The 70,941-nt window shown below is 43.3% G+C and overlaps 2 protein-coding genes and 2 pseudogenes across 4 annotated transcripts; 2 read left to right on the forward strand and 2 right to left on the reverse strand.

Annotated features, from left to right (window-relative positions):
* Window positions 1-2,587: 2,587 nt before the first annotated feature.
* LOC135555982 (uncharacterized) lies at window positions 2,588-6,811 on the reverse strand. 3 transcript variants are annotated; one of them, XR_010457925.1, is made up of 3 exons: window positions 6,515-6,811; window positions 3,489-4,285; window positions 2,588-3,273 (listed from the first exon to the last, which is right to left on the reverse strand). XR_010457925.1 is itself a non-coding variant. In XM_064988825.1 (3 exons), the coding sequence occupies exons 1-3, from the start codon at window positions 6,756-6,758 to the stop codon at window positions 2,755-2,757; spliced, it is 1,248 nt and encodes a 415-aa protein (XP_064844897.1). In that variant the 5' UTR covers window positions 6,759-6,811; the 3' UTR covers window positions 2,588-2,754. The 3 variants fall into 3 exon arrangements, 1 of the variants encoding a protein (XP_064844897.1); XR_010457924.1 differs by having other exon boundaries at window positions 3,468-4,285; XM_064988825.1 differs by having other exon boundaries at window positions 3,801-4,285.
* Window positions 6,812-8,044: 1,233 nt separating this feature from the next.
* LOC135556823 (heat shock 70 kDa protein-like) lies at window positions 8,045-8,702 on the forward strand (annotated as a pseudogene).
* A 1,899-nt stretch (window positions 8,703-10,601) lies between these two features.
* Window positions 10,602-20,919, forward strand: LOC135555974 (rab GTPase-binding effector protein 2-like). The gene is made up of 12 exons (XM_064988813.1): window positions 10,602-10,847; window positions 11,568-11,729; window positions 12,019-12,101; window positions 12,181-12,543; window positions 14,105-14,200; window positions 14,306-14,404; window positions 14,499-14,618; window positions 14,719-14,797; window positions 14,917-14,928; window positions 19,162-19,316; window positions 19,496-19,612; window positions 19,865-20,919. Exons 1-12 carry the CDS (start codon window positions 10,811-10,813, stop codon window positions 19,967-19,969), a joined length of 1,428 nt encoding a protein of 475 aa, XP_064844885.1. The 5' UTR covers window positions 10,602-10,810; the 3' UTR covers window positions 19,970-20,919.
* Window positions 20,920-21,585: 666 nt separating this feature from the next.
* On the reverse strand, window positions 21,586-49,764 carry LOC135555960 (sarcoplasmic/endoplasmic reticulum calcium ATPase 1-like; annotated as a pseudogene).
* Window positions 49,765-70,941: the final 21,177 nt, after the last annotated feature.

The following is a 70,941-nucleotide window of genomic DNA, read 5'->3' on the forward strand; positions in this document are numbered from 1 at the left end:
GCCCGAATTTTACAAACATTCGCGGACGTTTAGTAAGGGACCTTACATTGGCAATATGGAGTTTCTCATTGATCATACAGCAAATGCCAAAAGGTGCCCTTCATGTATGTAATGGTGTTCTGTAATGACTGTATTTATGCTCTGCAACCACATTCTCTGTGTCTACATTCATAGGTCATGTACAGGACACACCAGACAGGACCCACAGAACCTAAAGCCATCATCTTTGGTGGTGTGCACCCCAGGCTGGCAAACTTGGATAAGCTGTTCTTTGTCCTTGATGTGACATTCCTCAAGGTGACATTCTGGTGAAATCAACCCTAATTTATTATGTATGTATATAATCAGTCTACCATAATTCTATCTTCAGTTTAACCGCATAATATCATACAAAAGCAAACTTGATGGGTTGCCAGGTTGGGACTCCCTATGACAATTAGTCCTACGCCTTTGTCCAGGGGTGTCAAACTCAATTCCTGGAGAGCCACGTGTCTATTGGGTTATTTCCTTTGAATTAATTTTCAATTAAGACCTAGAAAACTAGGTGAGAGGAGTTCCAAAAGAATAAACCCACAGACACTTGCCTCTCCAGGGAAATTTGTTTGACACCCCTACCTTAGTCCTTACGTCAAGAGGTCTAATAATACATCATAATAATGCGTAACAATACATTTTAAATGCCCAAAACAATACATTTTAAAGATTTCACCGGGATTTTCCAGAGTGAAAAGTGATTACATTCGTTTTGAAACCAGGCTTCCTCCTGGGCGTGAGCCGGGTTAAAACAAAATGGACATATGTCAAACACGTGGAGTAATTATTACAACACATGCAAAGTGTTTGCTCCTGATAAAAATGCATATTTACTTTATCTGCCTTAAACTAGTTTAATAATATATGTTGTATGTCTCAATACTTATGTAAATAAGGTATTTAAAAAAGGTTTGATCAATTTGCTACAATTTCTAATAACCTGTTTTCACTTTGACATTATGGGGTAATGTGTGTAGATCGATGAGTATTTTTTTTCTCAGATGAAACCATTTTAGAATAAAAGTCAAGGGGTCTGAATACTTTCTGAAGGCACCGTATGTCGTTGCACTATACACTACATTGGATGTAGCTTCATGTTGTCTTTTTTCTTTCCTGCTGCCAGGACCAACCACCTGCCTGGCTCAGAACCAGTCCTGCCTGGCCCAGTCCACTGCTTCTTGCCCCTCACTGTGCTGGGTAACACAGGATCACAAACTATAACAGGCTGGAAAAGTAAATGAAAGAAGTTGTCAGTGAGTTTCAAGACAGTAGGTAACCGGCTATGCAGCCTCAAAGACAAGAAAAGGCACACAAAAAGGGCAAGGACATCATTTCTAACCAGTATGCCTTCCTACCATTGGGGCCCAGGATAGTGGAAGTGGCTTCTAGCGTTATACCTGCCTACATAAGGATACTGAGTGAGTGCTGCACTGTCCTCCTAGGCACCCTGGCTACCTATTTAGAGATAATATGGATACATTTATTAATAGGCTACACCCGCATGCACTGTATTTTATATGCTAATGTACACATGCCCTGTTTTTTAATGTAATAATGCACTGTTGTGTGTTTTAAATTATTGTGTGCTTGATGTATCTGACAGCACAAATTAAATTCCTTCTGGGAAAATAAAGTTAGTCACACATGTTATGTTTTGCTATGAAGTGTTTCCAATAGCCTTAACTTGAATATTGAATCCATTTGTCAAATGAGTGACACAACATGACTGTGCAGTTTTATCTCCGCCACAGGCTATTTACTTGTGTACAAGACACATTCTTATTGCTTTTCCATGCTGGCAACACTTGTCTTCTGTTGTAGAGGGTCCAAGTGGGAGTGAGGTCAGTGAAGATGAGGGACGTAAAGCAGGGGCAGGAGGAGTTGGCAGTGTAAGCCTATATAAGCTGAGCAGGATGTGTTTAAGAGAATGAAATGGAGAGTTAGATGTATGATATGGGATATTCTATGCTGCTAAATGGTGAATTCCTGATCTACCATGACCTATTTACAAATTGGTTTAAATAAGGTTAGGTTAAGGGGGATTAGGGCTATATGGTTATGTGCTTAATAACCAAATCCCATACTTTACTCTTGAAATATAACTTTCTCAAAATGTCTACGTTATTCTCAAAATTGACTTTGCCTATATTAAATGTTTTGTTTATTCTCAAATATTATTTTTTTAAGTACTACTAATGCAAGAATAAGAAATATCCATGTACCACCACCCATAGATTTCTTTATCTTCACATGGCTCTAATACTCTCCCGTAAAACACAGCCCTTATTTGAAGTGTTTCTAAAATCCCCAATTGTGAAAAACAAATAGTGGAAAAACGATTTGAACCATTTCAGTGTTTGACAGCTATGTTATTACTCATACTGTGGTACTCTATTGAGAGAGTTTTGGCTCGCTATTGTCCAATTGAATTGCTCATCAAGGCATGAACTGTGACCAGCCTCCATCACTACTGTAAGCCCAGTATTCTAATAAAAATATAGAATCTAGAGTACTTTTTCATCAACATCTGTGTTTTTTTAATAAAATATTCAAATTCATTTAGTTTTTTTGTATTTCAAAATGCAGATTCGCATTAAGGTACTGTACAGTGTGACAAACAGGACAATGAGAGTTTCTGTACATACTGTAGGCAGCTGTTTGTAATCACCTCAGCTAGGAAAGGAAGTGATTATGAGAACGGTCTGAAATATGCCTAATTCCTTAGATAAGCGAGAGCAGTCCATGTCCAGACTTCCTCGGTGACCTCAAGTACTCATTTACTCTGTCTTTTATGTTTTTTCGGGTTACATCACTCATGGAAGGAAACTTTTGAGACACAGTGGTCCTGATGAACATTCGGAGGTTCACTGGCAAGCCAAATTTTCCTCGTGATCCATCCCAGTTGGTATTCTGTTCCCACTCGCGGTATCTCTCTTCGCTTACGCATGCACGGAATAGCAAAACAGCATAGCGGTCCGGACGGCCCCCGCTGCGGTTGGTGAGCAGTTCGTCATATTCTGGTGTCAGATGAGGAATGGAAATGTCAGGATGTACCTTCGAGCGGTATACATTTGAGCGTTTTGGGTAAAGAGCGCCCTGCTGCTGGGCATGTGCATATTCCTCCCCCTTCCTCTTTTGGCGCCATGCAATGGAACGGGGCACAGCTGGGCAGTGGAAAGGTGGTGAGGAAAGAGTAGGGTCCAGGGACTGGCTTGCTGTGGCAGCAGCGGGGCCTCGATCCTGCAGGACAGATGCAGAATCAGAATACCTAGAAGTAATTCTACTTTAATCTATTCATATACCTTCTCACCGATGGCACTAAATACTTAAGTTACTTTCATGGGATTCCCTTTCATTTAACAGACCTGCTGCCATTTCATTGCTCCATTTTCCCTTATGTGAGTCTTCTGATGTTTTATGAGAGTACCCTTTACCTTACAGCAATCATCACAGACCTGGCACTGGAAAGATTTCTCATCATGAGTCTCCATGTGCAGGTTCAGATTATATTTGCAAGAGACATATGTGCAAAAAAAAAAAGAAAAAAAAAAGAAGACATTTCCATTTAATCAAATGTGTGTCAACGTTAGTTTCAAGATGATCTATTAAACTTTGTTTTGATTTAAAGCATTCTACACACACACACACACACCACAGACAGGTTCTCTCTCACTAGCATGCACTCTGGTCATAACAGAAAACGTGGTGTGAAAGGAATCCCCACATAACGTGCCCCAATGAAGACCAGCAGTACCAATTTGACTGACCCGTGCTCTCTTTGATTCCGATGGCTTTGACCCTGATGGAAGCTCTCCACTTGCCACACTGAGGAGTATTCTGTTTTCACGCTGAACTGCAGAATAGTGATGAAATGCAGAGAGGGGCTGAGGTTCACTGGTTGGTTCTAATGACATGTAGCCCTCTCCATCAGGTTCTGTTTTGATCTGTTCCGTTGAAGTGCTTGGTAGAGAGGGTCCCAGTTCATATTCCACACTTTGGGTTTGGTAAATATGTGAAGGCTCAGTTGAGACCGGATTCTGGCACAAGCTTTTGACACAAGCAATTGTGAATATAACATTAGGGTCTTTTGACTCCAGAGCATGAAGCTGCTCTCTCCCGTGACTGGTCCTGAGCTCCTGCTCATTAATCTGTGTGGCCTCTGGGACCTCCTGCCCCAGACTGGGGCTCAAGTCCTGTTCACAGTGCTGCTGCTCAGGGGGAACCTTTTCAGAGACAGTGAGCTGCTGTGGGTCTGGAGGAAGGATGAAACGGATGACTAAGTGAATTCAGCTGACAACAATAATAAACCAAGACAACATAATTGTGACCCTCCCCCCACCCACACACACACCTGAGAAGCTATACATGTACTTGGTTATTTACTTAAAGGGTGTATATGAAACAAGTGGTCATGGAGAAGGAAATCCTTCACCGGGCACCACAGTATTGTTTTTCTGTTTACTGATAAATTATATCCCTACAAATTAATCAATAGGAATTTTAAACCAACGGTTTGCAAAGTAGTTTTGAACGTTAGGGACGTTTGGCATTCTGAAACAATGGACTTTGACATTACTCGAGGGACCAGTCAATCAACTGCAGCATACTAACCAGAAAATGTAGAAATATTTTTCATGAAATCTATAGCCCACCGCCTAATACCAGAATTAAGATGGACCTGTCTATTCATTCATATAGGCATCTGATTCTAGAAATACAAGTATATCTATTTTGAGCATCCATATGCAACATGGCTATATGCTCAATGGCTTGCGGTTTACATTTGCAGTGCTGATCATGCAATGCATGCTAGCAGCCCGGGAGCTACCTTACCTACTTCGGTGCATAATAATCACTGTAGAAAAATGCATCATGAACTCCTTTAGGCCTACTGGAACATGACAGGCAGCCAAAAGGTAGGCTACCTCTTTTTATTACTAGTTTTTGATTCATTAAAATGACCGTAGCATTTCTGTTGTCAATACTGCGACCACAATACAGTAGCCTAGTAACTACAGTAGCGTAGTTGAAAGGTGGCTGTAGCAGTGGAGACGAGGGAGCTCAAGTCTATTAGGTTCGTCCAGGGTAGGCCGTCATTGTAAATGAGAATTTGTTCTGAACTGACTTGCCTAGTTAAATAAAGGTCAAGTAAAAAATATATATATATATATATTACAAGCGGCACCCGGCCAATCAATCAGGTGGTTCATTTGAAATCCTCAGTTATTAAAATAAATACATTGTTTTGCTCCGTGAAGTAACCCAACAATGTGTACACTGGCATCTTGTCTATTTCAAATCTTCTCTCATTGACAGATAGGTGGGTCCACCCAAAAGTGTCGCATGTGATGATGACACACCTGTCTCGATCAACGAGAGAAAATTTGAAATAGACAAAATGGCAGTGTACACATTGTTGGATTACTTCATGGAGTAAAACAGTTATTTTAATAAACAGAGCATTTTGTAAATTCCAATGATCCAACTGCAACTGAACACAGACATTTTAGAAGATACATGTAATCTATCCATCTGACGGGTGTGGCACATCTAGAAACTGATTAAACAGCATGATCATTACACAGCTGCAACTTGTGCTGGGGACCAAAAACGTGCAGTTTTGTCACACAACACAAATGCCATAGATGTCTCAAGTTGATGGAGCGTGCATAGACGTGCTGACTGCAGGAATGTCCACCAGAACTGAACCAGAACTGTTCCACCAGGGAATGTAATGTTCATTTCTCTACTAATGTCTAACCTGGCTCACAATCGCAGAACGTGTATGGCGTTGTATGGACAAGCCGTTTGCTGATGTCAAACACTGTGAATAGAGTGCCCCATAATGGTGGTGGGGTTATGGTATGGGCAAACATAAGTGACGCACAACAAACCCAATTGCATTTTATCAATGGCAATTTGAATGCACAAAAATACTGTCTACCATAAGCCGCATCGAACATTGTTTTAGAGAATTTGGCAGTACGTCCAACTGGCCTCACAACCGCAGCCCACGTGTAACCACACCAGCCCAGGACCTCCACATCCAGCTGAGGTGTATTTCTGTCTGTAATGAGCCCTTTTGTGGGGAAAACTCATTCTGATTGGCTGGGCCTGGCTCCCCAGTGGGTGGGCCTGACTCCTAAGTGGGTGGGTCTATGCCCTCCCATAGCTGCGCCCCTACTCAGTCGTGTGAAATCCAGAGGGCCTGATTCAACTAAGTAAAACCGTTGAAATTGTTGCACGTCGAGTTTATTTTTTATTCATATGCCACCAGTTTAGCGACTGTTTTTCTGCAAATGCACGTAAAAAAGTAGTTTAAAACAAAGTTTGACTTTTAAAATGAGGTGAAATTAGATTGGTATTGGTTGTGAATAGGCTCCTGGGTGGGTGGTAGTTGTTGTTGAGTTGTTTTCTAACAGTTGTTTTCCCTTTTAAAATGTTTCATATACACACATTTTAATCAATTAACGTTACTAACCCGATCTATGCAACTTTATATCTGGTTTAAGAACGATATCAAGCAGCCTCCGTAGCTTCTCGTTCTCCTCCTTAGAACGATAGATTTCTTCCTGGTACTCTGCCACCGTTTTTTCAACAGCCCCAAATATCTCATCAGCAACTGCTGTTAATCTTTCATTGAGAAGCACTCTCAGCAACGATATTTTAGCCATTTTCGCAGAATGAAAGTCGTTGTTCTGTCCTGTCCGAACAGAATTCCACATGTTCTCTCTTGGTACCGAACAGCACAAAACAATGAAGTGTGCGCATGCTCTGTTCCTCGTTCATCCACTGAGCGGCTTGACAGAAGTTTCATTACCGCCACCTGCTGTGGAGTTTGTGTAATGGGTGATCTGATTCAACCGTGGTGTCCATAAAGCGACTAGTAGCAAAGACTAAATGAATTGATCCATGAGTAATAATAATAATTGCCTTTAGATGTTATTCCACGTTGGACACTTAAGCAATAAGGCCCGTGGGGGTGTAGTATATGGCCAATATACAATGTATTATGGCTGTTCTTAAGTACAACGCAATGCAGAGTGCCTGGACACAGCCCTAACTGTGGAATATCTCCCACAAACCCCCAAGGTGCGTTACTGCTATTATTCCTATTATAAACTGTTTACCAATGTAATTAGGTTAATGGTCTGATAGAACATGGCCTTCAGCCAATCAACATTCAGGGCTCAAACCCCCCAATTTATAATAGTAAATTATTCATTTGTCAAAGTTCATGGCCCAAATATTCTTCCACAAGTAATTCTGGACAGGTCTCCGTGCTTCTGTAACCGAAAGACCACTGCACAGGAAGCTGCACTCTCATTGGTCAGTATAGCAGAGCCCTGCAGTTACATGAATTTTAAGCCGAATTTTACCCATGTCCGCATCGTTCAGGCCTTACCCTACCTAGGCCCGATTGCTTCTGCCAAATTTAAGGCCCAGCCCTGCCCGAAAGCCGATATCAGAAATAACTTACTCAATTAGTGAATCAATTAGCTGCTCCTCTCTGTCTCGCCCGCTCCCTGCACGCTGCTTACTCTACATACGCTCTGCTTATGGCAGCTCTGGGTGTGTGAGTATCCATAGCAACGTCAGCTCCGCTTGGGCTGCTCTGTTCAATAATGAGACGAGAGAGTAGTGAGCTGAGCAACTTTTCGTCACTCTAAACTCTATTTTCTGTGAAATATTCTCTCCCGATTTTTGTTTGATGATTTTAAAGCACTTCTGACACCCGTTTTATGGTTTTAGTCAGATATGACTGTACTGCGCTGTACAGGCTCGGGCCGGGTAGCAGAGCTCTACAGTGTAGTCAGAGAGTTGAAAAATGTTGAGATATCAAAAGGGATGATATAAATTAATTCAGTTACAAACATCGACTCAATGAGAACACTAAAGAGAGAAGAAAGTAAGTAAAGAGAAGAGAAGAGCGACCTTAAGCTACTGCCATATACCTTTCAACGAGACTTCTACATTCACAAACTGTAAGTAACTTTCATTATTTTCATAAATGGCTGTAACAATTGGGCTACAGGCTTCATAGAAATCAAAAGGTATGCCATTTTGATTGTTCAGACAAAGCCTTAGCTATAACATTATAGTTTGTTAGAATATTTGGTTTGAGCTCTCTGGAATCCCCCCTGCCCCACGAGGAATCCCTTAGCTTGAGGTGCATGACTTTTGACATCGACGCCAATGGCATTCTGAACGTATCAGCGGTAGACAAGAGCAATGGCAAAGAGAACAAGATCACCATCAGGAACGACAAGGGAAGGCTCAGCAAAGAGGACATTGAGAGGATGTTGCATGATGCCGACAAATACAAAGCTGAGGACGATGCACAGAGGGAGAAAATAGCAGCCAAGAACCTCCCTGGAGTCGGACACCTTCAATATGAAGAGCAGCATTGAGGACGACAACGTGAAAGGCAATATCAGGGAGGAGGACAAGAAGAAAGTGGTGGACAGGATGCAACCAGGCCATTTTCTGGTCGGAGGACGACAAAGAGGAGTACGAGCTTCAGCTGAAGGAGCTGGAGAAAGTGTGCCAGCCTATCATTGAAAAAGCTATACCAGCAATGAGGGATGCCTATAGGTAGCTGTGGAAATCAGGCACGGTCCAGCTCTGGTGCCAGCTCCCAAGGCCCAACCATTGAAGAAATTGACTGAAGTGAGGGACTTGTATAATGGACTTTTCAAAATGCATTAGTACAGTATCACTGAATATGTTTTGCTATTCTGAAAATACTAATTTCTACTGTTTGACATTATAATGCCCTTTTATGGCTCAAAGCTATTCAGGGAGTGTTTATATGTATTGGTTGTACTGTAAAGAGACAGTGGAAAGCACACTGTTGATGTTAATATGTCATTTCATACTGTATTGCATTGCTGGACATTGAACATAAAATGTATTGAAATAAGTTTATTGGTATGTTGGCTGTTGGCTTCTCATCATAGCAGATTCAGTATTCACATATATATATTTTTTGGACACAATACCATGAAATATTGTAAACAAAAGTGAAGACATCAAAACTATGAAATAACACATATGAAATCATGTAGTAACAAAGTGTTAAATAAATCCAAATATATTTTATATTTGAGATTCTTCAAAGTAGCCACCCTTTGCCTGATGACAGCTTTGCACACTCTTGGCATTCTCTCAACCAGCTTCCTGAGGTAGTCACCTGGAATGCATTTCAATTAACAGGTGTGCCTTGTTAAAAGTTAATTTGTGGAATTTCTTTCCTTCTTAATGCGTTTGAGCCAATCAGTTGTGTTGTGATAAGGTAGGAGTGGTATACAGAATATAGCCCTATTTGGTAAAAGACCAAGTCCATATTATGGCAGGAACAGCTCAAATAATCAAAGAGAAATGACAGTCCATCATTACTCCAAGACATGAAGGTCAGTCAATCCGGAAAATGTCAAGAACTTTTAAAGTTTCTTCAAGTGTAGTTGCAAGATCCTTCAAGCACTATGATGAAACTGGCTCTCATGAGGACCGCCACATGAAAGGAAGACCCAGAGTTACCTCTGCTGCAGAGGATAAGTTTATTACAGTTACCAGCCTCAGAAATTGCAGCACAAATAAATGCTTCATAGAGTTCAAGTAACTGACACATCTCAACGTCAACTGTTCAGAGGAGACTGCGTGAATCAGGACTTCATGGTCGAATTGCTGCAAAGAAACCACTACTAAAGGACACCAACAATAGGAAGAGACTTGCTTGTGCCAAGAAACATGAGCAATGGACATTAGACCGGTGGAAATCTGTCCTTTGGTCTGATGAGTCCAAACGTGAGATTTTTGGTTCCAACTGTTGTGTCTTTGTGAGATGCAGAGTAGGCAAATGGATGATCTCCGCAGTGTGGTTTCCACCGTGAACTATGGAGGAGGTGATTTATTTTGAATTCTAGGCACACTTAACCAACATGGCTAACACAACATTCTGCAGCAATACGCCATCCCATCTGGTTTGCTCTTAGTGGGACTATAATTTTATTTTCAACAGGACAGTGACCCAACACACCTCCAGGCTGTGTAAGGGATATTTAACCAAGAAGGAGAGTGATGGAGAGCTGCATCAGATGAGCTGCATCAGACTCAATTGAGATGGTTTGGGATGAGTTGGACTGCAGAGTGAAGGAAAAGCAACCAACAAGTGCTCAGCATACGTGGAAACTTCTTCAGTACTGTTGGAAAAGCAATCCAGGTTAACCTGATTGAGAGAATGGCAAGAGGGTGCAAAGCTGTCATCAAGGCAAAGGGTGGCTACTTTGAATAATTGTTTTATTTTGCATTTTTTTTATTGAACCTTTATTTGTTTAACATTTTTTTGGTTACTACATGATTCTATATGTGTTCTTTCATAGTGTTGATGTCTTCCCTATTATTCAATAATGTAGCAAATAGTAAAAAAGAAAGAAAATCCCTTGAATGAGTAGGTGTGTCCAAACTTTTGACTGGTGTAGTACTGTATGTCTTTTCACATATTATCATTCGCTCATCCCATGACAGACAATACGGAAGTTGGAACTGGGAAGAACAAGGGAAAATTCTATGCAGTCGTCCGCATTAGGAAGGATGTTTACGTAATATCCGTAGGCTTATACCGGGGAAAGTTATTTCCTGAAGTTGACCAGTAGTGAACAAGTCCTGTTTTGAGCTCTCACACCAACCCGACCCTAAACACACATACAGTAGATTATTTTCACGACAAAAGACAGTTGGTGCCGTTACAGAACAGATCCGACACAAAGGATTGATAATGGAACCGTCGGAGAAATCTCAGAATGACGACAGTGGTAAGAATGTCACTTAGCCATCAACAAGTGTTTTAGCTAGGCTAGCTTGATTGCTAGCTAACTAACCATTCGTGATAACCAAATCTCACAAATGCGTGTGCATTTCAGGAATGTAGCTACAGATCACTGAAAATGTACAAAATGTTGCTATTACTAGAGCTGTCACTCTAAGTGAACTCGTTTGACCTTTCTGTTACTGCCACAAAGTCCAAATTGCCTGTATCGTAAAAATGAATATACAAAAATATATTTTTTGGTCTTAATTTAAGGTTAGTTAGGCATAAGTTTAGCAGTGTAGTTAGGTTGAACATCTTATTTTTAAGAAGAGAAATTGTAGAAATGGGTGGGGGTTTAGCCATAATAATTATGATTTTTGTGGAGACGTCAGTCAACCTAATCAGAAGTTATGGCAGGTGTGTGCCAAGGATTGCCGTGTCTCCACTGATACACAGACAAAACAATGTTATCTGTCAGTAAGATTGTCAACAGGTGTTTTATTACATTCATGAATTGCTTTGCATGTGATGTTTTGTAATGTCATTGACATCGGAAGGAATAGCCTGTGTAGTAGGACTAAGTGCAATTGTTTGCATGATCATGCTTTATCCCGCTCATAAGATACATTGAAGTCAGTGTTGAACTCTATTCACAACCTTGTATTGTTCGATATTCACCATAAACAGATATCTTATGTTATCTCTCAATTTTTCTGCTTGTCAGATGCAATGGAAAGCTTGCAGGCCCAGCTAGCAGGTTGCCGAGCGCAGCTGGAGCACTGGCAGGGCGTGGCGACGATCTGCGAACTGAGCAAACAGGAGGAGCTGGGAGAGCTGCAGAAACAGTGTGACCAAGAGATGCAGTCTCTTCAGGAGGCCCTCAGAGGTCAGAGAGAGATATTAAGTGTGACCAGGAGATGCAGTCAGAGTTGGAAGATACCTTTTCTACATACTAGTGTTTCCCTACCATTGTATAGATGGGGCGGGCCCCCTCTCTCTTGTGAGAAAGGTCGCTCCATACCTTCTATTCATCATGCATTCCCAATGGCGGCTATGGTCAAAAGTATTGCACTAGATAGGGAATAGGGTTTCATTTGGGACGCAGATAATGTGTAGGACCCGCCTAGATGGCCTGTTATTGTCTCTCATCTCATTTCTCTCTCTTCTATTCTCAGAGACGGCTTCTCAGTATGAGGCTAGAATATCTACTCTGCAGTCTGAGCGTGCCCAGTGGAGGAGAGCCAGTGTGCAGTCTCAGGTGTGTGTGTGTGTTCACCTCAATGTTACTAAACCTATTTCCTTGTCTCTGACTCTCTCTCTCTCTCTCTCTCTCTCAGGGCAGTGTAAAGAAGGACAGGTTGGAGGCAGGAGCTATGCAGTCCGAGAGCCAGTCGACAGACTCTCCCACCAATACCCTCAGAGAACCAGGAACGGACGGATGGGATAGCCAACCAGCGGAGGCTGAGGGACCAGGGGAGGGTGAAGGGGTGGGACTGGAGGGCTATTTCTCCCAGAACTGTGACTTCGCTTCTTTCTCCTCCTTCTCCTTGGACACGCCCTCACTGCCACGCCGCCCACCCCCCCAGGAAGACACTGCCTCCCTGGTCTCCACGGGAACCCTGGTGCCCGAGGCCATCTACCTGCCCCCTCCCGGCCACCGCCTGGTTACACACACCGAATGGGATTCGCTTAACACACAGGTGAACACACACACTCTGACATCAATTCACTAAGCAAACAAGTGACCACTAGCCACAGAAACACACTCCAACTAGGACTTCTACTGAACAAAAATATAAACGCAACATTTTAAGTGTTGGTCCCATGTTTCATGAGCTGAAATAAAAGATCCCAGAAATGTTCCATACACACAAAAAGCTTATTTCTCTCGAATGTTGTGCACACATTTGTTTACATCCCCGTTAGTGAGCATTTCTCCTTTGCCAAGATAATCCATCCACCTGACAGGTGTGACATATTAAGAAGCTGATTAAACAGCATGATCATTACACAGGTGCTGGGGACAATATAAGGCCACTCTAAAATGTGCAGTTGTCACACAACACAATGTCACAGATGTCTCAAGTTTTGAGGGAGCGTGCAATTGGCATACTGACTGCAAACATTTCCAGTAGAGCTGTTGCCAGATAACTTAATGTTAATTTCTCTACCATAAACCGCCTCCAACGTCGTTTTAGAGAATTTGGCAGTACATCCAACCTGCCCCACAACCGCAGACCACGTGTAACTACACCAGGCCCTCCATATCTGACTTCACCTGCGGGGTTGACTGAGACAAGCCACCCAGACAGCTGATGAAACTGTAGGTTTACACAAACTAAGAAATTCAGCACAAACTGTCTGAAACCGTCTTCGGGAAGCTCATCTGCTTGCTCGTCGTCCTCATCAAGGTCTTTGCCTGAATGCAGTTTGGCATTGTAACTGACTTTAGTGGGCATATGCTCACCTTCAATGACTACTGGCACGAAGTGTGAAGTGTGCTTGTCACAGTTGAATCCTGGTTTCAACTGTATTGTGCAGATGGCAGACAGCGTTTATGGCGTTGTGTGGGCAAGCGGTTTACTGAGGTCAACGTTGTGAACGGAGTGCCCTATGGTGGTGGTGGGGTTATGGTATTGGCAGGCATAAGCTACGGACAACGAACACATTTGCATTTTATTGATGGTCATTTGAATGCACAGACATACCGTGACGAAATCCCGAGGGCTATTGTCGTGCCATTCATCCGACAACATATATACGACAGTGTTCCAGTTCCCGCAAATATCCAGCAACTTTGCACAGCCATTGAAGAGTGGGACAACATTCCACAGACTACAATCAACAGGTTGATAAACTCTACGAAGGAGATGTGTCGCGCTGTATGAGGCAAATGGTGGTCACACCAGATAGTGACTGGTTTTCAGAAGAAAAGTTAGGTTATCTCTGTGACCGACAGATGCATATCTATATTCCCAGTCATGTAAAATCCATAGGTTAGGGCCTAATGCATTTATTTAAATTGATTGATTCTGTAATGTTATTTTGCTATAACTCAGTGTTTGAAATGGTTGCATGTTCCATTTATTTTTGTAAAGTGTACTTAAAGCCTGTTAAAACAGTCAAACACCAACGTTGCCTATCAAACAGGTGAGCCAAACTTTACAGGTTTGGAGTGGACTCATGACGTCTGATGTGGTGTGGACTCATTATCTCTGATGTGGACTCGGGGTGTCTGATGTGGTGTGGTCTTATGTGCAGGTTGAGGAGCTGAAGGGAGAGCTGAGTCGACTGAGGGACGAGAGGACAGAGCTGGAGAGCGAGCTGGACACACAGACTACCGAGACACACAAACACGTACTCCCACATTTACACACATGGCATATATTGTTTATTGAGAATGTCAGTTATCCACTGAATTGAATGTGAATGTTACTGTGTGTATGTGTGTGTGTGTGTTAGGTCTCAGTTCTCCAGACTCAGGTTCAGACCTCAGAGGCCCTCCTACAAGAGCTACAGAAATCTTTCAACCAATCACAGAATGCCGTCCATAGCAGGCTGGTGAGTGACAGGCACCTGGTCCAACCAGGGAGGAGGGGGATAAGGTCCATGTAGTGTGTGTTTGAGGTGTTTTGTGTGTGTGTTGTGTTCCCAGGCGGAGCTGTCTGTCTCTCAGAGGAGGGTGTGTAGCGAGCTGTCCAGGCTAAAAGGGGAGGAGATCGAGGAGACTGATGGGGCAGGGGACGCCAACACACCCCTTGGTCCTACACTACAGGTGCAGTTTGTGTGTGTGTGTGTATTCATACAGTCAAGAATCATTGAAATACATAGAAAACATACTATTACTGTATGCACTACTGTACTCCCACCTGTAGGGGGCACACAGTGAAGAGAGGCTGCTTATTGAGATCGTCAACCTAAAGGAACAACTGGAGACCCGCGTGGAGGAGAGCGGTCTGTTCATCTGCCTTTCCTTCGCAATTTCTTTGTTTCTTTCTTTGTGTTGATAAGTATAATAGAAACTGGTTTTTAACCATTCTCTCTTTCTCTCTTCCCTGGTACTGCCGCAACAGAAGTTTTACAAGGTGAGTGGCCATTGGTGTGTGCGCGAGAGCGATCGAGAGAATTTGAAAATTGTGTGGTAAAGAAGGCCATAGGAATTAATCCGTAATGCATTACACACAGGCAGTTGATAACAGGCGTTGACCGTAGTAAACTCATGGGGTGTGTTCGAGTAGTTAGGCTAATGAAGCCAACTTTAGACGAAAGTCGACGAAGTCGGGGGAGGTCCATCTGCCACAGCCGAGTTGGACACTGTAGTGGTTTTCCAACAGCAAAGCTCAGATCAACATGGCAGTGTCAACATAGCTGCAAATGTTTAAGAAAGGTCAAAATAAACTTTTATTTACCCATAATATAACACACTCACAAACTGAAAACATAGCATACAGTGCCTTGTGAAAGTATTCGGCCCCCTTGAACTTTGCGACCTTTTGCCACATTTCAGGCTTCAAACATAAAGATATAAAACTGTATTTTTTTGTGAAGAATCAACAACGATTGTGTCCCACTTATGAAGTGGAACAACATTTATTGGATATTTCAAACTTTTTTAACAAATCAAAAACTGAAAAATTGGGCGTGCAAAATTATTCAGCCCCTTTACTTTCAGTGCAGCAAACTCTCTCCAGAAGTTCAGTGAGGATCTCTGAATGATCCAATGTTGACCTAAATGACTAATGATGATAAATACAATCCACCTGTGTGTAATCAAGTGTCCGTATAAATGCACCTGCACTGTGATAGTCTCAGAGGTCTGTTAAAAGCGCAGAGAGCATCATGAAGAACAAGGAACACACCAGGCAGGTCCGAGATACTGTTGTGAAGAAGTTTAAAGCCGGATTTGGATACAAAAAGATTTCCCAAGCTTTAAACATCCCAAGGAGCACTGTGCAAGCGATAATATTGAAATGGAAGGAGTATCAGACCACTGCAAATCTACCAAGACCTGGCCGTCCCTCTAAACTTTCAGCTCATACAAGGAGAAGACTGATCAGAGATGCAGCCAAGATGCCCATGATCACTCTGGATGAACTGCAGAGATCTACAGCTGAGGTGGGAGACTCTGTCCATAGGACAACAATCAGTCGTATATTGCACAAACCTGGCCTTTATGGAAGAGTGGCAAGAAGAAAGCCATTTCTTAAAGATATCCATAAAAAGTGTTGTTTAAAGTTTGCCACAAGCCACCTGGGAGACACACCAAACATGTGGAAGAAGGTGCTCTGGTCAGATGAAACCAAAATTGAACTTTTTGGCAACAATGCAAAACGTTATGTTTGGTGTAAAAGCAACACAGCTCATCACCCTGACCACACCATCCCCACTGTCAAACACGGTGGTGGCAGCATCATGGTTTGGGCCTGCTTTTCTTCAGCAGGGACAGGCAAGATGGTTAAAATTGATGGGAAGATGGATGGAGCCAAATACAGGACCATTCTGGAAGAAAACCTGATGGAGTCTGCAAAAGACCTGAGACTGGGACGGAGATTTGTCTTCCAACAAGACAATGATCCAAAACATAAAGCAAAATCTACAATGGAATGGTTCAAAAATAAACATATCCAGGTGTTAGAATGGCCAAGTCAAAGTCCAGACCTGAATCCAATCGAGAATCTGTGGAAAGAACTGAAAACTGCTGTTCACAAATGTTCTCCATCCAACCTCACTGAGCTCGAGCTGTTTTGCAAGGAGGAATGGGAAAAGATTTCAGTCTCTCGATGTGCAAAACTGATAGAGACATACCCCAAGCGACTTACAGCTGTAATCGCAGCAAAAGGTGGCGCTACAAAGTATTAACTTAAGGGGGCTGAATAATTTTGCACGCCCAATTTTTCAGTTTTTGATTTGTTAAAAAAGTTTGAAATATCCAATAAATGTTGTTCCACTTCATGATTGTGTCCCACTTGTTGTTGATTCTTCACAAAAAAATACAGTTTTATATCTTTATGTTTGAAGCCTGAAATGTGGCAAAAGGTCGCACAGTTCAAGGGGGCCGAATACTTTCGCAAGGCACTGTACTTTCTTTCTGAAGTGCCTTCAGAAAGTATTCACACCCCTTTTACTTATTCCACATATTGTTGTGTTACGGCCTAAATTTAAAACGTATAAAATTTAGATTTATTTTCACTGGCCTACGCACAATACCCTGTAATGTCAAAGTGGAATTAGGTATTTTGAAATTTGTACAAATTAATTAAAAAAATGTAAAGCTTAAATGTACCACCTGGATTCGGTCCTATATAGCAACATTATAAATTGTGTTTTAAAATATATCCTTTTTTTACGTTGGATAAAAGTAGAGACTCAGAGCAAGAACATGAACAATGGGAAAGTAACCCACGTTTGAGAAAATGGTGGGTGAATGTTTCGGTACACCTGGAGAGCTCTTCTTTGTCCACACCCATTCAGTGACATTCTGAAATCAACCCAAACGAGCGATGGAGAGGTACCAGAATCACTGTCCAGCCATCCCGAGGTCATCGGGCCAGTCAATTTGGCATTCCTGCACGATTTTTATAGCATGACAAATTGGTGATGGTGAATGCCCAGTTAACCATATTGCAAATGTACAGTGACTTTGCAAGAGTGAGGTACCATCACCAAAGTGACATTCTGAAATCAACCCTAACGAGCGATGGAGAGGTACCAGAATCACTGCCCAGCCATCCCGAGGTCATCGGGCCAGTCAATTTGGCATTCCTGCACGATTTTTATAGCATGACAAATTGGTGATGGTGAATGCCCAGTTAACCATATTGCAAATGCACAGTGACTTTGCAAAAGTGAGAAAACATAAACAAATGGACATGATGAAATCAACACCACGAGTGATTGAAAGGAACAACAATCACTGCCCGGCCATCCCGAGTTCATCAGGCCAGTCAATTTTGCATTTCTGCAGGATTTTTGAGCATGTCAAATTTCTTATGACATTTGGCCCCCACAAAACATATGCCTTATGCACAAGTAAAAAAAAAAAAAAGAAATTATGATAATAAAATATGACTAAAGTATGTTGATACAGTTCTTATACGTGTGTAATTGACACAAAATTCTAAAGAATTTCGAAAAACGGTCCAGAAAGCACTTTTTTAGGGGTATGTGAAGTTTTTTTATGAAATTTTGCAATTATTGACTTTTGACTTCTGACTTCCTATGAAATCATATTGCAAATGGAGAAAACACATGCAATAATGCGCAAGTAAAAAAATAAATAAAAATTGTGATAAAAAAATTGGACAAAAGTATATTCATACAGTTCTTATACGTGTGTAATTGACACAAAATTCTAAAGAATTTCGAAAAACGGTCCAGAAAGCACTTTTTTAAGGGGTGATAAGTTTTTGACAAAAAATCAATTTTTTCAAAATTTGGCTTTTGGATGTTGACTTGGGGTCCATTTTCAATATGAAAAACCACGGTGGAGCGCACACGCCACCTGTTGGATTTTTGAAGTGTTACAACTGGCAATTGCCATATGGCATTTGCAAAATTTGGGTGGTATTGGCCATCGTGTACATGGTTTGTACTATGCCAATGGTTTCCCATTCATTTTTGTCCATTTCAGGGGGGTATTCCCTTACTGCGTGTTATCGCTGCCAACGTTGTTTCTAACATGTATTGACTCGGGTGTGAATACTTATGTACATTAGATATTTCTGTATTTAATTATCTATACATTTCCTAAATAAAATGTTCACTTTTTCATTATGTGGTATTGTATGTAAATGGGTGAGAAAATCCATTTTGAATTCAGGCTGTAACACAACAAAATGTGGAATAAATCAAGGGATATGAATACTTTCTGAAGCTATTGTATAATGCATTTGTTAGAGTTCTCAAATATCACTTTCATTTGTATCCCCTGTAGCTTTAGAGTCGCGGCAAAGCTGGTTCCTGTTTCAGTCACGTCTTTGGTCGAGTCCGCGTGGGTCAAACAAAAACACTGATTGGTTGACAAGTAGTGCCAACCAGTTGCCAGGCAATGGCTGTATGGTGCCATCGGTGAAAAGCAACTGCAGAAATTGAAAGAGACTCTATCAAAAACCGCATGACCTTAGATCACATGGTTTTTCATGCAGTTCAGGCAGTTATCCACATAATGCACTTTTGAAAGGCGGTGACTTGATAAAACGTACCCGCTCCAACAAGCCAATTGTCTTTCCCTTGTGAAATAGGTTGTCTGACCTCAACGGGACTTCCTTGATAAATAAATGTTCAGTAAAAATAGTCCTGTTGACCTTTGCCCTCTGCAGTGCAGCTGTCCAGTCTGAAGACCGAGATGGAGCGGGTCCAGTGTCAGAAAGAGAAGCTGCAGTTGGAGTTACAGACCTGTCGCACCGAGCTACAAGGCCTCAGGGTGGCGCTCTCACACCTACAGGGAGACAGCAAGACTCTAACCCATGACAAGGTACTGTACAGGGGGACCAGGGATATAGGTGTGTGCGCGTGCGTCTGTCCGTGTTATACCTTTTGTGTACTTATCTTTCCTACTTTGGGAACACTTAACATGTTACTGTAGCTTTCTCTCTTTATCTCTCTCTCTTACCCTTACCATTCTCACTCCCTTTCTATCTATCTCCCTCCCAGGCGTCCCTCCAGCAACAGTGTTTGGAGCTACGTAGCCAGATCATCAGTATGCGTTCTCAGGTGGACACCAGCCAGACGGTGCAGAGGGACTTTGTCCAGCTTTCGCAGTCACTGCAGGTACAGTAGATTGGTTCTGATTCAGGACCAGCCCACTCATGGTGTATTCACATTGAGTTGGTTTATGTTAGTTTACAGCACTGATCTAGGACCAGTCCAGCTGGATTCCATTTTCGGGCCATAGTCAAATGACCATGAGTCTTCCTCATGATCTCTCTCTCTCTTGCTTTCTCTTCTCTTACTCCAACCCCTCCCCCTCTCTCTCCCCCTCTTTCCCCCCCTTCTCTCTCTCCCTTCATCCCTTTCTTCTAGGTGAAGCTGGAGTTGATCCGTCAGGCTGAAACTCTGGACCAGGTCAAGGACATCTTGGAGGAGGGGCTTCCTGAAGAGGGTGCCCCGCTCACTGGTGCCACGTGAGTCTATCAGAGCAACACAACAGAGCCAAAGCGACGGGAGAAACAAGAAATATTCCAAGGGTGACCAATAAGAACGCGGCTGGACATGAAGTGCAACAGTAACCACAGAGAAAGATTTGACCACTATCATGACTATGCCCACGTTGAAGAGGAGTGGGCTGAGCAAGGAGCTGTGCATAATCACTGATATACAAATCAGCTTGCATTTCAGACAACTCCTAATGAGAATCAGATCTGTGCTGGCCTTGCTCAGGCCAGTTCTCTCCAACATTGGGAATCACCACCTCCGCTTGTAATGTGACTTGGAATATTTGTACTTTGGAGCTGTTCAATGATGTTCTGATTATTATTTTTTTTGGTTGTACCTCGACTCATGTTGCTTGAGCGCCCTCCATCTTTCCATAGTTGAGAGTTTTTTTAAATGTATTTTCTCATGTTCAATGACCAAACACTCATTCTATGACCAAACTTAACCCCCTTTTTTAAAACTGGACTCATTGAGAGAACTTGAATATTTGTATTGGAGTTCCTGACTCGACATTCCCGCTAGTCAGATGTGATGAGAAACAGTCCATTACTGCTTTAGTGGACGACACTAAAAGGCAATATGTTGAGAAAAGGCCAGTATCTACTACTGTAAGGTATACCGTATTTTGATACTTCAGACTCATGTAAATACACATGCATACACACACACACACACCTCTCTCAGGACTTCCGACCATTGATCTAATAGCACTGCCCTTGTTGATACCAGTGAGTAACACTAACAACCCTGTTCCAAACCACTCTGACACAATTACCATCTTTACCTTTTTTAGACTTGACCATGTTTTTAAATGAAGAGTAAGAGATAAGAAACCTGTAAAAAAAAAAAAATGATATGAATGAATTTGGCATTCTCTCTTGTTGATACTAATTGCCGTAATATATAAATATACATTGAAAGACTACTCTTTGCAGGATCATGTTCTTCGTGTGTGTGTGTATTCACCTTGTTAAACAGCCGGGAAGCATGGATCCCTTAGCACATGAAACCTCTGGAGTCCTTCCACATAAAGTGCCTCCAGAAGATTCGTTGTTACCTGGCAGGACAGAATACCCCACACCGAGGTACTGAAACGGGCTGGCAGTGGTAGCATGCAGTCCACCTTAAACAATCACCAACTAAGATGGCTTGGTCATGTCATCCGCATGCCAGAGGGCCGACTGCCAAATGAAAGTGCTCAACGGTCACATGAAGGCCAACGCTCTGCTGTTGGCCAGAAGAAGCGGATGCAGGACTGAATTAAAACCACTCTGAAGAGGTGCAAGATCAATCCACCCAATCAATCCACCTGCTAAACGTTCTGGCGCTCATTGTGCAATGGGCATCAGGAGTATGAATGCACACAACATCTGGAGGCAAAGCGTGCAGAGGCATGCTAACAGGGCTAGTCCTCCCCCCTCCAACCAAGCTTTCACATGCCCAGTCTGCAGCCGCAGCTGTAAAACCATGATTGATCTCCACAGCCACCAAAGGACTCCGAAGTAAAGGAGAAGATGCTTCTCATCGTAAGTAAGTGAGATACTGGGAATAAAACCAAAACCAATAACAATTAACCAGCCACACTCGCATTCTCTTTTAATACAGTTTTATTTTTTAAGAATAGTCAGAATAATTTGAATATATTGTTCATGTTCATAACACTTACCTATATATATTAACTTTATTTCAATACATACACAAAGGAAAAAAGTTTATTTGCACGTTTTCTTTTTTTTGTTCGTTTTTTATATTTTTTTCTGGTGGCTTTTGTATGTTTCATTCTTTGAGCTTGTCAAAACCAAAATTCACTTCTAGTAACGGTCTGCGCTCTCGTTTCTGGGAAGCACTTACACCGTTTTCTCTTCTCATTCTTTTCTCTCCTTTATACTCCTCGTTCTTTTAGTCCCACTTCTTGCTTACTAGATTGTCATCAGCAACTGCATGGGAAAGAAAATGGCTGTCATTTTCAGGGTATTGGCAACCGGATGACTAGACTCAAGTCCCAAATTTTGCACTAGTCCCCTGTGATCAATTTGGAGGATAGGTATAAGCAATATGGGGAACATTCCAACCCAGCCTAAAAATGACCATATTTTGAATAATTACAACCCTTTTAGATCTAAATGAAGTACTATTGATTGATGTGGAATTGGGCATGCATCTATTATTCTGGCCATTTTGGTTATATTAGTACGGCTCAATTTACATTATCCAACACTTATATACTCAACGCCAAATATTGGTGGTTCTGTAGAGCATGGCGCTTCCAAAGGCAGGATTGTGAATTCCCAAGGGCCACCCACATAAAATGTATGCACGCATGACCAAGTTGTTTTGGATAAGTGATAAATGATACCAATATTTTTACTATATTCATTAAAAAAAGACTTTCCCATACAATCATAGGCTACTGTATGTTGACCGTAGTTAAATGTTAATATTGGAGATGTTTTATATTAACAAGTTAAAACTGCAATGGCTAACCTTATCCCCAAGCATGATCTTGCTGGTGGAAGAGTACACAAAGGCAATTACTACCTAAATGTGACATTCTAGCCATAAAATGAGACAAACTTTAAACAGTATGGGGATACATAGAAACCTGTAGGAAGACACTCTCACATAGACTTTAGTGAAAACATGTAAGTGTGGGTATTATATATTAGTGTAAATTCAGTATTGACACCATCTGGACACAAAATACAAAACCATTGATTCATAAACAAAGTGAAAACAGGAAGGAAGGGGGGAGGAGCCAAGGCAGTGGCAGGTATAGGAAAAGGGCGGGAGATAAATCATATTAATCATTGTTATTATGAAAGACTTTGCAATTAAATAGATTCATATTTAGAATTGAAGCAAGTATGAAAGTCTGGATCAATGTTCACTCTAAGCTGTTTGCGTGCGCGGCCACGCACCACCACCAGGACTGCCATGCAGAAGAAATGCCAGCCAGCACAGAGATGCAAAATATTGATCTTCACTATCAGCCACTTTCAATGCAACAAACCAAAACAAATTTAAGATTTGAGTCTGCGATTTTGTTGTAGACAGAGCCACAGCTAGCCTGGGCAGCCGGTAGTGGGCTCTCGATCGTTTCCTCAACTACAGTACAGTGGTGGAAAAGGTACCCAATTTGTCATACTTGAGTAAAAGTAAAGATGCCTTTTAATAGGAAATTACTCAATAGTGAAAGTCACCCAGTAAAATACTACTTGAGTCAAAGTATTTGGTTTTAAATATACTTAAGTATCAAAATTAAATGTATAAATTATTTATAATTCCTTAAGCAATCCAGACGGCACCATTTTCTAGTAAAAAAAAAAAAAATTACAGATAGCCGGGGGCATGCTACCGACAAAAAAAACTACTTAAGTAGTACTTTAAAGTATTTTTTACATCTCTGCTACAGTACACATTATTCCAGGTTTTTTCGGACTGCCCACCATCAAAGCTAGTTAAGGAAAATGATAACTTTGCAGCATGAATGGAGGATGCTTTATGTACGAGCCGGCCCATATGGGACACATTTATTACTGACTGGGCACATCAAATCTTAAAAAATAGTACAGATCAAGGGGCTACTATCGGCTGCCGAGGCAAAGCCAAAGCGCATTGGAGTATAATTCTATTGACTGGTAGCGCAAGCGTGGTGTGCACATTTGATATTCTTTGCTCATTAGCGAGTTATTAGCCCAGTTATAGGTAAGTAATGGTGTTACAAAGCCTCATGGCAGCAACCAGGTTTTCCCTCTACTTTGGCCTTGCTCCTGTCTAATTACCACACCTGTTCCCACTGAACTAATTGACATTTCTGCACTATTTAAGCTGCAGTTGTGCTGGTGATTTTAAATTGGGTGGCCATCTTGCTTTTGTTCTTTCTTTGTTGTGCGTGACTGACCAAAAAACACAACTCCAAAACCACCAAACAACCCAGTGTGCTTTGTGTGTGCAATAAACTCAAGTATTGGATTCCTGCTCCTCATTCCTCTAACATCCTGACTAATATACAATAGCGGTAGCAACAGTCTTAAACCTAATTTACAGTCCACCCTAGAGCTTTGTCTTCAATTGGTCAGCAATGGGGTGTTACTGCTTCCTACAAGAGCATCATGTAAAAACGTTTTTTTTTTTTAAGACTGCATTGAACACCCCATATAGGCTGCTGTAGGCTATATCATAGAAATCAAAATTGAGAAAATGTTATGGGATTTCCATAATTGGTTTTGTTGGTAGGCCACGGATAGGCATACATTATGCTCAAATAGCCACGATATCCTATTGGCTGCTGTCTAAAATTGTAAGGGTACAGCCTGTGTTCACTGTAAACAATGCGCCGGAAGTTGCACAGAATTCTCACAACATTCAAGTTTCCACTCGCAACACCTGAAATTTACCCAGGGCCCAAAATAGAGGGAACATTTCTGTGGATATTACAGGATATTATTACAAGGAATAATATAGATTTAATCGATAACAGATGTGTGTGTCCTTACCCTCCAGGTAATTGCGGGCCACAAACTTGAGGACCTCGTCAATGAGGATGACAGGGAAGGAGAGCTTGAGCACCACCATCCATTTCTCCACGTTCAAGTGCGTCAACTTAAAGATCATCTGCAGCGGAGAGGACAGGCACATTTCAGACACGTATCACATACTACTACTTAGTTATCACATACTATTTAGTTGTCACATACTCTTACGGCTAAATTCAATCCGATCGGCCCTTTTATGCTATGCACCTTTTGAAAAGCAATGTTTCCGTGTTTGCGTAGGCCACTCACTGTAAACGCTGCATATGTCGGCTCAATCGGGGAAATTACCTTTAAATGTAAATCGCACTATAACGTCCCAGATTGAATCTAGGCCTTACTCGGTTGTCAAATACTCTTACTCAGTTATCACTCTTCGGGCTCTATTCAATCTGTATCGCTGATTCATTACAGATTTATGTGATAGAAATGTTCAGGTTGAGCAGACATATGTAGCGTTTACCGTGAATCCGCCGATAACGCGGGGACATTGCCTTTAAATTTCAATCACGCTCTAACGCTGAATATCACAGTAAAGGGGAGTGGATAACAATAATGTCTGCATAACAATAATGTTTGACTGGGAGAGAGAGCGAGAAGCAGACAGAAGGTGAGAAAGAGAGAGGCAGAAGGAGATCGAGAGAGTAAGACAAAGAGAGGTGGATGTAGGGTCAAAACTAGTGGTCCTTGGAGCCGGAGGGTTGTGGTGCGATGTCAGGCAGACTCACAGGCATGGGGTCGACGTAAATGATCACGAAGTGGAGTGACATGGAGAGAGACATGGCTCCAACCAGCCACAGGTTGCTCCAGGGGGCATGCGCAGCAGGGACTGGTTCTCAGACAAGCTGGGAGGGGGAAGGGGGGGATGGGGCGGAGGGGTTACGTAATCCACGCTGGCTAAACACTGTGTGTGTGTGCGCGCGGGCGCACTGAGATGTTTAGATCCTTCTTGAAATGTACATTTGATTTGTGGATCCAAATAAAGTATTTAAAATGTGTGTGTTTATACGCTGTTATCCACAGAGGTGTGTGTGCCAAGAGGTGTGCAGAAGCATGTGGGGATCTGAGATGACATGGTGAGGGATGGAGGATAATGTTTGTTCTGCACGTTTAATCTGAAGTTACTCTTCCAATGTCTTTGGGGTTACACTACACTTTCAACGTTATAGCTACTTTCATATCATACTCTTGACACTCTGTGTTTTAGAAACGCACTGTTATAGAAGTGCTATAATTTATAAACGTAAACAAAGTGGTTTATATAACTTTACTGTTCATGTTCCACCTCTAAATTGATATACTGTGTGTGTATCAAGAATTACAGTGCTAACAAACTACCAATGTTGCTAATTCTGAGGAGCCAGATTAAACCTACTCCTGTCCTACACTACAAAGCATGTCAAATGGATAATCTCCATTCAAAGTGCTGTTTAGTCAAGGAGTAGGCTTAATCTGGGACTGGGAAACGGGCCTTTATGCCTAATTGAATCTAGCATTTCTACCATGAATCTTCAAACATTGCTTTATATTGAACCAGGCAGGAACCAAAGTTACTTCTAGCTCTATTTGCAGTCTGACCTATTGAGGGCATTGCACATCTCGATGGTGACCAACACAGACAGGGCCATTGTCATGGGCGGAGCGGCCTCAAACACCTCACAGTGGACGCCGACAAAGTCCTCGTTTTCCTCATGGCACTGCATGAAGTGGGACTGAGGAGAAAAATCCTAAATTAGGATGGAACCATTTACTGGATTATCACAATCATTCACTGTACATTTTTGCTAAGTAAGACGTTTAAATGTAGATCCTAGGTAGACCCTACACCTAAGATGAAAAAGCTCCAAGATTGATGATGATCATGATGAAGGTCTATGACCTTTAATGTATTTTAAATGAGGATCTCTTGATGATAATTATGGTTTTAGACCAATGACCAATGAATTTGGAACTGCAGTGGCACTTTTGTACTTTGTACGGTTTCTTAAATTATTTGGTGAAGCCAAAGACAAATCTTTACATTGTGTCGAGTTTTTAAAATTCTAAAAAAACAATAGTTGATATCATATACAGTTAGTATCTGATATTAGTATCTGATACAGGTGTGTTGGTGCTGGGCTGGGACAAAAGCCTGCACACCCAGTAAAGGTGGAGACCACTCCCTGTTCTACAGAGTTGTACATCCCAAATGGCACCCAATTTCCCATAGTACACTACTTTTGACCAGAGCCCTATGGGCCCTATATAGGGAATAGGGTGCCTTTTGGGACGCAACCTCTGCTCTACTCACCGGACTATGTTTTTGCTGAATGACTCATTTAAATGTAAGTCCTTGGTAGCCCGTACCCCCCACGATTGTATAGGATTTTTTTTAAAGATATATATATTCAGATCTACGTGGAGAGCAATGAGCAAGCCTATAGGGTTCCAATTTTGGATTGGTGATGCTACCAAAGATGTTGGATTTTAAGATGAACGACTCAAGCCGTTTACCATTGTCTGCTTAAGGGGGTGCCTCTCCCATAGACACCAATGAGATAGCAGTCTGCTAAGTTCATTGACTTCCATTGAAAGAAAAATGTGGCAGGTCTTGCCCTCCTCTTCCCTATCTGATGCTGCTACTCACCAGCTGATAGAAAGACACACCAGGGCCGTCCTCACTGTAGAGGAACCACCAGGCTGCAGCAGCAACGGTGGCAGCACCAACGTAGCCTGGAACACACACCACAGGAAGTCAGGTAACATTGATCTCAATTATAATTGGTCCTATTGAATTTCCTTTTTCTGTTGGAAGTATCGAGATGATGACATACTTTGTTGTTTACTTGTGTGAAAATTAGCTTTGCATCACTTTTTAATTCAATTTTTTTTATCTACTATGTTCCTTTATCACGAGGATGTTCAGAAACAGTATAACATTAATTTGATTATTGCTTTGGCTTCAGTTTGTGTCCCACCACCATGCCAATAAAGCACTGCTCAATTTGAATGTGGTGTTGTAGAGAGGGGGGTGTCTACGCTGTGCGCCAGTGGAGGCTCCTCAGAGGAGGGAGGGGTGTTTTTTGTTGTTGTGAAACAGTTATCCTTTTTAGATAAACTATACTAAATATACACGACACCAAATAATGGATTAAAGGTCTACAGTAGCCTCAACAGTACTCTGTAGGGTAGCACCATAGTGTAGCTGTAGGACAGCTAGTTTCTGCCGTCCTCTGACATGTTTTCCACCCAATCGAAGGATCAGAGAATGAATCTAGTACTGAAAGCATAAGCTACAGCTAGCTATCACTGCAGTGCATAAAATGTGGTGAGTAGTTAACTCCGAGAGAGAACAACAATAGCTGAACATTTTTGAAGCGAGAGAGAGAGAGCTAGCTATATTTCATTGTGTTTGTTTTCACTTAGCTAGTGAATGCAGCTAGCTAGTTTAGCCAACTCAAATACCCGGCTCAAACAGAAAGTAATGCTATGTTGAATTTCATAAAAACTAAAAATAGTGAAATGTAAAAAAAACAACTAGTTATCCTCTTTAGATATTATCTACTAAATATATTCACGTCACCAAATAATTGATTCAAATACACTGTTTTCAATGAAGGTCTACAATAGACTCAACAGTACTCTGTAGGGTAGCACCATGGTGTAGTTGGGGGACAGCTAGTTTCCGTCCTCTGGTTACATTGACTTCAATACAAAACCTAGGAGGCTCATGTTTCTCACCCCCTTCCATAGAATTACTTACACAGTAATTATGACAACTTCTGGAGAATGTCCTCCAACCTATCAGAGCTCCTGCAGCATGAACTGACATGTTGTCCACCCAATCAAAGCATCAGAGAATTAATCTAGTACTGCAAGCATAAGCTACAGCTAACTAGCACTGCAATGCATAAAGTGTGGTGAGTAGCTGACTCAGAGAGAGAATGACAATAGTTGAACAGTTTTGAACAAATTCATTTCTTCAAAAATGAAGGTGAAGCGAGAGAGAGAGAGAAAGCTAGCTATATTTCGTTGCATATTTTTTTCCACTTCCACTTACTTAGCTAGTGAATGAAGCTAATTACTTTAGCCTACTCAAACACCCGGCTCAAACAGAAAGGGATGCTATGTTAGCTAGCTAGCTTTGGGTATCCAACACTTGAACTCTTCTAAGTTAAGGTAAGCTTTTGGTTTTATAAATGTATTGCCACTCTGGAGCCCCCACCAGTGCAATGGCTAAACTGCTTGCTGACTGTACTGTGTGATTGTAGCGGGTTTACTAATGCGTTAGTTCTAGTAGCTATGTTGACTATGACATTAGATGATATGGTGACAACGATGTAGGCTGTGTGTAGCGGCTATGATATGAAGGCTTGGCTTGGAAAGTTGTTTTTTTTGCCTGGTCACAGACAAATGATGTGCTGTGCACTGAAGTCCACAAGCGAAGAGAACTGTGAAAGGAGGTCGATCACGTAGATGCGAGAAGGATATATACTACAAGAAAAGTAATCATGCTGTTTGTATGTGGCTGCTATGAAAGTGAACTGTGTTTGTGTGTGATCAGGGGTATATTCATTCCGCCGATTCTGTTAAAACATTTCTTAAACAGAAGCAAACGTACATAAAATGGGGACAAATGTACCTGAATTTGTCCAAGAGAAACTCTCGTTTGTAACTGTTGGACCAATGATTACACCCTAGATCAGCTAGATGCAGGCAAGAGTGTGCAAGGCGGTATTGAATGTGTCACTGTCTGCCACCTTGATTACTGAAATTTCTCTCGACCTCGACAACTACATTGTAAACTTTCATTCATAGGCTGGGATGTAGAAATCTAATGATGGGTATAGGGAAAATGTGAGTATCACGCAGTAGCCTAAACCTATCAATGTTACATTGAGCTGAGGGAATGGAATATAAATGACAGTTATCCAATATGCTGTAATAGAAATAAAGCCATGCTCATTAAAAGAAATCATCGTCCTCCCTCATCTTAAATGGCACCGACCACAACTGCTGTACGCCCAGTCGGTGAGGGTTGAAAGCTCTAAGCGTTTGACGTTGGGTCAGGGTTGTATTTAGATTTACGACTGAGCCAGGGATAGTTCGGGGTTGGAGAGTCAGACATAGCTTCATGAGATAGAATTAGGTCAAAGATGGATAGTGAGCATAGCGTCTATGTTGAACCTGGAACATGACTCTGTTCCAATATCCACACTAGCGTACTACATAAGCCCCATGTATAACTACTGCTAACAGGTCCCATGTGGCTCAGTTGGCAGAGCATGGCGCCTTGCAACGCCAAGGTTGTGGGTTTGATTCCCATGGGGGACAGGTATGAAAAATAAGTTTCTCTGGTTAGGAGCATATGATGAATTACTCAATTTTGTTCGTTCATGTAAAAAATGTGTTTTTTGACCTGATCTTGTTTGTTACACTTGGAAGATCTGATTACAATCAGATCACAAGGAGTCTTTTAATCGTCTACACCTGTCTAAAAACATGGGCACAATTTAGAATGTGGACAAAGGCTGCATGTTAGCACCAGGTATAGACGGGGCTTTAGACACAATATCCACCATGGCATACTATTTAGAGACAACATCCACACTATCAAACTACTTAGAATGAGGCAATGTATTGGTCATGCATTCACAGTGGTATTCTAGTGACCCCAACGGTTGTTGAAGGAACATGAGAGGAGGAAAGCATAATGGCCAGTGCATTTGTAATGGTTTTGTTTTGTATTTAGTGTTTTTGATGTGTTCCTGACTTCCCAGAATACATTTCCATGCAAATGGACAATAAAAATGCTGTCATATTATATGGTATGGTATCTTATCCTATCGTACCTCCGATGGCGAGGTATCTGAAGAACAGCCATCCAGAGATGAGGGGCTCCTTGGGGGAGCGGGGCAGCTTGCCCATGATGTCCAGGTCAGGGGGGTTGAAGCCCAAGGCAGTGGCAGGAAGACCATCAGTCACCAGGTTGACCCACAGCAGCTGGACAGGAATCAGAGCCTCGGGCAGACCCAGGGCAGCGGTCAGGAAGATACTGAGAGAGATGGAGGGATGGATGAGGAGAGCGAGGGAAAGAAAGAGAAAACAAAGAAAGGAGAAGAGTATGTTTTGACTAGAACTGTGTGTGGCAGTCATATTGATGTTCTTTCTCACGGTGGTGTCTTGACAGCCAATACAGGAGTGTGACCAAGTAGTTATGCTGCTACTACAGTGAATCTCTTGTCTTCCGTCTGGATTGGCGTTCAACCACGGTTATGTCTGTCACGATGGGGGTCACGATGCGGTCACTTCAACCCATCCCCCCCGAACACTCACCAGACGACCTCACCAACGTTGGAGGAGATGAGGTAGCGGATGAACTGCTTCATGTTGTTGTAAATGGCTCTGCCCTCCTCGACGGCTGCCACGATGGAAGAGAAGTTGTCATCAGCCAGGACCATCTCAGAGGCAGACTTGGCAACGGCAGTGCCAGAGCCCATGGCGATGCCGATCTCGGCCTTCTTCAGGGCGGGGGCATCGTTCACTCCATCTCCGGTCTGGTGGAGGAAGCGAGAAAGAAGGAAGAAAAGAGAAGGTAGAGAAGGAGGACGACTGTTAGTGATGTGTTCTGTTATGATGTCAATCGTATTTCCGCACATATTCAGTTTTTTTTTGTCAATTTGGACGGTTGTACAATAAGCTTTTGAGTTTTGAATAGGAGTGTCTCCTCTGTTCCTGTTCCCTCCTCTCACCATGGCGGTGATCTCGTCGAAGCCTTGCAGGAACTCGACGATCTTGGACTTGTGAGAGGGCTCAACGCGGGCATAGCAGCAGGCCTTGCGGACGGCTTTTTTTTGCTCGTGGAGGGGCAGATCGTCAAACTCACGGCCAGTGAAGGCTCGGCCAGTAGTGTCCTCATCCTCGGTGAAGATGCCAATACGACGGCAAATAGCCACGGCGGTTCCCTTGTTGTCACCTGGGAGGGAGGGAGAGAGAGAGTGAAGTATTGTATTGTTTGTTTTTTTCTCAATTTATTTCAGTCCTCTCTGAGACCACCAGAGTGAAATATAATGGAGGAAAGACAACCAACGGAGAAGAGGTAGATGGATGGAAACAGTGGGAGTGATAAAGGTTTTCCAGAAATCCTGGTTAGAGGATTCTTGGAAAAGCAACAGATTTTTGCAGTCCAGCACACTGACCAGTAATCATGATGACGCGGATGCCAGCAGCCCTGCACAGCTCGATAGCTCCAATGACCTCCTTACGAGGGGGGGTCAAGCATGCCCACGCAGCCCACGAAGGTAAGGTCAGTCTGAGGACCACAGACAGAGCGAGAAAGAGAGGAGACGTAGGGTAAGTGCTTCGGATTAATTTAGAAATTCCAGTAGTACTGTTTGTATTTACCTAGTAACTCAGGAACCCCTTTCTTTACCTAGAAATGAATACAGTCGGTACTTAAATCCCCCCCCCCCCTTCTCTCCTTTCTCACCTCGTAGTCGCCAAACTTGGTGGCGTCTTCGAGGTTCATCTCTTCCATGCGGAGGGGTGTGTCGCGGGTGGCCAGTGCCAGGCAACGCAGGGTGTCACGGCCGGTACCCCACTCCTTGATCACAGCCATGATCTTGTTCTTGACAGGCTCGGACAAGGGCACACGGGTAGTGCCAACGCGCACATATGCACACCTCTCAATAACACCCTCGGGAGCGCCCTAGGGAGAGGGTGACGGAGGGAGGGAGAGAGAGAGCGGTCAGGGCTCAAGGAGCATTTAGGAACTTCATAAACAATCACTGCAAGATCGCTATAGAGATTATTGATATGACAATGTCACCGGGACCTTTACTCTGAGCATTTCCATGGAGACTGTTGACGGTGTTCTCTCACCTTGACGAACATCTTGTTGCCGACAGCGGCCTTAGAGGACTTGGCTGGGGAGCAGAACACTGACATGGACTTCCTGTCTCTGGAGAACTCCAGGGTGAACTCCTTCTTCATCAGCTGCTTGATCACCTGGGAGAGAGATGGAGAGGACATGGGTTAGAGAGGGAGGGAGGAGAGGGTTTAGAAATGGAGGCAGGCGTTAGAGAGGGAGAAATGGGAGGTAGGCTAGAGAGGGGAGGACGGGAGGAATGAGAGGGATGAGATGGGGGGTAGGGGAAGTAGGGGGAGAGGGAAGCCAGATGGAAAAGAGGGAGTTGAGAGAGGGTAGACTGGAGAGAGGGCAGAAAGGGGGAGGAAAGGAGGTGTAGAGGAAAGGTGGAGGGAGGGAGGGAGGAAGGAAGACTTACAGAACAACAGGCGTTGGCTCTGTCGGGCTTGGACAGGCCACGCACTTCAGTGTTGAACACGTTCATCTTCTCAACCAGGCAGCACAGAGCGGTCTCAGTGGCCTCGCCCACCTTCTCATAGATACCCTTAGACTGCAGGAGAGAGGGAGAGGAGAAAGACACTATCAGATCTGGGCTAGACTAATACACATATCAGATCTGGGCTAGACTAATACACATATCAGATCTGGGCTAGACTAATACACATATCAGATCTGGGCTAGACTAATACACATATCAGATCTGGGCTAGACTAATACACATATCAAATCTGGGCTAGACTAATACACATATCAGATCTGGGCTAGAGTAATACACATATCAGATCTGGGCTAGACTAATACACATCAAATCTGGGCTGGACTAATACACATATCAGATCCATAAAATAACAGCTACACATATACAGATACTGAGTGCTGACAAAGTACCACGCACACACACGCACGCAACCAACCTCACAAGCACACACACACACAGATAGAAAGCTTCGCCTTACATCATTGTAGTCCAGAGAGGAGTCATTGCACAGAGCACAGATGGTGGACAGCTCCACCAAGCCATCATACTGGCCACACTTCACTAACGCCCCGTTCTTAGTACTGAGAGAGAGATGGAGAAGACAGTAAGCAGGTGGTGTGTGTGTGTGTGTGTGTGTGTGTGTGTGTGTGTGTGTGTGTGTGTGTGTGTGTGTGTGTGCCCATGTCCAGCTATACTCACACTTCTCCCTCGGGGGTGTACTTGGAACCGGAGATGTCGAAAGAACCCAGAGAAACACTGTCTCCCTCCACTTTGTCAATGATGAACATCTGGAACCACATCACAAAGACACAACACACACTACTGAACTATGCATTTAAAAAAAGCCAACTGATCAAATTTCTTAATCAGCGTTATTTTGTGAGTTGGGTGGACTTTAGAAGGACAATAAATGGATCTAATGTGTGTGTGAGTAATTTATGGAGTAAAATGACAAATTAATGTTTACCTTAGGGAGGCAACAATGTATGTTGGGTCTGCTGCAGTATGTGCCAAATGTTGTGCATACTCACAATCCTATTGCAGTTGGCTGCCTTACAATTGTTGAATCAACAGACTATAATTGAGGTGAGCTGAATTTAAACAAGCTTGATGAGTAAAATTACAAAATGTATGTTTGCTCAAAACCACTGAAAACGAGAGCCATCATTATCCTATTTTCCAGCATGCTTTATTGCAGTTTGACTTTTTCAATGCCCGTGTTTTTGCTTTCATCAAGTATTCATACCCCTTTGACTTATTCCACCTTTTGTTGTTACAGCCTGAATTCAAAATGGATTAAATTGATTTATTTTCTACACAGAATACCCCATAATGACAAAGTGAAAACATGTTTGTAGACATTTTTGTTGTCGTCAATTTCGCACTATAGCATTTTCCAGCCCTAACGCCAGATTCTAACATCAGCTCACTTTACGTTGTAGTGGGAGGGGTGGCCATATTTGAGGCGTGTCCTTAAAAACACGTGCAAAAGTGACAATTTCATGCAGTGCTAATGGGAAGTTTTAAGACTCAGAAAAAGCAGGTCTTTGCAGTTGATAATTGCATGGATTTTGAGAGCAGAAGTGCAGCCTATCCAGGCGTGACGCACAGTGAGTGCCCGTGGAAGAGAGATGTGATTTTATGCCGCTGAATCTAGTATTTAGAAACATAAACTATTGGTTGCTCTCCATTTCGTTTAAATAAGAACCAAGCATAGCCTACCCTTCCCTTAATCAAGGCTGGTTAAGCACCATCACATAATGTGCATCTTTTTAGCCTGGCCATTAGCCAACTAGCTTATGAATAAGTTTAGATGTTTTTGCCCTCATGCTTTTTTTCATTAGCTATTCAAAATTCACATACCTACATACTTCATTTCGCTTGTTTGAGTAGGCTATCCATCCCCATTTTCAAAGAGCGCTCCTCACCCAAATAACGTTACCAAAGACACCCGCGCTCCTTCAAACTATTCAATCCTCCTATAATGCCATATCAATGCTGGATTTTTTTCAGAATCTGACCTAGGACATAGGCAACGATACAATTGACAGGAGTCTAGTTTGTATATAGACGTGCGAATGTTACGCCTAAAATCATTGAGGCGTACCTGTGCAAACATGCCAAGGCATCAGATACGCAATTTATGATGTCAAGCTTCTGACCCGATCCTTTTAAAAAATATTATTGTTGGTTTAAAAAGCAGGTTGATTGTGTTTCGTTTAATTTGATTGAAAAACAAACTTATTAGAAATATTCACATCCATGGGTTTATGGTGATGAAGTCAACTGCTACTGTAACGGATGTGAAATGGCTCGCTAGTTAGCGGTGTTCGCGCTAAAAAGCGTTTAAATGGGTAACGATGCTTCGAGGGTGACTGTTGTTGATGTGTGCAGAGGGTCCCTGGTTCGCGCCCGGGTATGGGCGAGGGGACGGTCTAAAGTTATACTGTTACACTACATGGCTCAAATGCAATGCAAATTTCATCTGCTATTTCCGGGGTGCAAATATGATCTGTAGATGGTTCCATAATGTTTATAAACATTACATTTGCCAGTAGTATATTGGTGTGGACATTTCCCCTTTCTCTTTATATTTGATATTTATCCAGCACCTGTGAAAAGTTTGGATGTGCATAAAACCCTCCATAGTCTAAGATGTATGTATTATGCCCACAGGGAGCAATGATGTTGCCTGTAACTGTATTTAGACAGAGCCTATTTAAAAGAAGTATGGAGTAACATTCGAATTGGAGTTGATAACAACGCAATACACAAAAGCCTGTAAATACACAACTTGAAGCAACCACATATTTAGCTATGGATCACGTTCTGATTGGCCAGCAAGCCTCGACACACCAACAACTGGTTTATTTATCAAAACGCGCCACCGCCAGCAACTGTGCCTATAATTATGGTGGTGAAAATAGCACAAATATTTTTGACACACCCCTGAAACTATTGTGCTCCTGTCAGTGCCTAGATTTACCGCTGCGTTAGATTTGTTGAAATAGAGCCCATCAACTCCATTTAATGTATTTTACATTCAGGCTGTAACACAACAAACATGTGGAAACAATCAAGGGGTATGAACACTTTCTTAAGGCACTTATTGGTTGATTACATTGGTTGATTGGCTGATTACACAAATAACATACACTGAGTGTACAAAACATGAGAAACACCTTCATAATGTTTAGTAGCACCCCCCTTTGCCCTCAGAACAGCCTCAATTTATTGGGGCATGTACTACAAGGTGTCGAAAGCGTTCAACAGGGATGCAGGCCCATGTTGACTCCATTGCGTCCCACAGCGTCAAGTTGGCTGTACAGTATGTCCTTTGGTTGGTGGATAATGTTTGATGCACAGGGAAACTGTTGAGCGTGAAAAAAACAGCAGCGTTGCAGTTCTTGACACACTCAAACCAATGCGCCTGGCACCTTACTACCATACCCCGTTCAAAGGCACTACAATCTTTAGTCTTGCCCATTCACCCTCTGAATGGCTACACATACACAATCCATGTCTCGATTGACTCAAGGCTTAAAAATCCTTCTAAAACCTTTTTTACTCCCCTTCATCTACACTGATTGAAGTGGATTTAACAGGTGACATCAATAAGGGATCATAGCATTCATACTGGATTCACCTGGTCAGTGTTCCTAATGTTTTTCAGAAACTAATCCAATCTGTTAGTAGTTGGACGTATTGCACCCGTTAGTTTACTGAGCTGTCTGTTCAAGTGTATATGATTTAGGTCGTCTCATTAATCAGTCTTCCCTTCCCCGGCAGTCATTCTTAATGCAGGCTGCAGGTGAATAAAAGTTACAATTGCTGGATATCCTCACTCTGGATTCCAATAGGAATTACACATCACTTTGCAAGTCAGCATTGAGATTTGAATCAATGTAAAATTGTAAGGCAACCAGCTGCAATAGGATTGTGTGTTTCCTCAACATTTGATAAAAAAAATATACATTTTTTTTACAGTGTGTTGGATCTCTGATGTGTTTGTTTGTTTGTGTGTATGTGTGTGTTTGTACGGCGTGTGTGTGTGTTTGTGCGGCGTGTGTGTGTGTTTGTGCGGGGTGTGTGTGTACCCACCTTGGTGACACACATCTGGTTAGTGGTGAGGGTGCCAGTCTTGTCGGAGCAGATGACGGAGGTGCAGCCCAGGGTCTCCACAGAGGGCAGGGAGCGGACGATGGCGTTCTTCTTGGCCATACGGCGGGTACCCAGAGCCAGGCAGGTGGTGATCACAGCGGGCAGACCTGGGAGGGACAGAGAGGGGGGAGAAGGGGGACAGATGGTAGAGAGTGAGGGGAAAAGAGTGTTATTAGTTATACAGTAAACCATGTTCATGTTCTTGTGAATTGAAACCTCTCTTGAGACCTGAAGACATGCATTTGTTTTGCTACATAGGCTTTAGCCCAGGTTAACACAGTCTTGAGGGTGATTGGTTGATTGACGTTTGTCCACTTTACTTTGACCCATCTAGACTTTTTAGATTAGATTAGTGCTCGTCCAGTATCAGTTGCTCACCCTCAGGAATGGCAGCCACAGCCAGGGCCACAGCGATCTTGAAGTAGTAGACGGCCCCGCGGATCCAGGAGCCTCCATGGACAGGGTCATTGAAGTGGCCAATGTTGATCATCCACACGGCAACACAGATCAGGGAGATGACCTGTTATGGAATAGACAACCCCAGGTTTAAAAATATATATAATACAATTGTCATCATTGCACTATTGGTTTCCTTACATTCTAAGTCTATGGACAAGGTATAACTTTTGTAATGTAATTTTGTAATTTAGTTAATTTTAGTGAAATATCCCTTTAAGATGTATCAAATCAAAACGGGTAAAAAATTGGCTACTTTACCATTTTAAGGCCGTGGGGAAACTCATCTTGTCAAGTTGTAACAACTAAAGTGTAGTGTAGTAGAATTGTAGTAGTAGTAGTAGTAGTGTAGCTGTAGTAGTAGTAGTAGTAGTGTAGCAGCAGTAGTAGTAGTGTATTAATAGTAGTGGAGTAGTAGTAGTAGCAGCTGTAGTAGTAGTAATGTAGTAGTTGTAGTGTATTAATAGTAGTGGAGTAGTAGTAGTAGTGTAGCAGCTGTAGTAGTAGTAGTAGTGTAGCAGCAGTAGTAGCAGTGTAGTAGTAGTAGCATAGCCGCTGTAGTAGTAGTGTAGTAGTAGTATAGCAGCAGTAGTAGTAATGTAGTAGCAGTGTAGTAGTAGTAGTGTAGGAGTAGTGGTGTAGTAGTAGTATTAGTAGTGTAGCAGCAGTAGTAGTAGTAGTATTAGTAGTGTAGCAGCAGTAGTAGTAGTAGTAGTAGTAGTGTAGCAGCAGTAGTAGTAGTGTAGTAGTAGTAGTAGTGTAGCAGCAGTAGTAGTAGTAGTAGTAGTAGTAGTAGTAGTAGTGTAGTAGCAGTGTAGTAGTAGTATAGTAGTAGCTGTCTGTCTCACCTTGGAGAGCTGCTCTCCGAACTCGTCCAGTTTGGCCTGCAGGGGTGTCTTCTCCTGCTCTGTCGCAGCCATCTGGTCACGGATCTTCCCAATCTCTGTAGAGACACCAGTTGCCACGGCTACGCCGATAGCCTTGCCTGATGCAATGTTGGTGCCCTTGAGGGATAGACAGAGGGAGCGAGATAAAGGGAGGGAGAGAGAGGGAGAAGGGGAGACAGAAAGAGAGAGTGGAGAAGGAGATAGTGGAAAGAGTGAGAGTGAGAGGGGGAAAGAGGGAGCGGTCAATGAATGGCTGTAAGGGTGGAGGAGATGGAGAGTAGAAGAGGGCAGGAGTGTGGAAAATGACAGTTAGATTGATGGAAAGATTCCGAGATGGAGGAGTAGAAAGATAGATAGATGGATAAATATATAGGAGAGTCCCTCACAGAGAAAAGCATGTTCTTCTTGTCCTGGTTGACAGCTCTCATGTCTGGGACGGCATCAGTGTGCTTGATCACACTGACAGACTCACCTGAGCGAGGTGAGAGACAGAGGCAGATAGAGTGAGAGAGTTTTACAACAAAAATGTTTTACATTTATTTATAATAGGGCTGTCAAAAGATGAAACACGTTTAATCAAGTTAACTCTCAGGATTTTATTGCAAATTCCAAGTGTAATTTTAAAAAGTTTATACAAAAAACATTGCAAGAATATTGACGTCTTGATTTTGTCTAAAATAATGGTTCAAATTGAGAAAGCGCAGTTTATTGAACCTCAATGTCAACTTGTTTTTACATGGCATTGTAGATTTTGGCTGTATATATCATGTATTTTGGATGTTTTCAGACAATGCGGGAAAAAAAAGAGTGCACTAAAATGACAAAAAGTGAACTCGAGTTAACTGATTAACTCTGTCAGCCCACATTTCTTTTTTTATTGTGGTCTTGTGAAGAAGGTTACGACTGACAGTCAGAGTTGATAATATCACTCACCAGTGAGGATGGACTGGTCAACCCGCAGAGTAGTAGAGTTTATTTTGACGAGTCTGATGTCAGCGGGGACTTTGTCACCAACTGGGAAAGAAAGAACAAACATACACAATGTTAGCTCAAAGTAGCTGTCTCAACTTCATGCATATACACACACACACACTCCACCCCACTTCAGAGTTCATTTCACGTATGTTCAAACATAATTGCTACACTGGAATCCACAGTCTTTATCACAATCAAGGTTTTCCCTGGTTAATATTACTTAGTCTGACTTTTCTTTTACAGTGTATACAAAATATCACCATTTGACATCTTGACTCTTCAGTATGGCAAAAATAGAGCGAGAGAGGGTGTGAAAGAGAGCAGGAGAGCGAGATAATTGATCATGGAGAAAAGTCCCCTCATCCAACTAGTCTTGACTCTCGGGGATAACCCCTACCAACCCAACAAAGCCTCAGGACAGTCTGATCCAACCACATTATAACCAAACAAAAAATGCAATTATATTACCTATTTGGAAAATACTTTTACTATTTACTCGTTGTAACAACACTGTACATAGTTAATAATATAACATTGAAACTTTTGTGTCTTTTAATTTGAACTGTTTATTTGTGATTGCCAAAGCAAGTGACATACACAATGTAAAACATTGCTTCCCATGCCAATGAAGAGCCAATGAATTGAAAGTACATGCCAATAAAGAGAATGAGAGAGAGCCAATAAAGACCCAATGAATTGAAAGTACATGCCAATTAAGAGAGTGAGAGAGAGAGCCAATAGAGTGAGAGAGAGAGCCAATAAAGAGAGTGAGAGAGAGCCAATAGAGTGAGAGAGAGAGCCAATAAAGAGAGTGAGAGTGAGAGCCAATAAAGAGTGTAAGAGAGAGAGCCTGACGTGACTGACTCGTCTTAGAACTCTGGATGAGTAGCGACACTGAAAGCCAACCCCACGGACAGACAGAACGAGAGAAAGACAGAGGGCGAGACGCAGCGATATGGTAGCAAACAGGTGTATGGGGGAGAGAGGGAGAAAGGGTGTAAGAGAGTGAGATAGATAGACAGGTGTGAGTACTAAGCACACACGTTATCGCTCTCTCAAATTCAACATCAAATTCAGATTGCTTTATTGGCAAGAAATACAATTTGTAGATATTGCCAAAGCAGCATAGTGGTACAGCATTTCCAGTACAATGGAATGAGGATAATGAAATACAGTTAATTTCAGTAGTAATAATAACAGTACATCTAATCATGTATACAGGTACAACACTACTACTGTTGTATTGTGGAATCTTCGGTCATTTTTTATTTTCTAAAAGAAAAATAGGATTATAAAAAGAAAAAGAAAGAATGGCTAATAAATAAACAACAAAATGTATGGATGATGGTTACACTGTTTCACTGTCATTTACAGTATATACAGTATATATAACTCTCTTGTTCTCTCTCTACCTCCCTCTCTCTTACCCTCTGATTGCCTTAAAAGGACCCACTGTCTCAAGGACACAAGGACAGCCACCCTCCCTCCCTTCTTCACACAATGACACTTAGTCATTGACACGCTCTCTATCCCTCTCTCTCTCTTTCTTACCCTCTAAAATACACACGGGCACACACACACACACACACACACGTTCACAATGCTAAGCCACACATCTAGTACATTGCCACAGGTCCCGTGTGGCTCAGTTGGTAGAGCATGGCACTTGCAACGCCAGGGTTGTGGATTCAAAAGAAAACATGTATGCACTCACTACTGTAAGACTCATTGGATAAGAGCCTCTGTAAAATGACAAAAATGTCAAATATAAATGTAATGCATTAATTATAGTGTTTGTTCTTAGGTCACCTGCTAAATTTGGAAATTGTGCCTGCAAAATGAATAACACGCATTCAACATTAAAATGCGCCCTTATTAGTAAAATCAGTCCCTTTATCTATACTTGGATCAGATTAGCCAACCCTAAACCTAACCTTAACTATTAGAGCGATAAAGCAATCTGACCCTGGATCAGCCGCTGGTATGCATCCCAAATATCAGCCTATATCCTGCATCAGTGGTCCCCAACCTTTTTCAGTTACTGTACCACCAAGTGAATTTTGCTCTGCCCTGAGTACCCCTGAAGTACCCCCTCATGTGCATTTTACCAGTAGCCCTATGGTGTCATGAGTCTTCTCAAGTACACTCTGTGGATAAGCCAAGTACCCTCAGGGGTCCTGGGGCCTACAGTACATAGTGCACTACTTTTGACCAGAGCCCTATGACTATAAAGTGAATAGAGTGCCCTTTGTGATGTGTCTGTCAACCAGTAGACTGACAATATTCACTATGGGCATTGGGGGGGGGGGGGGTAGTAGCAAACCCTAAAGACGTGATGTTCATCTGAGAGGATTTGACAGATTCAAGCACTTTGACATATTTTGTGACAAATTGTACACCCTTCGTCTCTGATAGGCCAGGTAGATTCTCTCTCGATTCTCATCAGATCTACATTCATTTTTAGTGGCTTGTGGGTATTGGGGCTATGGGTCGACTTGGAACTGGGCCTACAACTCTTGGGCCGGTTGAGGTAGAAGTTGCCCTTGGGCACAGATCTGAATCTTACCGGACACCTCCACCACATCTCCAGGGACGATCTCCCTGGCCTTGATCATCTGGACATTCTTCCTGTCCGACCGGTAAACCTTCCCCATCTCAGGTTCATACTCCTTCAGAGCCTCGATGGCGCTCTCTGCATTGCGCTCCTACAGGGCAACAATAACCCCACAGAACATCAGTTCCTCCTGACCTCCCATCCAGAAGTGTAAAGCCAGACTTATGCCAATATGGCCACCCCCTACACCCGTCACATCCACCCCCTCCCTCGTCCCATAAACCCCCCTATGTGTGAATCCTTGTACATAGTTTCCAAATGACCACCACAAGGCCAATATGGACCCGCTGCTTGTGGCTTGCGGTAACCCGATCGTCCCTCTGTATTTTTACTGTGGGACTGGGGGCTGCTGCATTTCCCCCTTTAACACCCCCCCCCCCCCACCCACCCCGCGGTTAACACATTCTGACCCTGAGCGGGTAAACTAATGCATGTGATGTATTATGTGTGTGTGTGTGTGTGGTGTTTGTGTGCGCGCGCGTGTGTGTGTGTTTCCACTAACTGACCTGCCAGACTCCAACGATGGCATTAGCGATGAGAATGAGGAGGATGACTAAGGGTTCCACGAAGGCTGTGACTGTTTCCTCACCTTCCTCAAACAAGGCCAGCACCTGAAAGCGAGAGAGAGACAGAGGGAGAGAAAGAGAGGGAGAGAGAGAATTTATGTTTATTGATAATGGAATGGAATACATTTGTATGACACTTGACAGTATGCACCTATATCAGAATCCCTCTTTTCCACTCTATGCCAGCCTTTTTTTGGTATGTGTGTCCGTGCACATGTGCATGTGTGATAAGAGGGAGTGTTTGTGTGTGTGTTTCCTCACGTGTGCGTATGCGCTTTCGTGTATGTGAGTGTAACGAGTTGATGTCACTGGTCTGTTTAGGAAAGAGGCTGTGTTGACATGGACACAGATCAGTTCTGATCCACTGAAGCAGAGTGAGAAGCAATCTAACCCACAGAGAGAGACAGAAATCCCTCCATTATTTTATACGTCCATCCATTATTCTTTATTGCCTATCCCTTTGTCTAAACTGTTCTCTTTTACCTGCTTCCATCGCCTCTCCCTTCTCTACTCTGTTGTTCCTTAGTGCAACGATTTCATTCTTCTATCCTCTTTCCTTCTTTCCATCCTTCTCTTTCTTTCTCTTTCTCTCTTTCTTTCTTTCTTTTGCTTGTTTCTTTCTTTCTTTTCTTGTTTCTATCCATTTATTCTCTTATTCCCTCTCTTTTAAGATCTCTACATCGTTCATCCTCTCTGTCTCTCTATTCTAAAAGGTACCGCATTGAAATCCATTGTAGCCTCCTCACACGTACCATGTTATTGTAGAACCCTTCCATTCCAAGCAAAACTTCACTTGAAAGTACATGAGAAACATTGCAACAATATTGCCAATGCATTTATGCATTCACGCAGTATATCAACTTAATAATATGTCATTCATAAATGCATAATATAATCACTACAGTGTCTTCCTCAACCATATGCTGTATGTACCTATCATCATCGGTTTGTTTGTCTTTGCAACAATCAATGCCATAGTGCAACACTGTCTCTCTCTTGTGTTCTCGCCGGCAATCCTTCGTTCCTTTCATCCCTGACCTTTGTGGAAGGATACAGTTTCTCGGCCTGGCTTGAGACTTTCTTAAAATAACGCGGGCCTCTCTCCCCTCGCGCCCTCTTGTCACACACATGCACGCACGTACACACCATGCACACACACACACTATATCGCACACACACACCATTCTTTCTAAGGCCATAATGACAGCTGGCCTTGGACAGAGCGTAGAGGGTTGGGGGGGGGGGGGTGACAACATTGTGTCACCCCCTACCCCCAAAACAGATTTGAAAAGAGAGAGCGAGACAGGAGGGTGGAGGGGAGACAACAGTGAAATGAAATAGTGAGAGAGAGGGATGGGGGAGGGATTCCTAGAGTGAGCGAGTGAGTGAGTGAGTAAGCGAGGGAGGGAGAGAGGGAGGACATCAATCCATGTGAAAAATAACTTGATGGGTCACAGCATGTGTTCTGTGTGTGTGTGTACGCAAAGCATAATTGACCTGTGTGTGTGTACAGTATGTGTCTTTCATTGTGCAGGTATGTAACCTTGTGTGTGTGTGTTAGCTGTCAGTGTCCTCTCATGGCCTCTGTCACCATGCACAGCTGCTACGCTGAAATATTTACCCATCCTGCGTTGGGGTAAGGAGAGGACGTGGAGGGAGGAAATTGACAGGAAGTGACTTCACAGTGACCTTACAGGTGCTAACACCAACAAACGCATACATACACCCAAACCTATCGACCTGTATAGACCCTAACCCATGTCATGTCTTTACCTTGTCTTGTGTCATTACTCTGCAATCTTTCCCCTGTAACCCATAGTAATATCTTTTTGCCATAGTCGGTCAAAATCAGTGACAACATTTTGTCTACTTACAAAAGAGATGCAGGCAGCCAACAGCAGGATTCTGACCAACAGATCCTCAAACTGCTCTACGACCAACTCCCAGATGGTCTTACCTGAGAGAGAGAGAGAGAGAGAGGGAGAGAGAAAGAGGCAGAGGGAGAGAGAGAGGCAGATAGAAAGAAAGAGTCAGATAGAAAGGGAGAGGTAGATAGATAGAAAGAGAGAGGCAGATAGATAGAAAGAGAGATGCAGATAGAACGAGAGGGGGGAATGAGAATAATGTAAGTGTGTGTGTGGCTCTGTGTGTGTTGGCAGGAGTGTATTAGCACAATACAACAATAAAAATACTGCCAAATGAAATCGCAATACTACTATCTCACAATTGTTTTGTGTGGTTACACACGCAGACAAATCACACCTAAAGAGGAGTGCACTCTTCAAGACACTTGCCAACATCATGCAATGTGGAAACCAACAGAAATGTTCCCTAGCAACGTGCACGCCCGGCTGACCACCTGAGGGGCTGTCTTATTCAGCCCCTCTGTTTGTGGGGCGCAAACCTTGTCACTTAAATCTCACTCGATTGATTGTTTTCACTTTACTCCTGCGATTCTTTCATTCTCTTGCTTGTGCCTGTCGTTTTTCCCCCCCGATATGGCCGCAGATTCATTGGCTTTCCATTGAATCTATAAGAACGCTAAAAGCTTCGTCTCGACACTTACAGTACCAGTCAGAAGACTGGACACACCTACTCATTCCAGGCCTTTTCTTTATTTTGACTATTTTCTGCATTGTAGAATAATAGTGAAGACATCCAAACTATGAAATAACACATATGGAATCATGTCCTAAGCAAAAACGTGTTTAACAAATCTAAATATATTTTACATTTGAGATTCTTCAAAGTAGCCAACCTTTGCCTTGATGACAGCTTTGCACACTCTTGACAAAGCTATCATCAAGCCTAAGATCACCATGCCAAAGCCAAGCATCGACTGGAGTGGTGTAAAGCTCGCCGCCATTGGACTCTGGAGCCATGGAAACGCATTCTCTGGAGTGATGAGTCACGCTTCACCATCTGACAGTCTAACTGACGAATCTGTCTTTGGCGGATACCAGGAGAATGCTACTTACCCAAATGCATAGTGCCAACTATAAAGTTTGGTGGAGGAAGAATAATAGTCTGGGGCTGTTTTTCATGGAATCGGGCTCGGCCCCTTAGTTCCAATGAAGCAAATTCTTAACTCTACAGCATACAATGACATTTCAGCCGATTCTGTGCTTCCAACTTTGTGGCAACAGTTTGGGGAAGACCTTTTCCTGTTTTAGCATGATAATGCCCCTTTGCACATTTCTGTCCATACAAAAATGGTTTGTCGAGATTGATGTGGAAGAACTTGACTGACCTGCACAGAGCCCTGACCTCAACCCCATCAAACACCTTTGGGATGAATTGGCCTAATCGCCCAACATCAGTGCCCAACCTCACTAACATTCTTGTGACTGCAATGTTCCAACATCTAGTGGAAAGTCTTCCCAGAAGAGTGAAGGCTGTTATGGCAGCAAAGAAGGGACCAACTCCATATTAATACCCATGATTTTGGCATGAGATGTTCAACGAGCAGGTGTCTACATACTTTTGATCATGTAGTGCATGTCTGGTCTCACAAACAATGTAAAGTAGGTGTAATCCAGAGCCAAGCGTGTTGATTTATAATCCAAGGGTATCCTGCTATTGATACACTTGTTGATTTATGCTAAATAAAGTGACAACAACAGTAATTAATGAAGGGGCCTCCTGAGTGGTGCAGTGGTCTAAGGCTAGCTGTGCCACTAGAGATTCTGGGTTCAAGTCCAGGCTCTGTCGCAGCCGGCCACGACCGGGAGGCCCATGGGGCGGCGCATAATTGGCCCAGCGTCATCCGGGTTAGGGAGGGTTTGGCCGGCAGGGATATCCTTGACTCATCGCACACTAGCGACTCCTGTGGAGGGCTGGACGCAGTGCACACTGACAAGGTCGCTGGGTGTACGGTGTTTCCTCCGACACATTGTTGCGGCTGGCTTCCGGGTTGGATGGGCATTGTGTCAAGAAGCAGTGCGGCTTGGTTGGGTTGTGTTTCGGAGGACGCATGGCACGATGAGCGATGAGACATGACTGTAACTACTACCAATTGGATACCACGAAAAATAGGAGTGATTTTTTTTTTTAATAAAATAACTGTAATTAATGAGGCAGTCGAGACAGCGCAGGTGAATGCAAAAAGGGTAGACAGTGCAAGTGTTTGGTTGTTACAGCCCTGTCTCTCCCCTTTATGTTAATGTGTAATATATGCAAATACATGCATACATGCAAATATATGCAAAGTAGGCACATATACGTTCTCTTATTTTAACACACAAACAAATAGCTGATATAATAAGAAAATGTATATATGAGTGCATCCCCCTGCCGCCCCCCAAATATTGGGACATTTTACAATAAATTGAATACTTAAATCCCTGGACCTGTCCGTGCCAGTAAAATGTTTTATGTGCTAGAATTCAGTCAATATCTGGTTTGCAGTGTCTTCATCCATTGTCCAACTGCTGTATTTATTAGAATTGTTTTTAAAACTTTTTAACAATTTCGATGACCATGTCTCAATTGCATCACGATGATATAGTACTGTCAGATGTGAGAATCATAGCCATTACAGGGAGGAATAGTCCGTGTGATAATAATCTCTCATGGGTAGACACACGCAACATAATTGGAAGGTTCCCACTAGATAACACAGCCACAGAGTCAAAACTGGGTATATCATAAAAATGTATCAAAGCAAAAATGACATTTTTGGCCTGAATTTCAGGTTAGGATTAGGCAGAAAGTTAGAAGTGTGGTTAAGATTAACGTTAAGTTTAGGGTTAGGTTTAAAACACAGGAGGCTGCTGAGGGGAGGAAGGCTCATAATAATGGCTGGAATGGAGTGAATGAAATGATATCAAAAACATGGAAATTGTGTGCTTGATGTGTTCAATACCATTCCATTTATTCTGTTCCAGCCATCACTATGAGGCAGTTTTCCCCAATTGAGGTGCTACCGGCCACCTCTGGTTTAAAATCCGATTTTTAGAAGATAAATTGTAGAAACAGGGTTTATGACTTTGTGACTGTGTTAACTAGTGATAACCCAATTTAAATGTTTACTTCTGGGTTTTTGAGGTTTTGTGTAACAGATGGGATGGGTATGTAAGGACAAAGATCTGTGCATAGGAATATCCTTTTCTTTCAGGGTCATGAGAAGTTTGACAAGAAGAGTAATCCCATTCACATCCTCCACTTCCTTCTCTCTGAAGTGTGTAGCCACTCCCTGTCAAGCATCGGATTGGATAAGAAATATGGCTACTCTACACCAACCAATCCAGTGATTTTAAACCCTAGATGGGGCATATACAGAGATAAATGGGTGAATCGGAATGTCTGGAGGGTTTGTGATGACAGATGTCACGATGGCACGACTGACAGGAAGTCCATCATCCCAGGCAGGAAGCAGAACAACAGGTGTGTATGTGTGACTGCAAATGTGTGTGACATGGTGGCAAGAAGTAAAGAGGTAGTGTGACTGATGGGATGTGCAACCTCCCGGACACTGGGACAGAAATAGGAGAGTGTGTGCAGACCGACCACAGACAGGTGTGTGAGGGGCAAAGATAACGTTGGGAACTCACCAATCTCAGCTGGCAGCTCTGTAAAAGGGGAAAGCGAGAGACGGGAGATTATTACCATAGCATTGCTATTTGCTACTAACATTGCTAATTGAGATCAGCATTAGGCCTGCTAACTCTAACTTTGATAGCAGAAATGCTAATTATACAATTACACTGTTTAAACGTAAAGGACCAGATTTACGAAGCCTTTTTGTTTCCACCTGTTTAACGGTCAGATCAGGTCACTGAAAATACAGATGCAAACTTGTGCACTTGATACAAATGCCTATAGTTAATTAGCTAAAAATCTTTACTTAGCTCATGTCATCCACCTTTTGATTGATAACTTACATCAGGACTGAAATCTCTCTGAACTCATTTCAAACCTTCAAATTATGCAAAAACAAAAACATGAACAAACTGGTATTGCACAACTGTGATTCTACTTTATTTCTAAAGGATCGAACTAAGTGGTTTTCTTTAGCAAGCGTTTGCAAACGAGTGTTAGGGCCTTGGTTTGTCCCAGGTCGGCCCGACAGTAGCCATAGCAAACCTCTGTCCTTCTCACTGACCTCTGATTGGTTAGCCAATCAGAGCCTTGAGTCTGTCGTTGCTTTTCATTGGCTGGATGAGACAATGACTATACCAATGCTTCAAATCATGATTTAAGCACGGATGACCAAGAAGAAACATTTTTCTAAAAACACATTATCATAAGCTTCAAAACTTGACTTTTGCCTCTGTATATCAAGTCTGATGCTTACCCCCTCAATGTTATTATCAAGTGTGCTAACTGCAAATACACTAAAATAAAAGGACTGATACAACAGTTATGCAAGTAGAAGTTGTCATGAACTTCTGGAATCCAACCAACCACGATAGAGAGCCTGTACTGGACTGATCACAAACTACACTACCCAAGCATCCTTTGGTGCCGCTAACCTTCAAATGGCATCTGCCGCACCATCACAAGGTCACGTGAACCATTTTGGTTGCCGTGTGCCAATGTGTCAGTCAGCCAGCCAGCCAACGGCCAATCACAAAGAGTCAACATCCGACCTTCCCCTCTTCATAACCAAAACAAAGACTAACTATTGTCCAAACCAATGGAACACCTGTTGCTGTCTATATGTATGTCTGTCTGTCTATCCCTCCATTGCATTCATCCTTTCCACAGCATTTAGGACCAATGAACCCCATTTTGGGTCTGAACCTCTACACCCAACCAGATCTTCCTCCCTATCCCTCCTCTTATATATCTCCATGTCTCTCTGTCCATCCCTTGGTTTCTCTATTATTATCCATCCATCCATCTCAGTCTCTCTTTCTCACCATTGTGACCATATCTGGCCAGGTTCTTCTTGAACTGTTCTGGTGTGAGGCCGGTGGTCTGGTCGACACCAAAGTATGACACGACCTCTTCCGGCTCTTTTGCGTGTGCATTCTCCATCCTCACCAAACAGGAGACGCTTCAGAAGAAGAGAACAAAACAAAGACACGTTTAGGACACGTCTGTCCAGTAATGCGTGGCTTGGCGCAGTAGGTAGTTCTCCAGTTATGAGGTTTTACAACCAGAGAAATTATTTATTACCCATCACTCTATAAAAGTGTGGGATTGGGATAAAAACTGTCAACCCCCTTCGTTCTCTCTCTCCCCTCTCTCTCTCTCACAACTCTCTCTCTCACCTCTCCGGCAAACTGGAGCCCTGGACTGACAGAAAGTGCAACCTGGCACAGGCTCATGAAAAGTTTTATACAGACACAAAAGTGGTGCGATTGGTGCTCTCTCACCATGCGCCTGCACCCCATTGGCTGAGGGGAGCAAAAGTGGGTGGGCCGGGAGGGTCCTGGGTGGGGGGGGTCACGCGTGGAAGAATTGGTCACCAACTGCAGAGGGGGTCCGCTGTCTGCCGTCAAACTGAAAATAAGATATGTTTTTGGATTGAGCATGGTCAGTAGAACAGGGAGGGGGAGATAGGGGCAGGGGTGCTTTGAATGAGAGGTAGGGGGCATTTAATGATGGGTCCAGTGTGGCAGATAGGGCAAAGGGGGGATACAGAGAGAGAGGTAGATAGAGAGAGGGGAGAGAGAGAGAGGCAGATAGAGAGAGGGGGGACACAGAGAGAGGCAGATGGAGAGAGAGAGGGGACAAAGTGAGAAGCAGATAGAGATAAAGAGAGAGAGGGGGACAGAGAGAGATAAAGAGAGAGGGTGGGCGGCAGAGAGAGAGACAGATAGAGAGGGGGGTACAGAGAGAGAAGCAGATAGAGAGGGGGGACAGAGAGAGAGGCAGATGGAGAGAGAGGCAGATAGAGATGAAGAGAGAGAGAGGCTGATAGAGAGGGTGGACAGAGAGAAAGGCTGATAGAAAGGGTGGACAGAGAGAGAGAAAGGGAGGGTACAGAGAGAGAGGGGAGGACAGAGAAAGGCAGAGAGAGAGAGAGGGAGGACAGAGAGAGAGGCAGATAGCAATAAAGAGAGAGAGGGGAGGACAAAGAGAGAGAGGGGGGACAGAGAGAAGCAGATGGAGAGAGAGAGGGAACAAAGTGAGAAGCAGATAGAGATGAAGAGAGAGAGGGGAGACAGAGAGAGAGGCAGATAGAGAGGAGGGACAGATAGTGAGGCAGATAAAGAAAGAGAGGGGGGACAGAGAGAAAGGGGGGTACAGAGAGAGGCAGATAGAGAGAGAGGGGGGGAGCAGAGAGAGATAAAGAGAGAGAGGGGGGGTACAGAGAGAGAGGCAGATAGAGATAAAGAGAGAGGGGGAGCAGAGGGGGGGGACACAGAGAGAGGCAGATAGAGAGAGGGAGCAGAGAGAGTGGCAAATAGAGAGTACAGTGACAGAGACATAGAGAGTTCTAAACTTCCTTAATAAGGACAACGTCTTGAGTAAAAACCAAATCGGATTTATACCAAACCATCGCACAACCGATCATGTTTCCACCCTAAACCTCCTGATAGAATAACATGTCCACCACAATAACACCAGTGTATGCTCGCTTTATTGTCTTCCAAAAAGTATTTAATTCTATTTGGCGTACAGGACTGTTATTGAAAGTGGTGCAGGGGCAAAACGTATGACATAATTCAATCAAATGGCATAATAATATGACAATTTAGGGGGGAAACAGGTGCAGCATCAAAATTGTCAAGAGAAGAACATAATTCTTTAACCAGGGGCAGGGCCTTTGAAAGGGTTGCAATCTTAGCCCCACACTCTTCAATATTTACATCAATAAATTGGACACTATTCTAGAAAAATCCTCAGTCCTTGGTCTTAGTCTCCACAATTAAGAGGTTAAATGCCTGCTCTTCGCAGATGACTTGTGCTTGCTGTCACCCACAGCACGTGGCCTCTAGCAGAGCCTAGCAGACCCATTTTCCAGAGAATATCCAGATCTCAGGGAATTAGACCAAAGTTTATAGAGTATTGCACACTACAATTACTCAGGCTTAATAATAAGCTCAGTTGGACACCTAAATGAGGCGGAGAAGGAACTGAGAGAGAAAGCCAGCAGGGCATTCTACACCATAAAAAAACGAATTCAAATTGAAATATCTATAAACATTTGGCTAAAACTAATTGAATGTGGTACTAAACAACTTTTTTATAATTATAGTGGTCTGGAAATATTCCAAGATCATGTTGTGGGCTGTCTATAATCATTCATAATTCCTTAATGTTTTTAAAATATCTGGTGGGGGAAAAAAACAGAATATATTAAATCAAACACGGCAGTATGGAAGGGAACATCTTGTGACAAAGAATAATACTGTTTGACCGACTCTTTAAATTATAATCAAAGTTCAAATGAATATTAGAAATCTGTATTTTTGCATTAATAGGTGGCATATCCTTTTGATAAAAGATTTGTCAAATGAATGATCCTTTCATGTTTCGTGTCTCAGTTGAATTGGTTTGAATGGTTTTGAATTAAATGATTCTTCCTTCAATTCAAATCCTGCTTCCTGTAGGTGTGATCAATTCAAATTGAGTTCAAATTCATTGTTTGAATTGAATAAAATTCTGAATTGGCCCCAACCCTGCTGTTTACACAGCAGGAATATGGTGCCGTTAACACAAAAGTTGGATTCAGACGTTTATTTGATAGTGAGGGACACATTTCACTTTACATCTGGTAAATACAGTTCCTAGAGATTATATATATATATATATATACATGTATACATATGCCTTTGATGATGGGGAAACATTATTTTTTGGGGGGGTGAAGCCGGCTATACCGGAATAGGTTTATTTTAATTAATTAATTTGTAAAATTCCATTACCAAAATATTCATCAAACACCTATTTTTCAGTGGCAGTTGACGAGACTATAACTAACTAAATAGACCCATTTCATTTGACTAAAACGAGACGAATTTACTGTATCTCTGTGACTAAAATCTGACTGCTAGGTGGACTGGACAAGACTTTCCAGAGAGATTGAGAGCTTTTTTAGTGAAAAGCACAATTAATATTAGCAGCACCGATGTGCAGCGCAGTTCTGTTCAGCAGCAGGAAGGACCCGGCACACAGCCTACATCAACTGGTGAGCTGCGGAGGAGCAAGCAATGAGTGTGACAGATTATACACATCGTGCAGGTGACTCTCTTGCTTCCCCGGAGCTAACCAGTCACCACCAGCCTTCTAGTTAGCTGCCCTTTGCCCGTTTAAGAAACACAAGCTGCTTTATGAAATCAAAAACAATAGCACCATTGAGTTTAATACTAAAACATCAGTCGACTTGTGTTTTTCTCTCCCTTGAGTATAGAAAAGACAAAAGTAGTAGCTGTCTTTGAATTTGTAGTCTTGCTCAACCCTTCCACTTTCACCACTGCACTTCATAGCCAGGCTCTGTAGCCAACGTAACCAAGTCTCCCTCTTTTCTGCAGAGAAAACGTCTTGATTCTAGCCCTTGCTGTTGAAAAGATATGGCCGCTACAGCATATCGCAGGCTGTTCTAAAACTAGGCTACTTGCATACCGGACCGTTACCATTTGTTTAGGCTACACCTTGTTTGGTCATGTTATCTCATTAGCTACTGTAGCTATATCTGACAACCTGGGGTAAGTTCAGCCGGATGCAATGTTTTGGAACGTTCAGATAGAAATATGCTATTTAGAACAAACATGCCTCTGACATGTTCAGTGGCGATTTTAGCATGTAAATCTTGGTGGGGCAACAAACAAAAAATATGTGGGATGCATGCCAGCAAAGTCACTACACAACACTCAACAATACATTAATTGCAGTACAACGGTGACAAACGGTGCCCACAAACTGTTAGAGCCAACATAAAGCTGTCCCAACACTTTACCACTGCTACACTTGGCTAAACTTTGTCATCAAAGTCTGGCATTCTCTGGATGTATGGTGCTTTCAAGACAACTGGGAACAACAACAAAAAAGGTTGAATCATGATGACGTCAGTGATCTTCAGGTCATAGCTCTAGAAAGAGGCCAGAGTTCCCGATTTACAATTCCGAGTTGGATGAAAAAGTTCAAAACGTATTTTCCCAGTCGTAGCTCGTTTTTCCCGAGTTCCCAGTTGTCTTGAACTCACAGTTAGCCACTGATTCATTCCAAACCACTCATTGTTGAATTTGCGATTTCCAACTTGTTGTGTAATGTTTATGTCCAATGGCCGATGCGCACCGATACGTTTTATCTATAATTTCTCTTCATTATTTCGCTTCATATGACAAGGATTAAAAAGGACTTGCCAGTAGATTGTCAACTTGATTCATGATGATGACTGCGAGCTAAGATTTTGAATGTATGATGTTGACATGATCAGTCCAATCAAAGCTACTCTAGATATAACATGATTTGAAGTCATCTGTGTCCAATGACCTTGAGCCTTCTTGAATGGGCACTTCTAATGTAACTCTATGGCAACACCCAAGGGGCTAGAATTTTTGAGCTCTACCCTTAGACTTGGCGGTGACGTAGTGTCCCCATGAGTGACAGAACACTGAGCCAATCACGGCGCAACACTCCATATTTTCTGCTGGCTTGCCCCACCACCACAGAAAGCACTGAGCTCAGCTGAAACACCTGCATTTTGGAGCTGCCTTTCTCAAGAAAACAGAACATGTTTGTATGCGGCTTTATTAACTCAAATATATATATATATTTTTTACATTGTTTGCCAACTGATATGTGACAAACTGCTAAATTATTTTTTGCCAAAAATGTGAGGTTCAAAGCAGGTGGTGCTCTGCCCCACATGCCCTGAAAGATGGGTCGCCACTGGACATGTTGAATAAGGAATAACATTGACTCTATTCATGGAATTGACTCTATTCATGAAATTATAATAGCTCAATCACCAGATGGTGACACAAATAATTGGCAAAGTAATATGGGTTTCACCTCCATCACTTGGTCACATCATTGCCATTGTTTTCAATGTCCACAGACGCCGCAGCCACATTGATGTCCAAAAGAAGAACGGTGGCTAATGACTTTGAAGGGAGCTAATGACTGTTCCGCCCAATGATGTAGTACATCTACATCTCTTTCTCTCTCTACATCTCTCTCTCTCTCTCTCTCTCTCTACATCTCTCTCTCTACATTTCTCTGTCTCTACATCTCTTTCTCTCTCTACATCTCTCTCTATTTCTCTCTACATCTACATCACTCTACATCTCTCTCTCTCTACATCTACATCCCTCTCTCTCTCAATGTAGATTTTTGTCAAAATGACTGACTGAATGAAATCTAAATAAGAGTGCCAAAATTATCGCTGCTTGACAGTAAAACACAATAAAATATTAGAAAATAAAATACATTAAAAACAATAATTAAATAAGAGAGAGAAATATATATTGACAAGGAATACGATGAGCATGTATTAGCAATGGATGTGGCTATTCACTTCAGATCTCCTTATTGTTTGGATGCTCCATCTATTTGGACTTGAGTGTCTGCTGAATCAATCTTTAGTTCATAGTTATTGTAATGTAGTGGATCTCAGACCAAATTGAAAAACAAAGTCACACACTATTTGACCAATGTTTCAGCTAAAGAGCTTTCATCCTCAGGGTGAATCACTTCATCAGTGGTTCTCAGAACCATATATCTACTGAGCAGCTGTGAAATGCTAGAGTGGCTGTGGCTATGGGAATTGATCAAATGTGCAGGATGTGGGGGCAGTACTTTGAGGAATGACTATGAGCGAGGGTAGTAGTAGTGATAGAAGAAGTACCATATGTGTTGCAGACCTGGGTTCAAATACCATTTGAAATAAATTCACATACTTCATCTGGGCTTGATTGAGCTTGCCTGACCCAATGCAATGAAATCAATAGAGCAGGGTTCCCCAGTTGGTGGTCCGCAGGCCAAATTTGGCCAGCAAGTGGTTTTAATCAGCTCCAAGTGATTATCCTATGCATAATAGACACGTGATTGTTTACAAATGTAAGCAACGTTTGAAATTATGATGTTTTAGTCAAATATATCTGTTTGGGCTTCTTGCGGTCAATTTGTAGTCTACAAATTATTGTTTTTCCCGACACCTCGACCATCCGCTTAAGAAAAAATTGTCCTGCGGCTGAATCTAGTTGATGATCCCTGCAATAGAAAGTCGCAAAACTGCAAACCCCGCCCATCTGGCACTCCAGGCAGGCTAAAGCAAATGCTTCAAGTATTTGAAAACATTAAAATAGTGTGTTGTATTATTAGGAGAGTGCAACGTTTGAGGTAACCGTAGCTACAGTAGCAGTTGTGCTGCCTCAGTATAAATAACCCTTCGTGATGCAGTCAGACAGCGGTACGGCGCGATTCACAAATTTCGGTGTTATTTCGGTGTGGTGGGGGAATGTGTTAACCCCGTTAACGCAACATTTGTAGGGGTTGAGCGTTGAAGGTTAGGTCAGGTTGTTCTTGTTTGTAGTTGTGGTGGGAGGAGGGGTAGAGTGAAGTGAACAGACAGTTCCTTTAAGCAGGCTGGCTTGACATCTTGTCATTTTGATAGATTTACATGCTACATGCTTAAATGCTCTGTGGCTCACACTATTCTAATGTATATCCTCCTCTCTTAGCCTACCTCATTCCCAACCTCCTCTCATTGTGATATCATGTTTGCTACAGTTTTATCCAGCCAGGGTCGTATGGGGTTGAAACTCTGCTTAAAACGGACTAGTTCGATATTATTTCTAACAAAGAACAATGGAATTGTCACATAATCTTCTGTCCCATGTTAAGTTTGTGGGACTTGCCCAACAAGTCGTTCCATGTCATTTCAGCAAGCCATGGCACCCACCATCTCAGATTGTTCTGAAATAGTTAATGTAGTTAGAAACAGGTAGAAACACCCCAACAAGCAGTATACAGTATCAGTTCTCTATGTTTGACAGGTATTAGGAAGCTTCATACTATGTAATGTATTCCATATGAATCTGCTGATGGTCCCCATCTCCTGTTCAGAGAAATTAGTCATTTAAGCCACTTGCATTACCTCCCATAAAGTTGTGTGAAAGTACCAGGTTTTGACCACGAGATGCCACTGTTCCTGCTATACTGCCACACTCTTTTATCAGTTTTGCTGGTCTCGTGTTTATTAAATGGCTCACAACATTTTCTTTGCAACTTTGGGTAGAAAACCAATAGATTTGGCTCATGATGAAAAGGAATCATCCGCAATTCAAGTGGCCCCTTTGTGTGTGGTTTATTCCCTTCAAAAAAGGTCTGGATTAGTTACTGTCAGATCATTCCTGGTGAACAAGCAAACCATTAGGCTACAGCAGTTTTAATGGTTTCAATGTTATTGTCTCTGATAGTATTCAATGGTAAAAGTCCCAAACACACACTGTATAGCGTTTCACAATTGTAATGTTATAGGGTTGTGTTGGGTTTAATGGTACATGTCACTAATCACAATACATATAGACCCGTTTCCTGATCCTTCTATTGAAAAACATGTCTGCCATGCAATTCGTTATTGTATTAGGGCTGTCATAACATTTTAGTCCCTAGCCCATTTCTCCATCAAAGTTTTGGGTTTGTCGAAAAAGTCTTCATATGAGAATTTCATAGGGATAGCCCTCTCAGAGAGCAGCCACCTGTTGGTCTATTCAAGCAGAGTTGGGTTGAAGCATTAGGTTGCTATTAGGCAAAACTGATTGCTTTCATGGAGGACTGGCTTGAATTGTGAGGATGACCACACAATTTATTTTCATAATGAGACAAATCTATCTACTTTCACACGACTTTATGGTAAATAATGCAAGCAATTTAAATGACAAAACCTTCTGAACAGGAGAACAAAAAAACATCACCAGATTCACATGACATAGTATGGAGAAGCAATACTCCAAGCCACAGCTTCATACTTATTGCCAAAAATAGAGATCTGTTACTGTATACTGGTCATTGGGATGGGATTGGCATGGGGTGTGGGGAGTCTGTGTGTGGCTTTTGAAAAAAAATGGATTACTCATTGGTAGGAAAACGTTTGGTTCAAATCGGATGTCGGGTACTATATTTATGGAATATTATCTGAATCCTATAAATTAAAATGTCCAATTTGGGTGAAATCATTTAGCTTAATTCCTCAGAGATCAAATTATATTTCAACAAAATAATGTTTCAGGAATGCTAATTGTATATGTTAGTAACTATAGAAACAATTTCAGAACAATCTGAGATGGTGGGTGTCAATCCTCTTTTGACCCCCTACTCAACCCCTGCTGATCACCGCCTGCATCCACCACCCTCCTCAGGACCCCCTTGTCATTCCTCTTCATTTTACCAGCGATGACTCTTGACCTGGTACTCAATAACCGCCTCAGTTCTCGACACCCTTAACACTCTGCCTTGTCACTCCCTTTACAGCCCTTACCCTTAGCTGGCCCCTACAGACTCATTGTGACTGTGCAAATGACCTATGCATAGTATAGCCGTAACAGAACCACGTCTTAACTTCTCCGTGGAGGGGTCAGTACTTATGGCAGCAGCTTCAGTCTGCATATCTACTCTCATTGCTGTGTGTGACATGCGTCAGGAGGAATCGTTGGACTTGGTTGGCCACTGATGGTTTCAGGTTTACTCTCATATCCAGAGAGTGACAGTTTTTCTTGGAGACGGACGACCCGTCTCATCTTGCAAGACTGTTTACTTAGAGAAGCAACTGCAGCCACCCTTCAACACCTCCTAACCCCCATTACTAACCATCTCATCTTCACCTCAGTCTAAAGTCTACATCCAAAGTACACCTCCAAGAGACTGTAAACAAGCGATCACTGACTTATAAACAGCCATTAAGTCTATGTCTAAGATGTAAATAGGCCCTATTGACCAGCAGCTCTATATGTCACATTCGCTGGTACATAACCAGCAATCTAAATGACAACCAAATGTAATTCAAAAGCTATTTAGCTAGTAATGATCCATGCTAACTGGTTTTGCATTAGCAACATGCTATGTTAACTGGCTAGCTCTTAGACCAAGGTTACAGTAACATGCTATATTATGTCATGCTAACTAACTACACCTAACATGCTATGCTAACTAGCTGGACTTGTCATGATATACTATGAAAACTAGCTAAATCTAACATGCAACCATAAAATAGCTAGACTTCACGTGCTATGCTATGTTAGCTAGCTAGTTCTAACATGCTATGCTACATATCTGGTACTAACACTGAATGCTGTAGCAGGAAGAAGGGTTTCTCCACAAGTGACAGCTAGCATGGGGTGCCACTCACTGTTGACCCAGGGTGCATCTCTCATTGACAGGTTAGCGCTGAAAGATTTAAGAAAATTATATTCGTGCCTTTTAACCCCCTGTCTCTCTCTCCGACTGCCTCTGCCATATAAGGCTGGTGCAAGCTGGGTCGCACACCATGTTGATGACAGTATGACAGATGAATGAAAAAAGAGATGGAGGGAGTGGGACACCAATACGGAGAGAGAGAGGTTACATTTAGAGAGGAAGGAGCAAAGAGAGAGAGAGTGCTTTAGGAATAACTTGAATTGAGTTTGCTGGTAACAAAATAGTCAATGGTACATTGGATATAAGGCCATTGTGCTATGCGAAGGAAACTTGAAGCCTCCATAAAAAACAACATAAATACACAAAACATGGAAACACACAGAAAATTGCAGATAGGAAGACCGTGATACTCTCACTGAGACATGGGGATGCAGAGATATGGCAACACATGAACAGACCTAACCCACAAGTAGAGAACAACATGGAAATTGGAGAAACATAGACCTGTGTGTGAAAAGTGAGAGAACATGTATATGATGGCCTTGCAGACATAAGTATCAACATTCCGGGCTATTCCGGGGTAAGTTAAAATGTCTCTGTGTGTACAGTATGTGCTAGTTAGGTCTGTGTGTGACAGGTGTTGGGGTGGAATGGTGCTAAGCTCCAAACGCTGTTCCTATCCTTATTCCTGGGGCTTTGAGCTGGTGGTCCCACAACTCAGGACAACTGATCTACTCTTAAAGAGCCAAGACACACTCTGTGCCTTACACACACACTGCTGCACTGCACTGCATACACACACACACACACACACACACACTGTATCCATACACACACCACATGACAGAATACCCCCCTTGAAACAAATTCACACCCACCCTGTATGAACACAAGCACAGATCATTTTACACTCTGCACACGCATATGATCACACACCTCACTCTTTGCTCACAATCACAATCTCTCACACACACACACCCACATACATCTATTTTATAACCAAAGCAGTGGTATTATTGTGTGTGGAGTGATAGTACAGGCTGTGTGTATGCAGATGAGTAATGAAATTGTGTTGTCATAGGAGGTGATGGAGAGGAGAGGACTGCCTTATCGTGCCCCCAGGTCTATAAATCACCTTTAGCTCTGTGGCTAAAGCCAAAATAAGCAGCCACTGAAACAGGACACCAGTGAATGATAACATACCGTGCCTTCAGAAAGTATACATACCCCTTGACCGAGTCCACATTTTGTTGTGTTACAGCATGAATCTTCCCACCCATCTCTACACAATAGCCCATAATGGCAAGGTGAAAACATGTTTTTAGAAATGTTTGTAAATGTATTGAAAATTAAATACAGAAACATCTCATTTACATACGTTTTCACACCCCTGAGTCAATGCATGTTACAATCACCTTTGGCAGAGATTACAGCTGTAAGTCTTTATGTCTTTAAAAAAAATCAAGCTCTGTCAAGTTGGTTGTTGATCATTGCTAGACAGCCATTTTCAAGTCTTGCCATAGATTCAAGACGATTTAAGTCAAAACTGTAACTAGGCCACTCAATAACATTCAATGCCATATTGGTAAGCAGCTCCAGTGTATATTTGGCCTTGTGTTTTAGATTGTTGTCCTGCTGAAAGGTGAATTTGTCTCCCAGTGTCTGGTGGAAAGCAGACTAAAGCAGGTTTTACTCTAGAATTTTGCCTGTGCTTAGCTCTATTCCGTTTCTTTTTATCCTAAAAAATGTCCTAGTCCTTGCCGATGACATGCATACCCATAACATGATGCAGCCACCACCATGCTTGAAAATATGAAGAGGGGTACTCAGTGATATCAAGTTCATTTGTTAGACGTCCCTCTGCTCTCCCTTTCCTCCGTTGAGAAATGAGGACAGTCTTCCAGTTGATTGCAAAACTCAAGTCGCACCCCATTATTTCTGTGTCATGCACCAATTCATGTTGTTACTATGACCGAAAGTTAAATATTCCTTGATATTAAAAAAGGCACAAGCTGCTAATAATAACAACACAAGCTTATCGGACCACTTTGCTATAGTCGTTCATTGTATCTGCAGTACTGGTTGTAACGTGAGTGGAAGTAGGGAGAACACACATTTTATGGCTTATAAAAGTGTCGAACAAAGTGTTGATAGTGCTGAATAACAACTTAAACATCAACTTTTGAAATCATTTAAAATCTCACAGTATCAACTTTGCTGTGCGTTCGAGGCGTCTTTTTACAGTCTATAGCTCGAGGAAACTGTGCAGACAGTGAGCTATCTGATTGGCCAGCGGAAAGCCCGTAGGTGCACTTGATTTGTTCTCTTGGCCTGCCGGGTAGGCAGAGTTCTACCTTCCGACACATGAAATGGTTCAAAATGGGAACACTTTGCCTTCCCTGTGCTAGGGCTGCTGAATCAATTGCACCTACTGCCAACAGTGCCTCTGTGCCAACAGTGCCATTGTGGTCGTCTGCAAACTTAATGATGGTGTTGGAGTTGTGCACGGCCACACAGTTGTGGGTGAACTTGGAGGACAGGAGTGGACTAAGCATGCATCCCTGAGGGGCCCCCGTGTTGAGGTTCAGCATAGCCAATGTGTTGTTGCCTACCCTCACCATCTGGGGGCGCCCGTCAGAAAGTCCAGGATCCAGTTGCAGAGGGAGGAGTTCAGTCCCAGGGTCCTTAGCTTATTAATGAGCTTTCTCACATAGGTGTTAATTTCGTCCAGGTGGGAAAGGGCAATGTGGAGTGCAATAGAGATTGCATCATCTGTGGATCTGTTGTAGCGGTTTGCAAATTGGAGTAGGTCCAGGGTGTCTGGGATGATGGTGTTGATGTGAGACATGACCAGCCTTTCAAAGCATTTCATGGCTACTTGGATAAATATGTAGGTCTTCTTGAAACATGTAGGTATTACAGACGAGGCCAGGGTCCTGGTAATCAGTCTGGTCCTGCGGCTTTGTGAATGTTAACCTGTTTACTCACATCGGCTACGGAAAACGTGATCACACAGTTGTCCGTAACTGCCGGTGCCCTCATACATGGCTCAGTGTTGCTTGCCTTGAAACAAGCATAGAGTGCATTTGGCTCATCTGTTAGGCTCCCGTCACTGGGCAACTCGTGGCTGGGTATCCCTTTGTAATCTGTGAGAGTTTATAAGCCCTGCCACACCGGACGAGCGTCAGAGCCAGTGTAGTAGGATTTGATCTTAGTCCTGTATTGATGCTTTGTCTGTTTGATAGTTCGTAGGAGGGCATAACAGGATTTATTTTAAGTGTCCGGATGTGTCCCGCTCCTTGAAACGAGCCTTTAGCTCAATGGAGATGTTGCCCATAATCCATCGCTTCTGATTTTGATACGTAAAGTCACTGTGGGGATGACGTTGTCAATGCACTTATTAATGAAGCCGGTGACTGATGTGATAAACTCCTCAATGCCATCGGATAAATTCTGGTACATATTCCAGTCTGTGCTAGCAAAAAAGTCCTGTATTTTAGCATCCGCTTTATCGGACCACTTCTGTATTGGATATGTCACTGATACTACCTGTTTGCATTTTTTGCTTGTAAGCAGGAATCAGGACTATAGAGTTATGGTCAGATTTGCCAAATGGAGGTTTGTAATTACAGGACTCATCCGCAAAAGAGACCTTGTCAAAGTAAAGGTTAAATAAATACCCCAAACAATGTGAGAGTGCAAATAGCTACGCAAAATGGCGATGATTTGATAGATGTTTGCCTCGATGGAATAGTGAGGAGACCCCATGAATCAAAACCCTGTGAATCAATACAAATAAATCTTGAGGATTCGATTCAAACTAAATACGGCAAAAAAAACACATCGATAAATTCTGTTTCAGAACATCCCCAGGTGTCCTTGGCCAAAAGTGATAGAGAAGAACATGCTGGGTGGAGAGTGAGTGACTAGTGACAGATGGTAGGAAATGGGAATGTTTTTGGCTATGAATGGATTGATAACAATTGGGAATATCTGATGTTGACTGGGGATAATTCACGATGGGAGCGGTCGTTGGGCTACAAAGAGGACAGAGGGGAAAATAGTTAACTGTACAGAAGGTCTCATTTCTCCGGTGACAGATGACAACACTTGCTATTAATAGGTAGGGTTATCCTTGTGTATTTTAGGTAAAAGGAGACAGGTGGGGGTTGCAGTTGAGGATTTCCCAGAGAAGACAGAGGGGATAAGCAAAGTGTTACTGTACCCTTCCACCCCATTTAACACTGCATTTATTCTACCTATCTCTCTCTCTCATACTTCTTTCTTCTTAACTTTTTCTCTCACTTGCTTTCTCAACTGTCACTCCTCAATACTGTCTTCCCCTATTACTCACTTATTTTCTCTGTTCTTTGGCTTTCTCTTAATCTCCATCTTCCCCTCTCTCTCCCTCTCAGTTCCCCTCTCTCCTCTGAGTTATATTTAGCTGCAGGGGGTTTGGTGGTAGAGCTGTCAACCCCTCAGCCTCACTGCCACTCCGAGCCTTACAAGGCCGAGGCAGGGACACGGTTGCCTGGTAACCGCCCGTGTTTTCACCTAAGCTGTGAAGGTCCAGCGCTCGACCCCCACCTAGCCTTCGCCGCACTAATTATCACCATCACTACCACCACCATCATCCTCATCCTACTCGTCATCCTTCACGGTGTTAATACGGACGGCCGCTTGAGAAACAGCTGTCCAGTGGAACGACGGTCTGTCCGCTCGCTCCTCTACAGTGCTTCATTGAGTTTTAGAGAGGAGAATGGTATGTGCTCAAACTATTGGGGAAAAGGTGCTTGAAGACTGTCGTCTGAAAGTATGGTGGCCTGGGGTGGACTAACCTAGCAGTTACTGAAGCCGCCATGTTGGCATGGATTAGAACACACTTGTCCTTACTTATTATGTCTTTCTAATAATCTTTCAAAACCTTTTTTCAAAGTTGAAAGTATGAGTTTATTTATTATACTCCGTGTTGATTTCTCCTCCTTCACCTTCATCATCACCACCGGCAGCATTACCTTTATACTCCACCTCCTCCTCTTCCTTCACCTCCTTTTTAAATATACATTGTAGACAGTGAAACAACAGAAGAGAGGAAAATATTCAGCTTTTCTTGGAGGAAAATAGAAGTAGATTTCACACATGCTTCTTTATTAATAAAACCAATGTGCTTCAGTGTTGCCTGAAACAACTGCGTACAAGATGTCTTCTTCAAAACATTTTAACTGTTTGCAGTGCAACACACGTCACCATCACACACCTCCATTACAAAGACATCAGGAGTGAGAAGAGAGAAAAGGAGTCACAGAGAGAAGAGGAAGAAAGAGAGAGAATGAGAGCGAGAGGCGTGTGAGAGCAAAAAGGAGGGAAAGACAGAGGCCACAAGGATAACGAAGGACAGAGGCATTATCAGCAGCTGCTGGAGAGACTGAGGTCATATGAGGAGAAAGCAAGGCAGCGGAAGAGATTACAATATACCTGTCTCCTTCTATATGGCCTAGTCCCAAATGGCACCTTATTCCCCATAGGACACTGGCCAAATGCACTATATAGGGAATTTGACCAGTGTCCTATGGGGAATAAGGTGTCCACATCACTAAGGATCTATCATGGTCCAAACACAACAACACAATTGTGAAGAGGGCACGACAACACCTCTTGCCCCTCAGGAGACTGAAAAGATTTGGCATGGAGCCTTAGTTCCTCAAAAAGTATGACAGCTGCACCAATAAGAGCATCTTGACTGGCTGCATCACCGCTTGGTATGGCAACTGCTTGGCATCCGACTGCAAGGCGCGACAGAGGGTAGTGCGTACGGCCTACTATGTCACTGGGGCCAAGCTCCCTGCCACCCAGGACCTCTATACCAGGCGGTGTCAGAGGAAAGCCCTAAAAACTGTCAAAGACTCCAGCCACGTCATAGTCTATTCTCTCTGTTTACCACACGGCAAGCGGTGCCCGAGTCTGGAACCAACAGGACCCTGAACAGCTTCTACCCGCAAGCCACAAGAGCGCTAAATAGTTCATCAAACAGCTACTTGGACTACTGTTTACTATCTGTCACTTTATTCCTAGTTATATGCACATATCTACCTCAATTACCTCGTACCCCTGCACATCCACTCGGTACTGGTAACCCTTGTATATGAGTCAAGCTATCATCGCTCATTGTGTATCTATTATTGCTTTATAATGACCTATTTTACTTTTCTACTATTTCTCTATTTTCTTTTTTCTCTGCGTTATTGAGGAAGGGCCCACCAGTAAGCATTTCACTGTTAGTCCACACCTGTTGTTTACAAAGCATGTGACGAATTAGGTGCCATTCATTATTTTGAATTAGGTGCCATTTGGGACACAGCCTGTATGATTTCATCAGAAGTCAATTGGATGAGGAGTTTCTTCATCGGAGTACAATCCAACTCCCGGGCAGACTGACATTTTTATGGACTTGACCCCAATCATGATTTACATACAAAAAGTGCAAAGCCAGATTGTTGTTGTTGTGGCAGACAGGTTCAGATAACATAACTAGAGAACATAGGGAGAGTGTGAGAGAGAGTGTGAGAGAGAGAGAGTGTGAGAGAGAGAGAGAGAGAGAGAGAGAGAGAGAGAGGAAAGACATAGTGTTCTATTACATTTATAACAGTAACACAAGCTGAGGGTGTTGTAACAGGTGTCTGTGAGAGAGAAAGAGAGAGAGGGAGTGAGACAGAGAGAGAGAGATAGTTGGGGGCAGTCGGTCCAAGGCATAGACAGAGGACAGATAAAGGCAGATTGTTGTCGACTGACAAGGAGAAAGTAAGACTGATGGCCAATGACAGTCCACTCCTTATAAGTGCACTTCGGATATGTGCAGCCTCTGTTTAGGTACACTACAGTTTGCCAGTCCCAATTAAATTACTGTACACTGTTCCTAACTGCTCCTGATAACTATAAACTCTGATGTATGTATGCTGGGCTGTACCCAAATGGCACCCTATTCCCTATATAAGGCACTACTTTGACAGGGCCATACGGCTCTAGTCAAACCAGGCATGCGCATGCCCTTACACAACCTCTCTAGCAGACTGCCCTCTGCAGGCCAGTAGACTGAAGGGGAATGAAATACATTCACTGTCTAAATCTAAGCTAACCTGTCTGTGTGAGCGATTTCTTAGTGTCCATTTTGAAACCTGAGGCCGGGTGGATTTTATTTTATTGTGTTTCCATCCCTGAGGTTACATTTACATTGCACGCACATGCCTGGTTTAATGTCTCTGGAACAGACACTCCCCTCTCCCCACCACACCACCCTAGTCAGAGAGAGGGAGGGGGGTAGAGCGAGAGAGAGGGGGGAGGGCGGGAGTGATAGAGACAGAGGTACAATGGGCTAGAGTAAATGAGAGAGAAACAAAGAGAGAGATGTGTAAATAAGATGGCTAGAGATAAATAAAGAATGATAGAGAGAGAACGAGGGAGTAGAGGTGCTGAAACACCTGAAACAGACTGACAGAGGAGGGAGATGGGGAAGATTACAAGAATCTACTTATCTTGCAGTGCATGTACAAAAGTATGTGGACACCAAATTAAATTAGTGGATTCGGCTATTTCTGAAAGGTGTATAAAATCAAGCACACCGTCATGCAATCTCCATAGACAAACATTGGCAGTAGAATGGCCTTACTGAAGAGCTCAATGACTTTCAACAAAACCCTGGACACCTTTCCAACAAGTTAGTTCGTACAATTTCTGCCCTACTGGAGCTACCCTGGTCAACTGTAAGTGCTATTATTGTGAAGTTGAAACGTCTAAGAGCAACAATGGCTCAGCCGCGAAGTGGTAGGCCACACAAGCTCACAGAAAAAGACTGCTGAGAGCTGAAGCGCATAGCGTATAAAAATCACTACTGAGTTCCAAACTGCCTGTGGAAGCAACGTCAGCACAAGAACTGTTTATCGGGAGCTTCGTAAAATGGATTTCCATGGCCGAGCAGCCGCACACTGTCACATATCCCGCCGAAGATGGTGCCTCTTCCTGTTCGGGCGGCGCTCGGCGGTCGTCGTCCCTGGGTGCCAGGGATTTTTGCTCCAGCTCGAGCTCTACCTGGCTACCGTGCATCTGACTCCCTCGGGTGAGGAGAGTGTGAGCCTCCTCGTTTCCTGTTTGTCGGATAGGGCCCTGGACTGGGCCAACGCTGTCTGGAACAGCCCAGACTCGGCTCGGGACCATTACCCGGAGCGACTGTTCCACCTCAGACAGGAGACGAGGAGAGCGCAGGACTTCGCGTTAGAGTTCCGGACCCTAGCTGCTGGTGAGGGTGGAATGACAGGGCCCTGATGGACCATTACCGATGTAGCCTCCGGGAGGACGCCGGGAGCTAGTTTGTCGGGACACAACACTCTCCCTTGATGAACTAATAGACATGTCGATCCGAATGGACAACCTGCTAGCCAGCGGGCGTTCAGAGGGGGTCCTGTCAATTCCACCTCCCAGCCCTCCCGCTCCAACTCCGATGGCGTTGGGAGGAGCTGCATCTAGTGGGACCGGAGGAGGAGGCTCCTCCTGCGCCTACTGTGGCCGGAGAGGACACACTTCGGACTGGTGCTGGAGGAGTCCCTCTGGGAGTCGAGATGGCAGGCGGAACACTTCTCGGTCACCCCAGGTGAGTAGGCACAAAACTCGCCCAGAGCTCCCTGTTGGTCACATGTTTTTGTTTATTTTTTCCCCTGCGTTTTTTTCCCTCTCTCCAGCATAAGGAGCTAGTCGATTCAGACGCAGCTGGGAGTTTTATGGATCGCGGACTCGCCCGTAAGTTGGGTATTCCGTTGGTGCAGATAGACCCACCTTTCCCCGTGCACTCCTTAGATAGCCGACCATTAGGGTCAGGGCTGGTCAGGGAGGCCACGATTCCGCTGGACATGGTAAAGAAGGGGGATCATAGGGAGCAGATCCGTTTCTACCTTATTGATTCACCTGGGTATCCAGTGGTGTTGGGGGTTCCCTGGCTAGCTATTCACAACATTCCCCCAGAATATGCCGATTTGGCTATCGCTTTTAGTAAGAAAAAGGAGACCAAATTACCACCCCATCGACGGTGGGATTGCATGATAAACCTCCAGGAGAACGCTGCACTTACCAGGAGTCACGTGTACCCATTGTCACAGGAGGAGACGTTGGCTATGGAGACATATGTCACGGAAGCTCTGAGACAGGGGTACATTCGACCCTCCATGTCACCCGTCTCCTCAAGTTTCTTTTTTGTGAGGAAAAAGGAGGGAGGACTGCGTCCGTGCATTGATTATCGAGGTCTCAATTCGATCACAGTGGGATTTAGTTATCCACTACCTCTCACCGCTACAGTGGTGGAATCATTCCACGGAGTGCATTTCTTCACAAAACTCGACCTTAGGAGCGCGTATAATCTGGTGCGTATTCGGGGAGGAGACGAGTGTAAAACAGCGTTTAGTACCATATCAGGCCACTATGAGTACCTCGTCATGCCGTATGGGTTGAAGAATGCTCCAGCCGTCTTCCAATCCTTTGTAGATGAGATTCTCAGGGACTTGCACGGGCAGGGTGTGGTAGTATATATTGATGACATCTTGATCTATTCTGCCACACACGCCGCGCATGTCTCCCTGGTGCGCAAGGTCCTTGGGCGACTGCTGGAGCATGACCTATACTCAAGGCTGAGAAATGTGTGTTCTCCAAACAAGCAGTTTCCTTCCTGGGTTATCGCATTTCCACATCAGGGGTGGTGATGGAGTGTGACCGTGTTCACGCCATGCGTAATTGGCCGACTCCGACCATGGTAAAGGAGGTACAGTGGTTTTTAGGTTTTGCCAATTACTACCGGAGGTTTATCCAGGGTTTTGGCCAAGTGGTGGCGCCCATTACCTCACTGCTGAAGGGGGGGCCGGTGCGTCTGCGGTGGTCGGCAGAGGCAGATGGAGCCTTCAACCAGTTGAAGGCGCTGTTCACTGAAGCTCCCGTGTTGGCGCATCCGGATCCTTCGTTAGCATTCATAGTGGAGGTGGATGCTGGGGTTGGAGCCATGGCTGGGGTTGGAGCCATGCTGTCACAGCGCTCGGGCACGCCACCGAAGCTCCATCCCTGCGCTTTCTTTTCTAAGAAGCTGGGTCCGGCGGAGCGGGACTATGATGTGGGGGACAAGGAGTTACTGGCTATGGTAAAAGCCCTGAAGGTGTGGAGACACTGGTTTGAGGGAGCTAAACACCCTTTCCTCATCTGGACTGACCACCGCAATCTGGAGTATATTCGAGCGGCGAGGAGACTGAATCGGCATCAGGCTAGGTGGGCCATGTTCTTTACACGCTTTAGATTTTCCGATCTCTTATAGACCAGGTTCCCTGAACACTAAGGCCAACGAGCTGTCCCGTCTCCATGACACAGAGGACCGGTACATCGATCCTACTCCCATCCTTCCAGCCTCTTGGCTGGTGGCCCCGGTGGTATGGGAGGTGGATGCGGACATCGAGCGGGCGTTGAGGGTTGAACCTGCGCCTTCACAGTGTCCGACCAGTCGTAGGTACGTGCCGCTTGGTGTCCGTGATCAATTGATTCGGTGGGCTCACACACTACCTTCTTCGGGTCATCCGTGGATTGCGAGGACAGTGCGGGGTCTTAGGGGGAAATACTGGTGGCCCACCTTAGCTAAGGACATGAAGCTCTATGTCTCCTCCTGTTCGGGCAGCGCTCGGCGGTCGTCGTCGCTGGCCTACTAGCTGCCATCGATTCCCTTTCTTTTGTTTCTGTTAGTTTGGTCTAATTGGTTACGCCTGTTTTGAGTTACGTTTTGTTTGTAGGCTATTTAAGGGCACCGGGCCCGCTGGCTATTGTGCGGGCTTGTTCTCTGTTCATGGTGTTGGATTATTTTGTGGTCTCTATTTTTCCGGACAGTTTTAATCGTGTTTGTTTGGACGGGTTATTTCATGTGCCCTTGTGTTTGGCATGCCCGTTTTCACTGTCTTTGGAATAAAGATCCACGTTCGGAACTAACCTGCTCTCTGCGCCTGACTCCTCCACCCACTATTCCTAGTAACCGTAACACACACAAGCCGAAGATCACCATTCACAATGCCAAGCATTGGCTGAAATTGTGTAAAGCTCGCCACCATTGGACTTTGGAGCAGTGGAAACTCGTTCTCTGAAATGATGAATCACACTTCACCATCTGGCAGTCCAACAGACTAATCTGGGTTTGGTGGATGCCAGGAGAACGCTACCTACCCGAATGCATAGTTCCAATTGCACAGTTTGGTAAATGAAAAATAATGGTCTGAGGCTATTTTTCATGGTTCAGGCTAGGCCCCTTAATTCTAGTGAAGGGAAATTTTACCGCTACTGCATACAATGACATTTTAGACGATTCTGTGATTCCAACTTTGGAACAACAGTTTGGGGAAGGCCCTTTCCTGTTTCAGCATGACAATGCCCCCGTGCACAAAGCGAGGTCCATAAGGAAATGGTTTTTCGAGATCAGTGTGGAAGAACTTGACGGGCCTGCACAGAGCCCTGACCTTAACCCCATCAAACACCTTTGGGATGAATTGGAAAACTGATTTTGAACCAGGCCTAATCGCCCAACATCAGTGCCCGACCTCACGAATGCTCTTGTGGCTGAATGGAAGCAAGTCCCTGCAGCAATGTTCACACTAATGGAAATCCTTACCAGAAGAGTGGAGGCTGTTATAGCAGCAAAGGTGGGACCAACTCCATATTAATGCCTATGATTTTGGAATGAGGTGTTGTGACGAGCAGCTGTCCACATACTTTTGGTCAAGTAGTGTACTATAATAAAAACATCTAGAAATACAAACACAGCACACACAAAAGGACAATCGCAACCCTAAATGTTAACACAATGCCTCACAACAATGCACACAGAAAGAGGTCTTCTAAGCACTCCAAATGTAGCCTAGATATTGGCGTAATACTGTATATATCGTCAAAAGTCAGTCCAAGTCAAAACAAATCTGCTGCTCAAAGAGGCTCTGATAGATGTTTTTCTCAAAGTCAAACAAATTAACCAAGTGATAATGCCATATAATGACTTCCCCTCTCGTTATAATCTGACATTGGATGCTCGGCTGGTGATACCTCTGCTTCAGCCGCTCTTTTAACACTCCCTATTAAGAGACTGATTTAGGTTAACAAACAATTTGATATGTGAAACC

The sequence above is a fragment of the Oncorhynchus masou genome, chromosome 15, assembly GCF_036934945.1.
Source record: "Oncorhynchus masou masou isolate Uvic2021 chromosome 15, UVic_Omas_1.1, whole genome shotgun sequence".
Lineage (NCBI taxonomy): Eukaryota > Metazoa > Chordata > Actinopteri > Salmoniformes > Salmonidae > Oncorhynchus > Oncorhynchus masou.

Coding starts and splice junctions, on each gene's coding strand:
- LOC135555974 (XM_064988813.1), top strand. CDS start 10,811: ATGGAACCGTCGGAGAAATCTCAGAATGACGACAGTG. Junction 11,730..12,018: donor TCTTCAGGAGGCCCTCAGAG/GTCAGAGAGAGA, acceptor TTCTATTCTCAG/AGACGGCTTCTCAGTATGAG. Junction 12,102..12,180: donor GAGCCAGTGTGCAGTCTCAG/GTGTGTGTGTGT, acceptor TCTCTCTCTCAG/GGCAGTGTAAAGAAGGACAG.
- LOC135555982 (XM_064988825.1), bottom strand. CDS start 6,758: ATGTGGAATTCTGTTCGGACAGGACAGAACAACGACTTTCATTCTGCG. Junction 4,286..6,514: donor TATAAAGTTGCATAGATCGG/GTTAGTAACGTT, acceptor TCCTTCCTCCAG/ACCCACAGCAGCTCACTGTC. Junction 3,274..3,800: donor CGGAATCAAAGAGAGCACGG/GTCAGTCAAATT, acceptor TCTGTCCTGCAG/GATCGAGGCCCCGCTGCTGC.